Consider the following 72,089-nt stretch of genomic DNA (forward strand, 5'->3'; position numbering starts at 1 on the left):
GACTGCAATAACATTTTCATGTCCCATGATCTAGTAATATAATTGAAGGCAGACTACCCGCATTTTACAAGGAAAATAAATTTGCCTAATAGGCTACTACCCCACTTCAGAAAATCCTACTTAGTTTGCATGATGCTTATTTACAAGTTTAAGAGTTTAAGAACAGCTTAACTGAAATATTAAAGCATCCTGTCTGTGGTTTAAAGTATGTCAGAAGGTGCACTGGTGAAGGCTCCTGGCAGGACCTGTGGCTCCACGGAGAGAGGAGCCCAGGCTGGAACAGGTTTTCCGGCAGGACTTGTGATCCCCTGGGGAACCCATACTGGAGTAGTCTGTTCCTGAAGGACTGCACCCAAAGAAGGGACCAATGCTGGAGTAGTTTGTGAAGAACTGCAGCCCATGGGAAGGACTCATTTTGAAGAACTTCATGGAGGACTGTCTCCCATGGGAGAGACCCCACACTGGAGCATGGGAATACTGTGAGGAGTCCTCCCCTGGGGAGGAAGGAGGAGAAGAGACGTGACGAAGTGACCACAGCCGCCATTCGCTGTTCCTCTGTACCACTGGCAGGGAGGAAGCAGAGAAAATCAGGAGTAAAGTTAAAACAGATAGGAGCAGATGGGTGGGTGGAAGATGTTTTTCATAGAATCATAGAACTGTTTGGGTTTGAAGGGACCTTAAAGTTCATCTAGTCCCAACCTACCTGCCATGGGCAGGGGCACCTTCCACTAGACTGGGTTACTCAAAGCCCCGTCCAACCTGGCCTTAAACACTTCCAGGAATGGGATATCCACAACTTCTCTGGGCAACCTGTTCCAGTGTTTCAACACCTTCATGGTGAAGAATTTCTTCTTTATATCTAATCTAAATCTACTCTCGCTTTAAAGCCATTTCCCGTCGTCCTATCACCACATGCCCTTGCAAAAAGTCTCTCTCCAGCTTTCTTGTAGGCCCCCTTTAGATATTGGAAGGCTACTATTATAGTAGGCCTCCAGCTCGCTGATCAGTCCTCTGGACTCGCTCCAACAGATTGATGTCCTTCTTACATTGATGGCCCCAGAGCTGGATGCAGTACTCCAGGTGGGGTCTCACAAGACCAGAGTAAAGGGTTAGAATCACCTTCTTTAACCTGCTAGCCATGCTTCTCTTGATGCAGCCCAGGATACAGTTGGCTTTCTGGGCTGCAAGTGCATATTGCCTAGTCATGTTGACCTTCTCATCAACCAACATCCCCAAGTCCTTCTCCTCAAGCCTGCTCTCAATCCATTCTCCACCCAGCCTGTATTTGTGTTTGAGATTGCCCCAGCCCATGTGCAAGACCTTGCACTTGGCCTTGTTCAACTTCATGAGGTTTGCACAGGCCCATCTCTCAAGCCTGTTCAGATCCCTCTGGATGGCATCCCTCCCATCCAGCATGATGACCTCATCACACAGGTTGGTGTCATTGGCAAATCTGCTGAGGGTGCACTCAGTCCCACTGTCCACATTGTTCAGAAAGATGTTAAACAGCACTGGACCCAATACTGACCCCTGAGGAACATCATTTGCCACTGGTCTCCACTTGGACATTGAGCCATTGACAACTCTTTGAGTGCGACCATCCAGCCAATTCCTTATCTACTGAGTGGTCCATCTGTCAAATAATTTCTTTCCAATTTAAAGGCAAGAAATTAAAACTGAGTCTTTTGTCTGTTTAATGGAAGGTTTGCAGTTTTGATCTCCTGTGTGTGATTTTGCTCTCTTGCTCTCAGATGACAGTTGGAAACAATTGCATGCAGGTAAAGCAACTCTAGAAAAGATAACTTTAGGACAGAACTAGCTGAGGATCTCGCTAGTGCAGTGACATCCTCCTGGCCAGGAACACTTGACCAGATGACACTGCCAGTTGCCTTGCAATGACAAGTGTTATCTATATCATTATTGCTCTTGTTACTATTAGGTTCGTAACTGGTTTTATCCATCAATATTTGATTGGAATTCGCTCTGTCAGATTTAACATAATGTTTTGATGGGTACTTAGATGCTTACTAAAGCATACAAATATTGGTAATTCAATGTTTGCTTGGTTTGTTACCCTTCCTACTAGAGTCCAGTGGGTGCTTTTCATTTATTTACTATTTGCAAACATTGTCCTATGAACATTAGTCTGGTATTGTGTGTATATGCACTTCAAACAGTTGGGTGGAAGTGAGGCGGCCGAGGAGGAATCTGAGTGCCACTGTAACCCACATCTGTCTTCGACAGCCTGAACCTGCAAGATAGTTGGGTTATGAGAGAACTCTCCCTGTCTCTGTCTCGACCCACAAGCTTTTAATTATATTTTTCTCTCCCCTGTACAGCTGAGGAAGAGGAGTGACAGAGTGGCTTTGGTGGGATCCTGGCATGCAGCCAGTGTCAACTCACGAAAACAAAATAAATGCACAGCACCTGGTTGTTGGAGCGATAAAGGACTCAGCATTCCGATTCAATGTGAATCACGCAAAGCCATTTATTACAGAAACAAGCCTCCTTATATACGCAACTATCCTCTAATCACGCGTCCACGCTCCAAGCATGGATTCGCTAAATGAGTATCACGGGCAGTCCACACGCTGGAGCCCGACCGATAATAGGTGCGATGACTCACGCCATGCTGAGGCCCTGTTAATGAAGAAATGCCCCTCTTTCTCACAGCAGATTCTGTTCTCAGCTTCTCGAAGTGGCCTTGAGATTCCTTTGGGCCTGACTAATTCAACAACGTATCTCCATCTAATGAAACCCCTCCACACATGATGATGAAATTTAAAAATAGTCCAAGAGACTTTTGACACAAAACTCTACTAACAAATCCTAGGTCAGGGATAAAATACCAACATGGACATAACACAGACCTACATTTCTGTTAAGGACAAAAGTTTAATGGCACCTCAAATTCTGTTTAGATACTGTTTTGCAGGGTTTAGCAAATTGTCGTACTATTTCACTAGTTAAATGCAAGTTAAGCCTGTCGTCCATATGAATATCTGAAATACCTCTATTTGCTCTGATTGTCTCTGAGTTTGGAACTCTGCTGAATCCTTTATTTATGATATGACAAAAAGGAACAAGTAGAAAACCAACATATTAGAGGACAGACAGGTAAATCAGGATCAGAAAGCCAGCAAGAACTCTAGAAGTCTAGAAGGTAAATGAATGGGAAAACACGGTATGAGCAAATAAAATAAAATTGGATAAATGCAGGGAAATGGAACGTATAAACATTATAATGGGCCTTACAGGATTCATACAGTTTCTTATGATTATGATTTGTCATACAAAGTTGTGATCACAAAAGTCAAGCCAATAGGATAAGACATAGAATAATGACAACAATATAGAGAAAATTTAAGTACAGTTATATAAAGCTGCGAAATACTCTAATTTAGGATATGCTCTGTATTTCTGGTCACCCTACCTCAAAACTGAAATTGCAAAATTATGAGCGACTAAAAAAACAAGAAAATGAGATGAAGAAAACTCACAAGAGATTAAGGAGACTGGGGTCATTTATCTTAGGAGAAGCGTGGGAGGGAAAATAAAAAAGTATCTAAGTAAACATTTAAGGACCAAGGATACTTAAAGTCATAAAACATGGAGATTAAACAGAATATGACTCTACAGAAACAGCATTTCTGACTGAAAGCTTGTATTTACATTTGTGTATTTCAAATTTATCTTTTCCTATTAGAAAAATATTATCCCAAGTTCCTCCATGCCGTTTCAACTCCACAGGTATTCTGATGCTAAAACTGAACTGTGGACATATGTCCAAAAGCTTTTGCTGTTTTGCAAAGATTACCAATATTAACTACTTGAGAAGCAAGCTGATTACCCAATAGGAAGAAATTTGCTCTCCAGCTACTGGCCGATTATGGACATCAGGAATTTGACACCCTGTTCCTTGTGAGATGCACAGGGAGAAATGGGCACTTTGAGGCACACCTCAGATGCATGTGACTGGAGTCACAGATACACGGCTTCTCCATACCTGTCCTTTGCTGTTCCTTTCCAGAAAATTCAGCATAACAGAGTAGCAAGTCTTTGCTAACCTGCCTAATGGCCTTCAAACTTCCAGTAGTTTTTTCTTTCACTTCTCATAGAATCATAGAATGTCCTGAGTTTGAAGGGACCCACAAGGATCATCAAGTCCAACTCTTGTCCCTGCATATGACAACCCCACAGTTCACACCATGTGTCTGAGGGCGTTGTCCAGTCTCTTCTTGAACACTGTCAGGCTTGGGGCTGTGACACCTCCCTGAGGAGCCTGTTCCAGTGCTCCACCACCCTCTCGGTGAAGAACCTTTTCCTAATGTCCAACCTAAACCTCCCCTGGCACATCTTCCTGCCATTCATTATAATTCTCATAAGCTTATTTATTCTTTTTATGCAAACGCTGCATTCAGATAAGAGATTAATTCTGCAATATTTCCTGTTCCACATGCAGTGCATTTTGTCAGGGACATAAGTGCACTATGACAGGAGGGACATGCAGCTGTGGGGGGCTCCTCAGGCCCTACCGGCCCTGCCCAGCCTCACTGGGGCCCCAACTGCACCCTGCCCCGGGGCCCAGGAGCCCCCACCTCAGTTCAGCCTGGAGCTGTGACTTGCGGCCCCAGCTCTCACGGCTCAAAGCTAACTGGCAGCTCCCGGGGGCTGAAACGGCATCGCGGGCCCAGGGCAGGGGCAAGTGAGTAAACCCTGGAGGGGCTGGCGAGGGACCCCGGACTGCGCGGGGCCCGCCCCTCAGCCGCGCATGCGCCCCGGGCAGCCGCCGTTTTCCCTTTCCCGCTCCCTCCCACTGCGCGGCGGCATCCAGGGCGCCGGTCTCGTTCGCAAGTGCGCGGCGGTCCCGGCGGCCGCAGCGAGCGAGGGATTTTCTCTTCGCTTCCCGGCTTTGCCGCGGCTCGCCGGGGACGCTGGGCAAAGCCAGCGCCCTGCGCTGAGGCACCCCGGCCCCCCCTGCTTGGGCGCCCCTCGCCAGGATGTGGAAGCTGGTTCCAGCCGCAGGAACAGGTTAGGGAACGACGGCGCCGCCGCCACTTGGCCGGACTGGGCCCCGATACCGCGGGCCCCCGGCCCTGGCCAGCCCGCGCCTGCGCGGAGCCGCTGGGCGGGGGCCGGTGCCCGATGCCTCGGGCTGGTGTCCTGGGCGGCCCGTGACCGCTTGCGGCGGCCGAACCTGTGGGCCTGGCGGTACCCGCGGGTACCGCGGTGAGCCGGCGCTTCGGCTTCCACGAGAGTCTCCAAGCGGGCTCGCTTGCCTGTGCTCCCCGGGCAGAGCTGCGTGGGTCCGGCGGGGAGAGGTGGTGACAGAACCTTCCTCGCTCTGGGCGCTCGTCCACGGCTGAGCCTCCGTTTTCCCCCTGAGCACTGCATCCCACACCTCCTGTTAACTTCAGTCGGCCTTTTTGCTTTGCTGTTTTATGCATCTGAGGTGTCCTCCGGTGCTGTTGCAGCCAGTGGAGCAGGTCGCAGGGAGCTGCTTTAAAATACCTCAAGAATTGAGCTCTGATGCGGAAGTCGACCTCAGGAGTCTTTCAGAAAATATGACTAAAGATTATGTGGATGTTTCAAAGACCAAGTATTGAATTTGAGATGTCAAGTTGCTTCTTGGATGCAGAGTTTTGGAGCTGAATTGCCACTGTACCTTTCTTCATCCGTTTCCGTATCCACAGGAGCTTTTGATACATTGATAGCTCTGATAATGTGTATCATACCATATACAAATTTCTTCTAGATTTAAATGTCTTCTTATCTGTATAATGAGCACGCCTGTCATAACTGCGTCTACTATTTATTTCCTAGTTCATTGGGAAATAATTTTGGATGTTCGGTTTATCTCCTAATGGAAACACACCTAATGCTATTGAAATGATGGAGTTTTCTCTTACTGTTTGGAAAACTCTTGAGCAAGAGACAAAGCATTGGTATTGTTATTGTATTCAGGATGATAATTTCTGTGTAGTTCAGATTTGGGAAGTTATTTGCTCAGCGTTGATAACTAGAATTTAATCTGTAATTATTCATTCATTTTCATGAAGAAACATTTCTGATTTTGTTTACCAGTAGGTAACACACACCTTTTAGATGTAGTCAGGCCATTCACTGAAAAGCTACTACATGATCTAGATGACTGATACCAAGAATGAGCCAAAGCATAGGCCAGAGACTGAACTTTCTAACCCAGAGGCATACTCCATGAAATGCTGAAATATTTAAATTTCTGAAAAGTGCATTTATTACATAGGTAATTTCACTATCTGTCAACATATAAACATTCTTCAGACACTGCAAATACTCACATACTTAAAACTGTTAGGAAATAAAACATTTCTGTTGCATCTAAATATGTTATTCAATTCTGATGAGCAGTTTCCCAAATGCTTTGAGTGTTTGGGAGTTGTTTTGTAAACTGATATTTTTTTGTCTCTTGTTTATTTCCAGGAGAGCCGTATCGGCTTTTAGCTGGTACAGAATATGTTGTTGGACGCAAAAACTGCTCGATTTTAATTCAGGATGATCAGTCCATCAGTCGAAGTCATGCAGTTCTGAGTGTAAGTCATCCTGAAACAAGCCCTGTAAGTAGCCAGCATTTTACTGCATTATCAATAGACTGTGTGGATAATTCAGTCTTCCATGACCATGCATACTCTCATTTCACTCTCACTGTTATTTTATGCCTCGAGTAGAACCATTGGTCACCTGCCTTTTCTTAATCTTGACTTCTTTTATTTCTCTGGTTGCTTGCCGGTGTCGAGAAATTCAGTGGCATAATTCTAGTGGTCCAAGCTCCCATTTGAGCATTCCCAGAATGAAGATTCATTAGGGGTTTGTATTAAAATAGTCATACCGGGAAAATTACACAATTACATTTCTTTACGTAGGCAAGTTTTAGATCTTGTTTCTGGAAGGTGCTTCAATTGTCTTACTGCAGGCTTACTTTGTGTTTTGTTCTGCATCGTTAGATCTGTATTTGCTTAGGGGATTGAAAATAGAAATGTCTGAAGGAGAATTAGCAAGCAGTAATTTACTATCACTTATGTGTTACAATGTTTACAGACATTTTGAAGCCAGTCAGCAGGAATTTCATTTATGTAACTGTATATAGAGTTTGAAATGTAATATATACAATTTAAGTGTCATTTTAATATTGCAAATAGTGTATAACTACATGGCAGAATTTCATAAAAACAGGCTGACAGTGTTCTCATTGGCTTGTGAACCATTTGGGAAATACGAGAGTGTCTAAGCTCTTCTCAAGACATGCTGCTGCCACCGTGCCATGCAGCTTGTGGAGGACTGAGAGTGCTTGTGGGAGGAGGTAAGGGAAGGTGACTTGGGCACCTGTGCCAGTGCTGAGCAGTAGTTTAAAGCGTCAGTGATAAATCTTGAAACCTTGCTAAATCGCACTAGCAGAGGCTTTGGGCCAGTGAATGATTGCCTTGCACAGCCTCTAGGAAGACTGAGTGTAATGAGCACGGAAGTTCTGTAGCTAAAGATCTGTATACTTTCAGTCCATCACAGTCAAAATGATAAGATGAATATTTACACATAGCTATCATCATTGTCCAAAGTGTTAATTTAGGATGGTATTTTGTGGGCTTTTTCATCTTTATCTGCTGCTTTGATGCATAATGGTAGTAAGCTGTTTCTGCTAAAACTTTTCTAATTCTGATAAACTGTAATAGCTTATTTATGTTTATTTTCAGAGCCAGTCTCTCTCGGTCCCTGTATTAACAGTGAAAGATACATCCAAGTATGGTACCTCCGTTAATGGATCAAAACTCAATGGCGGTTCGGTGTCTTTGCAGTCTGGTGATAGAATCAACTTTGGAGTCTTTGAGAGCAAGTTTAGGTAAGTGTTTTGATTAAAAAATAACAAGTAGAAAATTGTAGTTTTTGAAAGGAGTATTTTTGCACATCATACAACTTGGCAAGCAATACAGCAATATGAGTTTTTAAAAGTAGAGGACACGAGTAATATTTTGCCTGTTTTCCATACCCGCTTCTGCAAGAGTTTTCATTACTTATTTTTAGAATACCTTTGATTTTGACAGTAAGGTATTAAAATTGTTCATAGTAATGCACTGGCATTTTAAAAGATGTTGTGTCACATACACTGAATGTTCTCAGGCTGTCTTAGGCAAAAACATAGTCCTAAAACATAAGTGGTTCTAAAGAAGGCAGGAAAATTTAGGGTAGGGAGAGAGCTTGTCTGAGCTCTTGTTAGCTATAGAAAATGTAATCAGAAAAGAACTGAGATAGCTGGTGGATGCTTTGTGCAGCACCAGCCATTGTTGCTGTGACGTATGCTATGCCTGCATTCTCTTTAGTCAACCCAGCTTGCTAATTTTTCAAATTTAAGATGGCAGTCAGTGCTGTCTGTTTGCATATTTGAAGCACTCCTTGAAGTAAAGTGGCAAGTAAGTAGAATAAATTCTAATGACCATTAAAATCGACATTAAAACAACCAGAAACTGGCTTTATTCATTAAAATTTCACTCTGTTTTGTCACTGCTGCTATTATTTGATAGGAAAAACAGCATTCTCCCCCACTTACTACAATGAAGTATTTTTGATATTTTAGGTAAGCATCTTTTAAGTCTTATACAGGAATTATGCCATGAGACCAGATACATTGTGGCTGTCATACTGGAAGTATTATTTAAATTTCTTTCTGCTTTGTTGACTGAACCAAATAAAATAATGAAATTTGATATGCTGTAGTTCCACATGGGAAATCTACAAATATAAATAGGCTTATGGTCAAGGGTAGCAGCAGTGCTAGGGGAAAGTACTTGAACTTGCGTTCTGTGACACGTATTTTTAAATACTAAACAGTATGTGGACTGTTCTGTTGAGCTTACTTTCAGCTTTGGAAGCACATGCTCAATGTTTCTGATATACCCTGACCTTGCAGTGTTCTTGAAGGACTAATTCTATGTGATGTCTGTGAAAGACTCAAAAGTCCTTAGAAGTATTGCAGACATCAAGTCAAAATGTTGTTAGTTTATCTGAATAAAAATCAGTATTTACTTTCTTCAGGAAATTTTAAAGCACAGTCTTTGATCTAGGTAAGAGTTATGGGCCTTTTTTATTTTGCTCCCCTTTTTTCTGCCAGTTTTTCCTGTGACACAAGGTAGTTAAGTCAGCTCTGTTCATCATAATGATTGGCTGAAATAACTGAAGTAATTATTTTTTACTTGTTCTTTTCAGAGTAGAGTATGAACCCTTAGTTGTCTGCTCCTCGTGTTTAGATGTTGCTCAGAAAAGTGCTTTACATCAAGCCATCCAGCAGCTTGGAGGCCTTGTAGTGGATGAATGGACAAAAGAGTGCACGCACCTTGTAATGGTATCAGTAAAAGTTACTGTTAAGGTATGTTGACCTTTTGCATGTTGGATGGCATTGCTTTGCAGTTTTCCCACACATGGAAATTAAACTCTAGACCCGCTCGAGATTTTCCTCTACGAAGTAATGAAGTCAATTCCTCCTTTTCCATGTTTAGAAAGAGATGTGTGTTGGAGGGAAAGAAAATGAAAAAAGCCAATTTTGAAGACTGTTACTGAGTTTCATCAGTTGCTTTGTACATTTTTGTAACTTCTGTCAAGACAGCAATTAAGAGTTAGGCTGTTAGAAGCAAAGCTATCCTGTTTTTCAGTAGCAAAATTCAGTGTTGTTCTCTTTGTTTGTGTCATGTTTTCCACATCTAAGATCTTAAAAAGCTGAACCGTATTCTAACTGAAATTTCTGCATTCAGTAAGTATATATTTTCTGTCTTTTCAGACTATATGTGCTTTGATATGTGGTAGACCAATTATAAAACCAGAGTTTTTTGTTGAACTAATCAAAGCTATTCAGTCTGGGCAACAGTTGCCAAATCATGAATGGTGAGTATCATGTTTTCAAGGTCACAGAATTAAATTTATGGGAGTTAGATAATCAGATTAACATGTAGCTATCTGATAATATTTGCCAGAATATGTTGATTACAGTAACTTTCTTTGTGGAAGAATGCTTAATATGATACACATTTTACTATTCAGTGAATTTTCCTGATCTCCTCCCTTGAGTTAAAATGAGCTCTTGGGATTGACTATATGCTTAGAGATGTTCCTAGTTCTGAATAGGAACTTGTTGATATGTTTGAAGCAACATATAAACTCTTTTGGGAGTTAATACATGAAAATAAAGAAAATTATACTTTTAAAAAAGAAATTATATGAAACATATTTTGTTACGTAGACATGTTTTCCTAGTACACAGTTACTGCCTGAGTTTACTGTAAAGTTTGATTGATATAGATTTAGCATGACCTTTGGATTCCTTGAAATAGCAGAGGTTTTTAATTATCTGTCATGAGATGAAGTGACACTAATGTGCATTGGTCTTCACTATATAAAAATAAAATACTAATTGTTCTCATGGTTAAATTAACTTCAAAATCTAATTCTTACTTTGGAATAAATAAGTACTGTGGAATAGCCCTTTCAGTTATTTTCTCCATGTAGAAAAGTGTAAAGTAATCTCATTATTGTATGAGAGAATTTCATCTGAGCCTGTATTGCTACTATTTTTACCTTGAAAAGGGATACCGTTGTGTTTGTTTGTTTTATGAACATATGATTTATGTAGGTGAGAAATTTCTATCCTGTATTCTTGTGTCTTTAGTGCTTCTACTCTTTGTATGCTTTGGAAGATAACTGTGAAATGAAATACGTAATGAATGGAAATTGTGAGAATATTTGGCATTTGAAAAATAACGTGGTGAACATTTAATGTCAGTTAACAGGGAGAAAAACTTGTGAAATTAATTTAAATGTGTTCAAGACATTATGACTTTTCTGGGTATATTGTTTAAATCAGGTGGATGCTGGACACCAGATACGCGAGTTGGAGGAAATCAGTGAAGCAGAATAGAAGTCACTTTGTTGCTTTTACATATGTGTGGATATACATACCTACATTATGTGTTAGGACATAGCATTTTATTTTCTTTAGTGGGTCTGATGCTAGCCATTGATAGAATAGCTTGAAGAATTGGGGGTAAAAAGGGCAACTAAACAAACCTTGATGGTGCACATATGGTAATGGAAACAAAGCTACAGAACATTCGCAATAAGCTGCGTTTACTACATGTTAAAATATATTTCACAGAATGTGACTGTACCTTGTTAGAACAATACACGTGCCCACTGGAGCAATTGATAGCAAATACTCTTTAGTTTCTAGATGCTGTTTTACATTTGCAGGGATTTATGTAATACATCAAATCAGTCATCTGTGGGTGTTTTAAAGCTCATTTGATCTTCGGCTTCAGAAGAAAGGGGAAAACTTCATGAATCATAACTTTTTGTTCTACTTGTCCGTACAAAACACTGTAGTAGTATGTGAGAAAACTAAAGAAACTGTTCAGAGTCCTCTCTGAAATACTGGATATAAGGTTTTCTGGCAGACTTGTTTTTTAGTACAGGTGGTATAAGCTATCAAAAGCTAACAGTTGTGCACTCCAAAATTTTCTAGGTCTGATGTTACCTCGCTGTAAGGCAGCTGCTACTGTCTGTCACACTAACAAGCTGACGGCTCTTGAAACTGAGGTGCATGTTGCCTGTTCCCTTGATAGAGAAGTGACAGTATAATTGAGCTGTTAAGTGCTCCCTAAAATAGAATCAGATGGATGTTTCCTTTTTTTTTTTTTAACATTTTTGTTAACTTTTGAGACCCTCAGAGGAATTGAGTTCACTACATGTGATTGACACTAGCAGTATATCCATTATTTAGCTTTCACAGAGAGAGTTCTGCATCAAGCTAAATGAGACAGCTGGTGTAATACGCAGATCTAAATTTGAAATAATGACAACGTCTTAAATAGGTGGGTTTTTTTAAGATTAAACTTGTGGGAAGATACTGAAAATTTACTTGCAAATGTTTGCATTCAGTTTCCAGAAAGCTTTTAACTTTCACAGGGAATCTCTACATTGCTGATCTGGGCTGATACATCTGCAAGGCACTAAACTACTTGGATATGAAATAAGTTTGGAAATGAAATAAGAAAGGCGTATTGATGTTGTAATACAGGGTGACTGTTAAAAGTTTTCTCCTCTTAGTTACTAAAGTAGAAAGTCTTGATCTTGGCTTAGATGTTGCAAAATTAGAGACCCTTTCTTCCTAATAGTCTCTTGAAAAAATATTTATATAAGTAGTTTTAAGAGAGGAATATAGTATTTTAGCTTCAGAGCTTTACCCTAAACCAAAAAGGACTGTGAGTCAGTACTGATAGGTGAATCTGAATTTTGTAACTTGAATTTTCTCTTCTTGCAGCTTTTATCCTCCTGTTGACGAACCTTCCATTGGCACTGAAAAACTGGATTTGTCTGAGCGTCATGAAAGGAAAAAAGTATTCAGTGGAAAAACTTTTGTATTTCTAACTGCCAAGCAGGTAATTAGGCTTTACATTGCAAAAATATTCCAGAGGTAGCTAAGCACAGATTCTGTTGTCTGCAAACTCACATTCATTCTGGGTTCATCAGGAAAGAAGGATTTCTGTGTATTTATCTTCTTACAGTACAATGACCTAAGCAAGATGAAATACAGGGGGAGAAACAGAACATGTCACATCTGCATTAGTGAATCAGTGATAAGCATTATGCTGAGAGTTCATTATGCTGATACTTCTAAACTGACTTTTTTTACTTTTTTTAAAAAAAATTGCATTCTCTTTTTAGCACAAGAAACTGGGTCCAGCAGTTATTCTTGGCGGAGGGGAAGCAAAATTGATGACGGAGGGAAGAAAAGAAGCATCTTTACTGGTTTCTCCTGAAGTCTGTGTTGTTGATGCGGGGTTGACAAACTCTCAGATCCCAGGATCTGATTCCATTCTGACTCTCTTGCAAAGGTGCAGCATTGTTCTCTTGTACAGCGGTATGGTAATTTCAGAATTTCTGCAGAGATTTAGTCATGGTGTTTGCACATATGTTTAGAGAGTGGGATGCTATTGCTTTAAGTATTTAGCATGTTAACTAATATTTATTGAAGCAGGAAAGAAGGGACTTGGCAGTTCTGTGAGGATTTGTTGGGCAGGTTTGGTTTGAATTGTTTTTCTCCAGAGGATCCAGCTCTACAAAAATTCTTTGTAATGAAACTACTTTGCAATTACAGACACTAAGTGGCTTTTCTTGTACTATTTAAAATAAGTTGAAAATGAATATATACTAAGAATGGAAAATAGATCATCTCTGATTTTTCAATAAATATTTATTCAGTCAAAAACAGGTGAGATGGCACCTTGAGTTCATGTGGCTCATTGCTGTCTAATTATTTGCATACAGTGTTTCGGAAGAGCAGCTTCTGTTTAATAAAAATCAGTTTTTCGTGGTAGGCTTTTTGTTTGAGACGACAGACTGCATATTTTTATAGTAACTAAATTTTTACATTAATTAGTAGACGCTAGGATTTTCATAAAGCTGTTTTATTAAAGCAATGAAAGAAAACAAAATCCCAACTCTTAACCTAATACCTAAACCTAAGTCCTCTGAATTCTCCTGCCTGATGTGTAGGAACTGGTCAAATCTTTCAAGTCACTTTTCCTTTCACACACATTTTTGAATTGGAGGAAAGGCACAGTTGGTTAAATTCCCAGAAATTGGGCAGGGAGAGATGTATTGTCTGAATCACTGGGGGTAGACAGAGGCTATGGCAAAAAGAAACATGGAAGTTCATACGTGTGGGACATGGGTGCAGTGATGGATACCTATGCTGACGTACTGTGTTGTGCAAAATTGTTGTGTAGACTGATGTTTTATGAAAGGACGAATGGAAAAATGTGTACTTTGTCATATCGGTGTCCATTTGCCTGTTAATCTTTGAATCCGTACTGAGAAACATTTTTTACTTTTTGTTCTCTATTGTATTTGTGTTTTAACAGTAAGGATCTCAGGGTTATTCCCGAGGCAGAAATTGGATTGGCAGTTATCTTCATGTCTACAGAAAAATACTGCAACCCTCAAAAGCAGCCTGGTAACAAAGGTAATTGGAAAAAGGGTAGTGATAAGTTAACAGCATTAAAGAATCAGTATTCCTTTTCATACAAGGGCATCAATGGCTAATGTTGAAGTTATTTTGTTTTGAAAGACCACTAAAATTGCACTGTAAGTAAAATGCATACAGGTCTGAAGAGGGAGTTGCTTTGGTCTTGCAATAAACTTCAATGGAAGTTATATTTCTTTTAGATGTAAATAAAAAGCAGATCTAAAATAGGCATAGAAAGCAGACACGTAGTACATTAATCTGTAAAGGAAGGATCCTTTAAAAGTCTTCCGAAGTTCATGTTTTTAGTGACCATTGAATTACTATGTATGGGAGTTTAAATTTCTTGCTGTTCTGTCTTTTATGGAAAGACTGGGGTAATAACGAGGTAAAAGGTGAGTGTTAGAAATTGAGAGAATAAGAACGGAATTGATTTGTAAAGTCTTGTGGGTTTTTTTTTTGTGTAAAAAGGGGTTTGCTTTAGGGAAATTCAGCTGCCCCGCACCCCGCTCAAAATCAAGCATAATCTTGATGTAAGAAGTAAAAACAATGAGACATGATTGTCACATTTGGTAAAGTAATAGTTTGGGGGTGGACATTCCAAGTCTCAACTTGAAACTTAACTTTAATTTGCTAATACAGTAGTATTAAAAATCTTTGAGCAACAGAAATAGTTTTTGTTTGTGTAAGACTCTTGTCGTTCTTTTTTCAAAATCGTTAGTCTGTATTTTGGTTCCATGAAATTGTCAGAGTTATGTGTATGATTTGAGGTTCTTTTATGTTCTACATAGTGTTGTAGCAGGTAGCAAATCCTACAATTTTTTAAAAGTCAAACAAAAACCACATAAATTTGTCTTTATGTATAGGAACGTTACTTATTCAAAAGTGTATTTTGAAGAGAGAAAGATATACGTGTGCTGGCAGAGCTCTGAATACTGTTTTGGTTGACAAGTATCCTTGTATGTATGTATCCATGACTTAGTTTAATGGAATATTTAAGTAAAACTAAATCTCAGAATATGGTCTTCTAGAACTGTTTGCTTAATTTTTTTAATTAAAATTGCATTAAGACCATTTTACAAAAATCTTACTTGGTCAGTTACAGATGTGTGATAGCACATGTGTGGAAACACAGATTTGATATTAAACTTTTAATTAGTCTCTTGTGTTGATCTTGCAGCTGTCACTAAAAGTGCTCCCACATCAGCTCTGTTCCGGAGAGACGTTTCTCAGAGTTTGGCTGTGGATGAAACCATAATGCCAACTGCTGCAGATAACAGCACAGTATATGTAGCTGATACAGAAACAGAAGAGCAGACATGGTAAAGTATTTATGGAAAGAGTTTCTAAGCTAATCCTTGCAAATCAACCAATCTTTTGTGGTGGAGGAACTGTATTTTTGCCATGGACAAAGATACAGTATTTGAAATGGCTCTTGCTGTCACTTTTCTGCAGTGAGATAATTTCTGCTTTTGAGTGGCAGATAATGGAAAATATCACATAGGACTTAGAACTCTTTCAGATACAAATGTAGATACTGCATATCTGATTTAACTATTAACAATTTTTAAGCTGTTTCAGTTATTAAATATATTTCTCATAATGGATTTTACAGTTTGTTTTTAGCACACCTATGTTGTTTGTAACTATGTTCAAAGTGCAGGTGCAGCTTTTTTAAAAAGTGGTATTCTACAGTGTATCTCTTGGATAACTTTTTGTGTGTTCACATAACATTTTTTCTCTCTAATATAGTATGGAGATAGTGAATACTTCCCAGATAGACAGAAGATGCAAAATGGCTTTCCAGGATATCACCACTGTGAAGAAAAACCCCAACACAAGTGGCAATGTAAATGCAGGAGCTTCGATATCTAGAATGAACAGAACACCTGGGTTTAGTCAAAAAAGTGATCCTGTCTCGCCATCCAAAGTTTCAGAAGCTGGTAAACCCAGTGAGTGCGCTTCACATCGCCAATCTAACACAATTACAAATTACTTCCAGGTAGCTAGAAAGAGGTACGTTGAAATGATATTGACATTACATCCCTTATGTTGATGCTGTTTCTGGAAAATAATTTAAACTCAAGAGATATACTTTTAATTCAAAACGTATTTAAAGAGGTAAATTTTAGATTAACTTCCTAGAATAGCAAACTTTTGCTCAAGGGTACTTACTTTTCAAATTTTACAAGGCAGTCACTAAAGCCTCAGGAAGTTGTTATGTTGCAGATGCAGATAGTCATATTAAAAAATGCTTTTGTAATTTCTTTCTTTTGTAATTACTTTGTGGCTAAGGGAAAGAGCTGAAGGAGGAGAAGAAACATCTGTACCCAAACTACCAAAACTGGGGGAAAGGTCATCGCCTGTTTCCGAATGCACTGAATCCACAGCTTCATCCATGTGGAATAGGGAGGGAGAACAGCATCGAAAGGGAAATACAATCTTGGACTCAAACCCAGATTTTGCATTAGAAGACACAGGTAGAAAGCTTACAGGGGAAGGTGGCAAACTAGCAAGTGATAAAACAGACACAAAAATTACTTCTAGCGAAAAGCATGCACCAAAGAAGAGAAAGGAGTTAGATGATTTATCTGAAGATACAGAGGCTCTAGAAATTGTGTTTGGAAGCAGAGACCTGGACTGGGAAGATCAAATGGCAGATCAAGACCAGGAAGCTCAAGGAAATATTAAAAAAAAAAGATGCTTGGAAGCCAAAGGAAGCTCTATTCAGAAAGTCAATGTAAAGCAGAGAGACGAGAATAAAATATTGGTAAGTTAAATTCTTCTCATGTGCCTAGTCTTGAGATTTACAGCTGTTTTGGAAGGATGCAGATAGGTTTTTTAAGGGTGAGGCTGCCTACAAACCAAAAGTGGCTTTGTAAAGTTTGCTTAAACCTCTCAAATCACTCTAAACTAATGATACGATGTGTCTATTACATGTGAATGCTGCAGCCTTACACCTATGTGAATGTTTTTTCATTCTTCAGGACATTGTTTCTTTGTGAATTGAACGCTACTTGTATTCTGAAAGTTTTCCTCTCTTTTTGCTTGAAGTATTGTAGGTAGAATAGCAGAATATATCCCTGGTCGAGTAAGAACTTCTCATATGTTGTTGTATTAATCATGATGTTGATATTTCTACTAAAATAATACTCAGTTTTATTATTTTTATGTAATGAATTTTCCGAAGAAACCTGTAGTTGACCTGTTGAATACCACAGTAGTGTCCATCATCTCTCAAGTCAAAATCTGTAGATGCCACGTGAAAGATTGTTAGAATTCCTGAATTAAGGCAATTCAGATCACTAATGTCCTCTTAAAACAAGCAAAACCAACCCCACGGTTTGTGATGAGTTTTTTTAATTATTTCTCTGGTTTTGTTTTTGAGAATAAGGCAGTTTTCTAAGAGAAATTAAGGAAACAGTGGATTTTGAGTCAAGAGTAGCCACTTCATTGAAAAAAAAAAAAAACCACAACCAAAATGCAGGTTTGTAGAGGAAAACAATGTTGAGAGCTCAAGCAACGTAGACTGATAAGAATGCAGAGGGAAATAAGAGAGAAGGAACAGGTTTAATTTTTGTTTATATTTAGAGAAAAGTATGTCAAAACTTACTGTCCAGTTAATTCTTATGCAGTGTAGGTGTTGTTTAAATGCTTTAATAAAATTTGAGTGTATGACTGAGTAACTGGAATTTGCAAGATACCTTGCATCAGATGAGAATTAGTAATGTCTGTGCATCCTTAGCTCAGAGCAGCTTAACACTCTTCTCTTGATATGTTACTGGAGTTTTTGCTTCTGGAAAGTGTGAATTTCGAACTTTGTTATGATGCTATTTTTTGTTGTTAGTAACAAGCATGTTCTAAAAGACAAGTAAGTCTTATAATTGTAGACAATCTTTGCTTCTTTATACTATTGGAGAGGAGGTACTTTCTATCAGGTCTAACTGTACTGAGAGACTAAAATGTCTTATGAATTTTGTTACAGCCTAGGAAGTTTTGTTAGTCTAACGTCCTGTCGGGATCATGAAGGAAAACAAATTCTCAAATAAAACTAAACTGTTGTTTTATCAGATGAGCACATAAAGAATTTTATGTGTCTTCTAATAGTTTCATAATGACTTATTTTATTCACATATTTTCAGTGAAATAGGAAGGAGATTTCATGATAAAGCTCCATGGGCATATTTGTGTTACCTGTTTTCTTTCAGTGTAGATGCACCTTGTGTAACTGACAAGACAGAGAATGCAAGTAATTGACTCAGTCTACAGGGTGCATAGAGCTTATCTGATTTTTTTCGATCACTGAAAATAATTTATGGAAGGCAAATCTTGTTTTAAACTGTGGGAGGAAAGCAACCTGCAGAATACTTTCTTATCCTAGTAGTGAAATACCTGTTCTGCACATATGTACACTTAACATATGAAGCTGAAAATGCTATTTTTTAAATATAAAAGCTTTTACAGTATTTTCCAGAACCTGGCAGGACTTTGAAGATTCTACACATGGACAGAACTTGCTACTGATATAAGAAAAAAAAGTCACAAAATAATGATGATTTTTTTTTTTAATAGAAAAAAACCTCAACAATTCTTATAGCGTACATAAAATCATATAAATTTAAAAATACAGTGTAGTTTATTTTCTGTCTAAATATTCATATTGATTTGAAAATGCTTATTTCACTGTAAAGAGCAGAAAACAATTTAATATAATTAAATTTGCATTTAATTTCAGTGTTACATTTTAAAATAATTTTTAATCAAATAGAAAGAAGAGGAACTTGAATCAGTTTTATCTTCAGAAATGAAAAGTGAGATCAAGCAAGAGACACCAGTCTTGGTAAGAAACCATTTAATTGTATTTTTGAACAGCAAACTTTAAAATAAGATCCATAAATACTGTGTTCTTAAAAGTAAAATTTTGATGCATTTTCATAATGCTTCTCAGAGTAAAAGATGTTCTGAAGATTTTCCTCCTTAAAATAATCATGTGTAAATTTGCATAGCGCAGTCTAACTGACTGACTGTGAAAGACAGACAGAACTGTAGTTCATCCGCATGCTTTTGTAGTGGCATTTGGATGGATACTTAAGATACTTAGACTACAGAAACCCAATGTAAGTGTATTAACCCTTCAATGCAGTTAATACTTGCACTGATATTTTTGTTAGGTTACTGCTTAAAGACCACAAAGAACGTAATCTCCTTGTCTGCCCTAAGGAGATCACAGCTAGAATAGAAGAAATGAAGTGCTGAGAAAATAGCTGTAACATACGCTGATTAACAGTAAATAGCGTGCTAACTTTGCTATGGGTGAGATGAGTGAAGTGTGCATGCAAACTTGCTCTCATATGAGTATTCTCAGGAAAAAGTTGCTTCATTGATCAGGTCCAGCTTAAAGCCCTAAAGTTGACCTAAATGGTAAATCTGTAGGCTACAATAGAACTGAAGATGTTAAGCTTTGTCTTCCTTGTAGTTAGCTGGAGTTTCCATTAGAGTAAGCAGACTTGGTGATATTAGTTTAGGTAAGAGGCAAGGCGAAGGGAGAAGTAATTCTTAGATACTAGCTAAATTCAAAAAAATAGAGGTCTGGGGTTTTTTGTTGGTTCTGTTTGTTTGGTTGTTGTTTTTTTTTTTTGGTCTGTTTGTTTGTTTACTTGAGGTTTTTTCTTGAAATGACATCCTAGTGAAATGAGGTACACTGCCCTTATTATTATTACTGCTATTCTTAATGATCCCATCTTTTCAACAGATCTAAATATGACAAATATACTGACCTCTCAGCCATATTGGTAGTACATAAGGAGGCTGAGAAGTACATCCATCTGCTTGGTTTCTAGCACAGCTGCTGCTTCCCCTGGCCCTTCTATAATCTTAATTTTTACCTCAGCTGTGCTCATGATAATGTCTTTCTCTAAGTTTATGCTGTTAGATGTGCTGTGTGTCTGTTTGTACACTTGAATTGCTCCTTCTTTTTTCTTCCCACCTAAGAACCACAATGAACTTCAGGATGATGCCAGCAATCTTCCTAGCAGACTTCTGTTGACTGAATTTAGATCATTGGTTGTCAGCCATCCAAGACAGAACAGTCAGTTTACTGGAAATAGCAGCTACGGGGGGAAGAAAAATTTCAAAATGTTCAAAAAGGTTAGTGTGTGTTTGTGATGGTCACCAGATGGCACTGTTTAAAAATACTAAAAAGTATTGCCTCAAGATTGTAGAAATAAGTTGTGAAAGATTTTTTTTTTCAGTTGATAGTAACTACAGAAAGAAACAATTAAAATGCCATATTATACTGTTAAGAAATATTTTGCTAATTGACTAAAGAAGTAGCCAGCTGACAAAGGCTTATCTCATGCTAGATTACTGAGATGCCTGTATTCTCTATTCCAAGCTGTTACTTGGCATAAGTTAAGTGATGCCTACCATAACTTCTGGTTGTACCTCCAAATCCTAGCAATTTGCCTTCTCCAAAGACCTACGTATAAAGCATATACTGATTCCGCATCTTGCATCTTATCTAATAAATCTTGGGTTTCTAAGTAGAACTCAGTCTGCTATCTAACAAAGGTAAGGTGATAGCTTGCTTGGATCCTGAAGATAATTTCAAGATGATTTGTAGTGTGCAATGTAAAAATACCACTTCATTTCGTATTAAAAAAAAATATATGTGGTATAAGATTACTAGAAATGCATTTCAGTAAAATGAAGAGAATGCGAGTCATATAATGCAACTTCCAGCTTTTTGGGAGTGTGCTCTTATTTTTAGATAACATTTTAAATTTCTGCTAGTATTTTCTTTTAATTGTTTTGTAATAGATCCTTATGTATTCTGATGATTAAATAGAATCTATCAGTAAAAATCAGTTTATACTGTTTTGAAACTCCATTTAATATACTATCAGCTTTATTTAGCATATGTAACTTGGCAACTATTTCTGGTTTTTGTTTCCTTTGATAAAAGGAGGGAGTTAATAGCTTTCTGTAAATGCTTTATTTCGCTTCAGCCACTTTTAAATATTGTCTCTGATAAATGTTATTTGAAGACTGACCTAACTTTCTTCTGTGATATCTTAATAGACTTTCAGAATTTGTTAGACCCTTGCAGTGTGCTTGCCTTGTATTTTAAGAATTTATTGTCTGACAGGTAGCTTATCCGGGGGCAGGACAACTTCCGTACATTATTGGAGGATCAGATTTGATTGCTCACCATGCTAAGAAAAATTCAGAGCTAGAAGAGTGGTTAAGGCAAGAAATGGAGGTAAGGACTTCATTCTCAAAGGTGAGCAAACAAAATCTTAATTCATGTAAGCGGTCATACCAACCTGTGGTCATTTCTGAAATACTTCAGAATTTTATTTTTGAAATTAAACCTCAGCCAGTTAGCTGTCCACACATAGTCACAGGGACATACATGTTAGGAAAGTTACTGGAATTCAGAGGTCAATGGTAAGGCTCTTTTTTTTTTCTTGATTATTTGAATTCATTTTACATACATTAATATAATCAGAAAAACTGTTTTAAACAAAATCAGTAACCTAAAAGAAAATTATCCTTTTCTTTAATAAGCAAAAGAAACATTATGGGTACTTGTGACTTCTAAAAATGTGACAGAGAACTAAAAAGAACTTCTCTATGGTAGCCTGTGTTCAAATGGCTGTATGGTGAAATTTATATTCTGCTCTAGAACAGAACAGAAAATACCTGCAGCAAATGTAGGAAGAACAAATTCAGCATTTTTTCTGATATAAAAATCTTAACCTTTGTATGTTAAAGTTCTAAAAAATATTATACTTTATCATAGCCATTCTCTAGCATTTTCATTGTCCAGTAGTTTCTTTAAAAATACTTGCTGATGAGCCGTATTCTGTTTCCACAGCCTGATCAAGATCCTGTTACATGGGGTTTCGATTATCTCATGTTTTTTAGGTCCCTGGGTATAAATAATGCAAATTAGAATTCCCCTTACACACCAATAATCAGATTAAAATGTCCCTATTTCTGTAATGATAATTAAAACAAACAAAAAAAGAAATTATTTCTGACCAAAACTGATATCTTGCACAAACTAATCCATTTCATTAGTTGGTAGCAGTAGCCAAACTTGAGTAGTGCAATATATTATCTAAGGTGAATATGCACTTAATTTAGTACTTAGAGAAAACTTATTTCTTCAGGAAAAACTCTGTTAGTGCAGGCATGTATTGTTCATTAGCTTCACCCTTAACATCCAGTATTGAATAAACTTATTTTTTCAGGAACAGAACCGACATGCAAGAGAAGAATCACTTGCTGATGATCTCTTTAGGTAAGAGTTTTACGTTTGTACTTCAGAAATGTGTATTTTTTGCATCCCACCATTTTTGACAAATTCCAATTTTGTAAAAGGCTTCTTTGACTATTCTCTTGAAAATTCCATGTATGGAATATACCCCAAATGACACGACAGCTTCTCTCAAGCTTGTTTTTGTTTGTTTGCTGGTTTGGTTTTTTTTTTTTTTTTTTTTTTTTTAAATACCTTTAACCTTCAATTTAATTCAATCTTCCTACAGTTTTTTAGTTTTTTTAATAAAACATTCTCAAACAAAAATGTTGCTCTTTCTTACCTCATGTGCAAGCTTGAGCGTTCACAAAGACTAGAAGATGTTCTGGGGTCAGACTTTCTGCCATTAGTGGTTGCTAGAGCCTAATGAAGTGATTTGATCTTACAATTAAGTCAGTCATCTAAACTCCCAAGAAAAAGAGGGGGGGGGAGTGGGCTGACACTTTTTCATTCTGGCCGTGGCAGTTGTCTGTCCCCTTGCTGTGTTACTTGGGGGAGCTAAAGCAACAGAATTCTAATTCTGTGAAAAAGTGATTGGCGGAACTGCCTTTTTGTTTAAGTAATAAGCCCCAGAATTTAAAACAAAAATTAATGAAAAACCTAAGTAAATCTTTCAGTATGGCCCCTCTTTGTCCCTTATCTTTGAGACCCTAAGCTGCTTCCAAACCCATTTGCAATGAAGGAGCTCCCCCCTTTTGGTACTTGTTGGAATCTCCCCAAGTGCCACACCAGCTTTCCAGGTTTCAGACTGAGGAGCGGAGGCATTTTTACACCAATCATTCTGTGCTCCTGACAGTGTAGTACAGTCATTAATTCTGTCTGAATCAGTGCTTATGTCACAGGAGTTTTGACAGATTTCTTTGGTAGATCTAGGTTCACCTTGGCTGTTTGCCATTGCTTTTTGCCTTAACTCATTACATTTACCTCTAAAATACAATCTGTTTCAGCAGTTTTCTTCAATAACCTGCACTTCAGTTGTCTAGCACTTTCATTAATCTTTCTTTTGAAAGAGGAAATCATCTTATTCAGTTGATTTCCTGTCCAGTTACTTTCAATTGTAATCCTAATTTAATGATGTATAACTACTTTCTAATTAAAAAAAAATCTAAGCAAAATTTGCCATTTTATCCAGTTTTTACAGCTGCAATACAGCCCTTAAATATGTCAGTTATGATGACATTTATAAAAGCATGGTGCAGCTTGATTGTTTTGCTGGAATGTTAACTGGTCCAAAATATGTTGATTAATTTTAGCCTTTCAAAACACAGCAGTGGAAACTTAGATAATTTGCATTCATTCATGTTTAAAAATGTTTTTACCTCAACTCCAATTTATTGAGTATAGTTGTACTTGTAGAAGTTTTCATAGTCAAAAATATCAAAACGTGCAATTTAATGTTCAGCAGTTTGTAACCTCCTTCTGATTTTGTCCTTAATCCTGAGTAAAACTACTTTGCATAATGCTAGTGTTAACAGCTGCAATTTCCCATGAAAATTGCATTTGACAATGCCATTAGAAAGAGTCACGCAGTAATTCCAAGTAAAGATGAGGGTACAGCTTTCTTTCTAGCTCAGCTGCTGCTGAGTACCTACCGAGGTAGAGGAGGAAGGGAAGGCATGTTGTACTGTCTGCTAAGACTAGAGGTAAATGGATTTATGTTCACTGATAGCCCTTTGGATCCTTCACTCTCTGCTTCCAGCAAGTTTTGTTGTGCATTCACTCGCAGTAGTGGAATCTCTGTAGAGCTTTTGACATTTCGGGTCACAGGCACTCTACATAGTTTCCTTTTTCTGATAATGTTGCTTGATTTCTTTCTGTCTGAAAGACTTAATCCAGGCTTCATAACATGGAAGACAGCTGGAGATGGGGTGGGAGAGATGACATGAAAAGATGTTCATGACTGTCAGTGTCAGCATCTCCACAGACAGTCACAGACAGGGTTGAAGCTGTTGGTGTCCAGTGGCAGGTTTCCATCACATATCATCCCCTTCTCCTATCTGGTTATCTTTCCCCACTCTCCTTCCCCTCCAACCCCTCAAAATAGGATTTGGTGTCAAGGACCTATTTAAATGTTAGAACTGATGTGTTACAATGCTATACCAATAAATTCAAATAAATGCTTTGCAGTTTCATATAGGGATCTCATTTTGTTTAGCAAATATTTCTTTATTTTCTTAGTTTTTATGTGAAGAAACAAGCAACCACTGTTTGGCTTCTCACCTGCCATGTGTTTGACTAATGCTGAAAGTTGTGCATCTAGGTAGAAAAATGTATGTGGTGAAGAAGGATGTTTTTGTCCAAATCATTGTCAAAGAAACATTATACCAAATATCAATATTATAAGAGACACTTAGAAAATCTTACTGCATTCACAGCTTGTGCTGTTAATTAAAAGTTAATAATAGAACATTTCTTTCAAAGGATACAAATTTTTGCCAGAAGTCTGAGTTGCATAGCGGCAACAGCAGTGACTTCTAGTATCTTTCTAGTTATGTGGTGATGTAGTTTGGCTCACAAGTTGTCACATTTTTCTGTCCAAGCAAAAAAATTCTTAATGAGTGAGAACAGAATTAGTGGAAATAAAGCTGCCTGATCATTCAGTTGTGTCCATAAGTTATTAATGCATGAATATAAAACACATCAGAATTTCAAAGAAGTGACACAGGATTTTGGGAGATGAAGCACAAATGGAGACAAAGCAAAGGCCAAGGGGGATAGCAGTGTCAAACAGAGGCAAACTATAAGCATATTGCGGTAAGTCAGGTAACTATTTAGTATATTCAGAAAGCAGATATAAATTACCAAAATTCAATCAGAAGCTGTGTAAAGGGGAAGGTAAGGCAAGGAACTGCTTTTGTGGCAGTAGGAGGCAGCAGAACTCTAAATGAGTTGTGGCCAAATGTTGTTCATTGTTGTGAATATACAGTACCCCTTTCCCCTACCTTCTTCTCCCCCCCCCCTTTTTTTTTTTTTTGTCTCCAAGTGAGGAGTGTACTGTTGGGATGTTAAAGGCTCAGAGAAGCTTGTTCATGCATCAGATTTCAAGATTTTAAGTAGCTGGGAAGTCAGTGAAAATATTAGTAAAGGTTGTCTCCAGCTGATGCACAGGTTCCAGCTTCTGCATCCTTCAGTCAAATTGTAGCACCTGTAGTTACAGAAGTTTAGTCTGGGAAAGGACCGAACACTGACCAATCTCTTGCTATGATTATATAAAAGACCTATTTACATCACATGGTTAACTTCAAATGTCATTAAGTTTTACCTATTTGTGACAAATTTTCTTTTTTATTGCAGATATGATCCTAACGTGAAAAGGAGAAGATAAATCGTGACCTGAATTTACAGTGATTCTGTAGAAAAATCTGCTTTTCTGTTCCTTAGGTGTGCTGGTTACGGTGTGTAATATATGCCTACGTATCACCATTTGAGCTATTATTGTAAGACTTGTTTTTAAGTCTTGCTTTGAATAAAGAAAAAGAAGAGTTTCTTTCACTGCTTGGTACTTAGAGATTGCAGATTTTCAGGACTTTAATAATATTTACTTCAGAGAAATGCACAGTAAAATACCATAGATACTTAATATTTCACTTTAGGCTGTTTATTTCTAATATTAGCTTATCTGTACTAGTTTGGGGAAAAAAGGAAGTTAGCATCAGGCTTTTTTCAGAAAGGTTTTGTTAATTAGATTTTTGTATATTGTTAATTTTGATTTGAGGTGGAGGTTTTTGAAGACTTCATAAGTAAATTAGACCAAACTAAATTTGTTTCTCACTTTATTATTTAGTGTGCTGTGTGTGATGGATGTGCCCACTATGTAACTGGGGGAGTACCCACAGAAAAAGACTTGAAGATTTCTTTATAGTTCTTGTTTGAGATGTCTGTATCAAAACTTCCAAGATGATTTTCAGATTTCTTTGCAGTCTTTCACAGGCAGCTGTATGCTCTCAAGAGGGGAAGAAATTGTGAGGATTTCCACAGTAGTGCTGAGGAAAAAAACACTTAGGTCAGCACTTGGCTGAAGATGGACCCAGGGTACGTTGTTGGTTTGGGTCTAATTTGAGGGTGCCTCATAGCTGATAGTTTAATTTCTACATCAGTTGCATCTGCTGTCTGGTTGATGAGAAGCCTGTAGATGAGTGAGCCTGAGCCTTTTGCTATTTCAACACAGAGTTATGCTTACATTAAAAAAGAAGATTAGGCATCTAAATGTCTACCTCTTAACCATGGCTTGAATTCCAAATTCATGTAATAAATCCTGTTGATAGTACTGAAGCTTTCTTTCCATTTTAGTATAATTTTGTCATGATTTTCAGCTCCAGGCATTGGAGGAAACATGCTTGTTGGCTTACTGGTTTTGGCCTTCTGTTACTGAAGTTTCTGAGGTAGATGATGGAGGACATGATTACATGATCCAAGTCTTGGAAGTGTGATCGTCCAATAAATTACATAAGTATTTGCCTTAGCCCTGGAACTATTACATTAACTTGACCTGGTGTTTATTTTATTAAACATACTGGTGTGGGCCAACCCCAGCAGCAGCTCAGCCCCACACAGCTGCTCACTTACTATCCCCCAGCAGGATGGGAGGAGAGAATCAGAAGGGTAAAAGTGGCAAAACTCAAGGGCTGAGTAAAAGACTGTTTTATAGGTAAAGCAAAAGCCAGGAGCAATGAACTTTGTATTCTGCAGTTCAGAACTTTTGCTGGGAGCTTCATTCTCATTCTGTGGGCCTTGTGCCCTGTGGTTTCAACATTCAGTTCACCACTTTTCTGAGAGAATGTGTGGTGTTGATTTTCTTCAGAAAGTTAAAAAAAGTTCAGTAACTTAGACATGACATCAAACGTTTCTCTCATCTGCCTCAAACCACAATCAGCAAGTGTAAAGCATACACACCTTTTTGACAAAACAACGCTCTTCACTTAGAAATACATCGAAGCAGAAACTTATCTTCAGATCTCATTTCTTGCATTTTTCTATGTAAAACAAACTTTGAGGGTTTATTGGAATTGCTTTTTGTATTATCTTTGTTCACACTGCTCACAGGAAGGAGATGCACACGGGACATAAATTAAATATACTTTTTATTAGCAAGGCTTTTCAAATACAGTCTTGCATTCAGCATTTTAGCTGAACAGAGTTTAATGCAGATTGAATTACTCCATGCACCACTAAAATAAAGGATGGGTGCTTTGTCCCTGCAGGAACAACATGCTTCATTTCCAGTTTAACTCACACCAGTTTCAGCCGACTTCCCATCTTTCCTGCATCAGTTGGGGAAGATGTTGCCTTTTTTCAGCCAGACTACCAAGATATTCTCACTGTTGAAGTTTGTTTTGTTTTCTTTTTCCATTCATTCACATCTGTGAGTCTGTCCCTTTCTTTCCTACCCTTACCCCCCGTCTGTTCCCAGAACATGGGCTGGTGCTGGGGTCTGGCCACCCCTGTGTCACTGCTACACACTGACAGGGTGTTCGCCATCACCTTCAGCTCCCTCCCTCCACCCACCTCCCCAGCAACTTCCTCCAGAGTGCTCAGCCCCCTTCATTGCCTCCATTCCACATGTTTATATCAAACATCAGCTCGTATCTGAGACATTAGCTGAAGTCTCTGCTGTAGACCTGCCTCCAACCCTCTTTCAGCTCTCCCATTACCACATTGTACAGGTGATTTCCGACCTTATTCTTACCGTCTCTTCCCGTACACCCCATAGAACTAGTCTTTCTCTTGCTCTGTTCGATTTCTTGAATCCATTCACAGTCACATCTGGTGTTTGAGTCACAATCTGGCTACTTCTCACTGCATTCTGGTTGTTCTGGTATCTCTAAGAACTTAGAACTTAAACCAAATGCAAATGTTTCGCAAAAATCCAATTTCCCTAACCAGCACCTTTCCCTGCTGCTTGCTTTAGCACTCTGCCCACACCACTCTGCCCCAGCTTTGACTATCAGAACCTCTCAAGAAGTGGCTACAGCACCGGAGCCCTGCAAAACCATTTTTTTCCTCTTTCTGAACACTACAGCTCCCTGAATGCATCTTCTTTGTCATAGATTTTTGTCCCCCCTCTGACTTAAGAGTTCTTCAGTTCTCAAAACTAAAATCATTGACTACTAGGTGAAACTGTTTTAATATTCTTCAGCCTTTCATCTGTCATCAGTTTTCACACATGAAGAGAGAACAAGCTTAGCATGCAAGCCTCAGGTAGGTTTATCATCTAATCAAAGCTGTGGTTTTGCTCAGAAGTTGCTTGCAGCTCAGAAAAATGCATTTCAGCTGGCAGCAGATGTTCTGTACATTTACATTGCTCATCTGAAAAAAAGAAGAGGTACAACCCAAGCATACTCCAGCAAAAGCAGAAATACTGAGGCAGGACACATGGAACTGGCATTTACATAGTATCTCCAAGTCCAGGTGTATTGTGTGTGAGAACAAAAATATAGGTAATAAATGTAAGCCTTTGTCTCATTTAGAACTGGAATTCCACAACCAGACCTAACAGGGAAAAGGGCAACATCAGAGTGTGGATTTTCCAGATTGTGCCAGGTAGATGTAAGGTAGTAGAATGAATTTCTGAAAAGCAGTAACTCAGTGTTAACATAGAAGCTGGTCTTACAATTCAAACTGATGAAAAATGAAACATTTCTCTCTCCTTGGAATATCCCCTGGAACTGTATCAAATCTGTCTGATCACCATGTCTCTAGCTTTAGATTCGTGGACAACTATTTTTTTCTTTATATACCTAGTTAAAAAATAACCTAAAAGTTAGAGAGCTGGGACTGTTCAGCCTGGAGAAGAGAAGGTTGAGATGAGATCTCATCAATGTTTATAAATATTTCGAGGGTGGGTGTCAAGAGGATGGGACCAGATTCCTTTCAGTAGTGCCCCACGATAGGCTGAGGGACAAGAGGCACAGACTGAAAGAAAGGAGGTTCCATCTGAATATGAGGAGAAACTTCTTTGAGAGTGACAGAGCACCAGAACAGGCTGCCCAGAGAGGTTGTGGAGTCTCCTTCTCTGGAGACATTCAAGACCCACCTGGACACATTCCTGTGCAATCTGCTCTGGGTGAACCTGCTCTAGCAGGTGAGTTGGACTAGATCATCTCCAGAGGTCCCTTCCAACCCCAGCCATTCTGTGATTCTGTTCCAAGGTTAGACGATATTTTTTGAATACGTAACCTAGTTGTTCATTCTCTTTATGTGGGCTTGTAAGTCTACAGAGGGTGTCTGGGAATACGAAGCTGAATTTTAGTTCATCAAAGCATCCACTGTAGGCAACACAGGCTGATACTTGCACATTGCCAGTGATCTCAGAATAAAGAAAAGAAAGTGCAAATTAGATTAACTTAGTCTCCAGAACAGGACACTTCAAAAGGATAGGAGAGCTAAGTATACAAAGTGTATTTTTTCCTTCTTTTGATGACTACTGATCACCACTAGATTATAAAAATCGGCTAAATGTGCCCTAAAAGTACAAAATTATCATTGTTAGAAAATCAGCTAACATGCAGACAATTGTAATGTGAACCGAAGTTCAGGGTTTGTTTAAACTGAAATGCTCCATAATGTCTGCAAAGACAAAACCATCCTTAAACAGTGTTTAGCTTCACTATAATTACTAAATTATACTGTAACACTTATTCCCCTCCCCATAATCCTTGTACCTTACACTGAATTCATCCCTGACCTCACACTTCCTTGTGTAATTAAAGCTTCAAGTATTAGCTAAATTCAAACACCTTAAGTGTACCATAATCCCCATGACATAGTTTTTCAGAAAAAAAGAGCTGTTTATAATTCAGTATCCTAGCTTCAAATTTGAACTCCTAATATCACCAAAGCCTTCCTTTCTCAAATAGTGTTTCAGGTATTATGGTTATTTCAAACAAAGCATGACTTCTCTTTCAGGTTGGGAAAGGGGGAAGTAAATGTCCAAAAAGCTCACACATCAGTCATGCTACTGTCCTCCCATCTTGCTCTCGCCTCAAAAAATAACTCTTAAGTTAGAACATGGTTATTGTAAGGTTCTAAAATATTATCTAAATTGAAATATAGCAGTATGAAACTTTTAGCATTTTTTGTTCCATAACTTACTCAAAATGAAATCATTACTATCTGGATGATAATAAGATCAAATAATCAGCTGCCTTTAAGGCATACATGTGCTACCTCTTGCAGTTTAGAAATGGTTGGGAGCTGGTGCTGTTACAGCAAATTCAGCTATCACCTGAAAATACCTGCTTGCTTTCTCAGTGGTAGAAAATAAGGTATCAGAGCACCCAAGTCTCATCTCGTGGCACACCACCTTACTGATCCCATCCTACAGCTTCTGAAGCAAATAAAATTGCTTGTAGTTCATACGCATATGTTGCACTTCAGTGTAACTTCAGTTAATAGCCAATTAAATACACATGGCAATGTGTTGGACTCACAGCTTCAGCAGAGAGCTTTGAGGTTAGTTTGTAGATCTTGACACAAGAGGATGGGAGACCACCAGCCTACCAACACTCCATGGATTCCCTTCAGTACCCAGAGGTTTGCAGTTCATATCGCTCAGATCCTTTGCTGCTTTCCTCCCATCATTCCTCACTAGTCATCACTGAGGACTCACTGGAAATTTGCAAAATTTACACCCTTTCTTCCTCCCTTGAGCAGCTGGCCTAAAAATGGCCTTTTCTTCCTTTCAACTAGACATGCAGGTCAGGCCTGCTTCAAAGTTTGGTCTTTAATTTCCTCCAGCTTCGAATAAGTGCTCTGAAGTTCTGGCTCAAGCCTTTTTTTCCATAGTTCTTGAACTGCGAGAAAAAGAAGCTAGAGCCACTTCCCTCTACAAAATCAGTATTTTTCACTATACAATCATCCCTCCATGAAATTAATCTTTTTTAAAAAAAGGTGCCTACACATTCACCAGGCTGGAAGGAAAAGACAGCATACCCCAACAGTTCCTAAAGTGATGGGGACCAGGGACCTACAGTGGTGGGATGCACTCTGGTGTCCCCCACTCAGGGTGCAGGTGCTGTTTCTGGACCTGTACTCTTCCCATACATTCACTGGCGAGACCCGGCTGCCAGCCCAGCAAGTGTTTTCCCAAGAGACAGAGGAATCTGATGTTTCTGTCACTGCTGTCTCTAGATTACTTGCAGAAAGGAGTTCTACATTTCCTCAGCAGAGTAAAACTTGGCCTTAGTCTTTTGTGGAAAGATGTTTTAAGCAGAAGTCTTTCGGAAACAAAAAGAAAGGCTGTGCTGTTTACTACTGCCCAGTTAGGTGCCTTAATTGAAAAGTGCCTGTTGTTAAATAATCATGAGGCAGATTGTCAGGGAAATCTGCTGTGACAAATCTTAGTCCCAGTCCAACACAACTGGATACTACACAAAATATTAGCAATAATTTAGCTAGAAGACAGGTTCAGCATCAAGAATTAATCCCAAATATAAGAGACGCTTTCCCACTAGCCTACTAGAAAATACACAGTATGGGTTAACACACATTTACGTGTTCTATAAATCCAAATGAAATTCCTTTAGCTAAAAAGTGATATTCTTCCTGTCTGTATTTTAGTAAAAAAGCTCGAGTAGTAAGCATCCTTTTTGAATCCATGATGTTTAAACGCTTATCTTTCTCACTGAAAGAAGAGCTGAAAGAAGCAAAGAGTCTCCCTTCTGGGAACTAAAATAACATACAGGAAATTCAAATGTTTTTGTTTTTTAAATATGAAAAACAAAGTATTTCCCCAAAAGACAACTATTCGGTGCCAACATCTAATCCACAATATATGCAGAAAGTACAACATAATGCTTTGGGTAAAACTATCCTAAGGCAAAGCTTGAATTTTTACATCTCTTATTCTCTCAAAATACCTAAGAGGAAAGAAACAGAAATTTCTCTCAAAATCAGAAACCTGAAAGGGAGAAAGTCCAGCTACAACTTAAACGTAGCTGTTTCTAGAAGAAAGAGGATGACTTTTCAGTAAAACTTCGGTTAAAAAAAGTATTTTTATAGTGGCTTAATAAACACGACCACTGAGAAAATGTCTCTGCCCAACTAAAGGGTCTCACATTCAATTTTTTTACCTCAAACTTACTGGCAAGATTGATGAAAGAAAAAAATGCAGTTAAACCTCCAGGTGCTGCAATAGTGCCGTGAAAGGCACCTGTGCAAGAACAGGACAAATATTTCTGCTACAAATTTGTCACTACAACACACACAGCCTGTAAGTAGCTGCAGCCACCAAGGTCAGAGATTTGGCTGTTTGGAGCTTCTTTCCCCTTTTTGCAAAATAACTGTTTAAGTAAATTGCTTCCTTCATTTTGTTGGCATTTTGAATGTTTCACATGAGTAATGAAAATGTAGTTAGAAGCCATGATATATTTGGATACTTACATTGACACAAAACTGAAGGAATTTAATCACAGCAGATATGTATTCCCAATATATTATAAATGCAATAAAGTTCTATAATAAAGTATTTAGCACTTAGAAGGCTAATTCTCAGTTTAAAATATTAGGTATCGCAGGTTTAGGATACATCTATATATACATATAGAATCTCAACTCAATTATGAAGAAAATAAGCCTAAAATTTATCATCATTAAAACCGGCTCAGATATAAGTATAAATCAGTATATTAACTGGTGTTGACAACGCACGGTTAAATCCAAGCATGTAGGCAATGCAGAAATATAAATTTTGCCTCATTTGTGTTTATTTTTATGCAATTAATTTGCTTCTAAAGTTTATTAGTAGTAGTAGGGTCATTTAATAAATCACTTTGGACTCTCATTGAAAACACTGTCATTTTAATCCTTGCATACTTTACCTCTTCAACTCCTATATCTAAAGCCTGAAAACTTACTCAAATGCATGAAGGCCTGCAGTAGCCGCAGAACCCCATAATTCAGCAGGCACAGAAAACAGGCATGTTTATTTCATTTCAGTATCTACAGCTTACTAAAGTTAGCTGGGAAACCAGCAAGCACTAGCAGTTTCACAAAGTCTAAGCCTAATTTCCTTTTTAAAATCCGTTCAAATTCTAATATGGAGATTTTAATCATGCAAATACAACAGCTTAAACTAACATGACATTCAAAACAAAAGATGAAATAACATCTATTCCATCACATTGGACCCGAATTAAAATGTTTGGTAATACATCTGTTAAAAAATCAAGCACTTGGTCTATTGAGAGTTCTGGAAGATAACCAGCTGTTGCGTAGCTCTCTATGGTGAATAATCCATGAGTGTGTTTAGGTAAACTAAGTACTCTAAAACCCAGCAAATGAAATCTAGATCTTACATTATGGAGCAGAAAGGTGAAACTTCAGTTCAGAGGTAGGTACAAGTTAAATCTTTGTCTTTTATAACAAGCTTTAAGATTCATAGGAACTATGGCATGTTTGAGTTTGGCATGTTTTATTTTTTAGCTGGCTTGAAATATAACCCTTTTCACGTTTCAAAAACTGCAGGCTAAGACAGTTTTAGTGCTATGTGCTGTTCTAGGAAAAAAAAAATAACCAATACTTGGTTCAAATGGGAGATAAGAATATCTATCACCCACCTTGATCAATCAAGTGATCACATTCAGTCTTCCTGAGCTAGGAAGCAAAAACCCCTAAGCCTTCTCGTGTACTTAATTTTTCAGTAGTACACTAGATATTCATTATATTGACACTGTAATAAGAGCACTTACATCAGTACTTTATTGTTTATGTTAATGAGTATCATCAGAGTGTACACATCACTGTAGGGGAACAACTCATGTTAGTCTTTCTGCACTCACCTAACTCTAGTCATAGTGTGAAAAAACATTAATGGATTGTATCAAATTACACATTAAAGATTAAATGGGAATGCTTATTTTATTCCAGTTATCAAATAGCATAATAACTGTTAAGGAATACTTCTTGCTTATGGAAATCCTTCTTATAGTAAAAACCATTTTACTAAGTGCTCATTCCAAGTATTACAATATGACTACGGCAAATAAATTAAGTCCTTGTTTCAAGCAGAAGGCTCCAAATTTGCTTTGTCCTAAACAAGCTTTCTGCTTTTAGAAGTTATTTTAATTTCGTGGTAAGAATATTTTGTCGCATTTGACACTAAAATGTAAAGCCACTCTGGTGGGCATTGCTCTTCCCAGAGCAAGTCTGCTCTTTTAGCTGAGCAAGAGATGACAGGCAGGTCAATATAAGTTAGTCTCATTTTCTGTTTATCTGGAAATAATTCCAGTTGAGTAGAGATCAGTTGTAATAGCAGATCAAATTTTTCTATTTTGAAGTAGTATTGTATCAGCATCCTTTACCAAGCAATCCCAGTGCAGTTACTTGTATACAACAGAAATGTGACTGCTATCAACTTTCGCTGTCAGTGAGTGTTCTGTTAAGACTACATTTGTAATCCTGTATGTGAAAGCTTCTAATGTCAATTTTACGGTACCCCATCACCTCCTCCATCCCCATTTTCAATCAATTCATGTTTCTTCTTTTGTCTTATTGCCAAGCATCGTGCAATGCCCAATGCACCTCCTTTTAAAAACCGTACAAAATTGTCTCCCACCAGAGGACCTAAAGCAAAGAGGTTTGCTTCTTTAGTGCATTCATAAGTGTATGGATCGATTTCTATAGGATTCCCCTTGCATGTGATGGGCTGGTTGGAGTGATGACCTATGCTATGCCCTTGGTCCTTAAGAAAGAAAAGATTTGGGTGAGAACCTATCAGAACTAAGGCTACAGAAAACTTCAAAATTTTCTTCAGTCCAGAGGCACTCTGAAGAACACATTTCATTTCAGGCTTGAAGGAAAGTACATTGTGTTCAGGGAAACTAGTGTACGCAGAATGGAGATTAGAGTCCACAGTATGGGACTGAGTACACATCATATGATAGACCTTGTGGTATTCAGGGTAAAGCTTTTTTGGTAACTGTTTGAAAATTAGACTTGTATCGGTAACTCTTCTCCGGAACACATGGATTACTGGGATGTTGTTGTTGTAGGCACAGAGAACAGCATCCGCTGCTGTAAGTCCAGCACCCACAATTAACACCGGGTCTGCCTTCCCACGTAATTTTCCTTTGCTGATAGCAGCTCCGAAGTCAGTCATGGAATGAAGCACAAAAGGAAAGTCTTCTCCTTCAACTTGTAATCGGCCAGGAGAATCAAAGGTTCCTGTGGCAAGAGCCACGTTCTCAGCAAAGAGGCAGAAAGGCACGTGAGAACCATCTGTTGCTCGCTGGTAACCTCTGACTTCCCAGTTTCTCTTAATCAGTGATTTCTGTCCATCTTCCATTTCCAAGTGCTGTGTTGAAATATTTTCATTTAGTTGACTTCTGTCTTCATCATCCTTTCCTCGGTAAAGCCTGGATACTGATGTTACGTAAACATTGTCTCTGAAATTCTTTTGGAGGCCCATGACTTTAACATAGTGTTTATAATAACAAGCTATTTCCTCTGGCATTACTCGATCACTCTTTATATTTCTGAAACAAAATTTAATGGTTCCAGTTAATACTTCGACCTTATTGGTAATTTGAATATCAGATATGACATAGCACATGACACTCAAATGTCAAAGGATTGAACCTGCTCAGTGTAACTGACACTGAGTTAGGTTTCTTTAAACACCCTCAATTTGTTCTCTTGATTCCTGATACACAAGACAAGCTAAATTCTCTTTAATAGCTGTAAATCTTTACAATGTGAAGTGCTATGGTGAACAAATTAAGTATAGCAAAGCTCTGCAGTTTCACAGCAGGTCTGTAGGGAAGTGTTTTACAAAGCCAGTGTAGCATCACAACTGTCAACAGTACAATGGTGGCTAAACTTGTACTCAGTGAGAATACACTTACTTAGGATATAAGTAATTAAACATCATAGTAATTGTTAAGTGCTAATTTTGAAACCCTGGGTTTGACATATTACCTTCGTAACATAATCCTCATTATACTTTGTAAAAGATCTCTCCTTGGGTACAAGTAAGTTCCATAAGTATCAAAATAGGTAGTTCCATATCCCAAGGATAAACAAAGCAAGTGTGACACAGTACCTTAGTGCAACTATGTAAATAGGATTATGATGTCCAAGCGTCCAATAAAAAACACTTTTGCACTGCAATCCTGATATTACACCTATGCTTTTCTAATGTTCATTGCATTCTCATTTACAAAAACATAAGCTTAAAATGTAACTATTTTGAACAGGTGCCTGAGTTTTGCTGCTTCTTTAGAAGTAAGCTCTAGGAAGAAGGCAAAAGAGCACCAGGATTGCCACTGAATTACACGTAGAAGCATATTTACAAGAAATCAGGCTACTCATTCTCACAGATTAACAATATAATAGCATATGTACTATTAAATGTTCGGGTTACTACTCTGAAAATCCTGATGAGAAATTTATTGAAAAGGATAATATGACAGTGTGACACCTGTTAACAATGAAACTTAGGAAACTATTTTACATATCTAGAAGTTTTCATTATCATCAATACTTTTAAATGTGTTTGTTTAATTGTAGTATAACAGGTCAGCATTTCTGTTTCCACTGTTGTTGAAAACTATAATATAAACAAATTAGCTTCAGATAATAAGCAGCTTATGGGATTTCAGTTAATAAGGAGGTAAGACTACTGTGGTTATCTAAGAAAGCGATTAAAGAACAAAGGCATAGATTCTTCACTGCAAGTGTTGTCCTGCAACAAGTTACAGTCTGTCCTTAAAGTCATATGCCCAAGTAACTCTTCTACTTCCTTTGCCATACATGGTACAAGAACAACTTCCTTTATTTTTGCTAGAATAAAGTCAGAAAAATAAAATTTTAGGAAAAGCTTATGTAGAGTGTTCCTACGTTCATCTGCTGACACAGACCTTTATGAATTAACTGCACAACTGAAGTAAAAACAGTGAACTTGTACAAGACAGTAAGTCTTTAAAATTTTCCCAAGAAACTTACTACTAGAAAATAACATTGGGAAATAAGGAATTATGCTCTTAAAATTAAAATTCATAGTTAGCAACATTTCAGATGCTGCAGCTTTGAATTATGAGAACACTGGAGTGCACAGCAACTGAAGCTGCATCCATATTGAAAGAGGAATTTCTGTGGATTTTTAATTCCTCCCTCAATTCTTATCAAAACTATGTACAGTAACAGCAGTTCTTTGTGAGATGCTGCTGAAACACACTATTGCTAGTACGTATGCTTTCAATACACTCACAGCAATTACTCTGGCCAACCGTTGTCCTTTTTTTTTTTTTTTCCCCAGAGTACACACAGCAGAATAATTTCCAGTGCCACCACCTCAGTAAACAAAATAAAAAGTCTTCCTATGCACAAGGAAGTATGAATGTTTTCCAGTTCTTAAAATGATGTTATTTGGGTTCTTGCAGCAACTACATTTCCCAAATAACATCAGGCAATATCTTTACCTGCGTTTGCTAGCTGCCCACTCCTTAAAGGTGAGGCCAGGCAATTCCATCCAGTCTCCAAAACTGATTGTTAGCATAGAGCCTTCCATGGACTACAGAGGAAAAAAACAAGACACATGACCAAATACATTTAAAATGGTTATACATTTATGTAAAATGCAGTGAAGTTCTTCTCATTGCATTCATTTAGAGCAATAAAATACCAGAACATAACATCAGGACACTATGTGAAGTGTTGGTGAACTATTTTGGTGTTCAAGTTAAACGCTATTTTAATGAGCAACTACATGATCTAATAAAGCAGAAGGTGAAGAAAGAACAAGTGAAAAGGGTACTAAAAGTAAGTTATTTATAGTACAAAATTAGAAGAAAAAAATAAGGTAAAAATAACAGCATATGAAAACATTAAGATTTATCATTTTGTATAAAAGCATCTGGAAACAACGCAGATGATAAAAAAGTAACAGAAAATACTCTTCATTATAATTAATTAAACTAACAAAAACCCACACAAGACAGGTCATAAATCCCCAAATGAAGAACATTTTTTCCTTACTTTCTCATCTCATACCATATGTCTGAGAAGAAACTGGACAACACTCTCAGACACATGGTGTGAACTGTGGGGTTGTCATATGCAGGGACAGGAATTGGACTCGATGATCCTTGTGGGTCCATTGCAACTCAGGACATTCTATGGTTCTATGATCTCCCTAACATATTTGGGCTTTGGTAATTAAGCAGTTGGAACTGCAATTGCCCTTATCTAAAAAGCCCTTAGATAGCAAGAAAATCCCCAAAACACAAAATCATCACGTTACCCTGTAAGTAATATGAAATGTTTACTCACATGCCAAGCCCCACCAGGTGGTCCTTTACCAAGCACTATGTGGGGAATATAATTATGTTGTTCCAGCTTCCAGTGCAAAACTGACGGGTAGTCGTATCCAAAGTCGGCATCAGGATGAAGCAATGTATCAAAAAGCACTGCAACGGGGTTTGAAGAGCGTCCTTCAAGGCCTTCAGACAGGTACTCTAGATCCTGAAGTATGAAAGAAAGTTTACTATGTTCATGCATCTTATACAGGTCATCATGCTGTTCTGATGTTATACAGAAGTTGCATTTCAAAGGAAAAGACAATTAGTTCAAGTTGCATTTTAAGCAACGATACATAATACAGAAATTCAGTCACAAAGCTTTTCAGAAATAACTGCCCATGATTCAGTTGTTCTATGACCCTGAATAGTACATTTCACTCATTAAAAAATTACATGTTAATAACACAGTAATACTGGGGCAAGTCAGTACTTGAAATTCATTGTAGAAAAAGAAGCATAGGGAATCAGAGAACAGCAAAATTGGAACCTAAAACCATCATGTTTGAAAAATGAAATGGGAAAAGCTCCTTTGACAGTTCTTAAGTAGTTTCAACATTAAGTTTATTATATTTTGAAATAATAGAGGTATTATAAGTATTAATTACAAAGATGAATTAAAGTTAGGCTTATTCACAAATCAATTAATGATCAGAACAATTTCCAGAACTTTCTAAAATGTTCACCTTTCAGCATCCATTAACCAGCCATGTTCTCCTAAAAAACTTTGCAATGCAATGACAAATGTTTGAAGAGAGAACAGAGATCTGAAGAGAAAATTTGCCATAATTTTTTGGCTAACAAAGACTGGGCAGTTTAGTTTGCTAAATTGGGAAAATCTCAGGAGGTCAGGGGAGGATGAAGTACATAAAACATCTGTAGCCAAAGCTTAGAAAACCTACTATCCTGCCAAAAAATAAACCCTGAAACTTAAGGTCAACATTACATGCAAACAGCACTGAAATAAAACAAATAAAAAAAAATTCCACAAAAACAAACAAAACCAAACTCTAAACAAACCTCAAAGCCAAACCACCCCTACTTCTCTACTAAAAACCCATATGTGTGTTTGTATTTCAAATACATCAGTCACACAGGCAAAACAGTTAGTGATAGTACTGTGAGTAATCCATCAGGAACATAACGAGGTGAGTAGAAAACAATGATAACATGGCAAACAAGTGAATAAGCAGAAAGAAAAATAATGGGGAAGATTTATCTATTCAAATGAGACAGAAAAATTGGATGTATATGAAGACAACAAATACAGTAGAGGAACAACTGTGTTTTCAACACAAACACTAAAGGATGTACATTGTCCGAAAAAAAAAAAAATGGGTTGTGTTTATAGAGGATATACATCCCTAATGTTACTAAAATCAAGTCTTAATGAGAACTGTACTATTTAGGAAGATTTTAGCTTGAAGCATGTTAGCAGCGTGTGTTCTTTGATGACAGTGCCCAAATATCCTAGGACACGAACGCTGGAATTCGTGCATCAGCTATTCGCTGACCAAGTGGTGCTTCAGACACTTTTGGCAAGTAGTAGGAACACAACAAAGGACAGATTGTAAAACCAAAAAACACCACAAACAAAAAGCCCTCAGGAACCACAAAACCCACAACAAAAGCACCTCAGTCTTGGACTGAAGGGTCACATGTTGCTTCTATTTAAATTAACAGAGTAACAATGTAACTTAGTAACACAGTAGAGATACAATTCAGGTAAGTTGGCTGGTTCTTCACAATGCAATCTGCATAATATTTTTTTGGATAGGCAGTTCTTAAAATGATTCCTTTCATCTGAAGTGTCCTATATAGAATTTGTTACAAGCCACTGAAGAAGGTATATACTGCTCTCTGTTTTACATATAGGAAAAACAGAGGCCAAGAGACAAAGCTGGTTGTTTGAGGCCACACAGCTACTGAGCTTTACTGTGGTCTAATTCTTTGTGAGCTGAGAATATTAAGTATTTTTTTGTCTATGGCACTACTTATGTAAGTTGCAAAAGCATTTTAAACAGGCTTATTAAAGAAAGCCTATGTCGTAATCCAACTTGCAGTAGTAAAAGAGCTAGACAAGATGACAATCAAAGCTTACTTGATCAACGATAGAAAGATGACGAGCTTCTTCTAATTTCGTGTGTAGAATGGGGTTTGGGTGTATAGCCTCAGGAGATAAATATGGCCTGTATCCAGAGAGCAGGTAAGAAAGGCAAATTCCTGAAGGTCCATTTCCTATTAAAGAAAGAAGTTACTGCTTTAGCAAAAATGTCAATAACCTGAAGTTTGTAAGTCACTAAATAATTAACAACAAAATCACATTGAAGTATTATAATGTGATACTGTCCGGATTTAAAGCAGCTTATAAACTTCACAGTGAAATAAACCTTACTAAAGGAACCTCCTCCAAATAAACTGAGTAGAATACTTTCCAGGTTACAATAACTATATGTATGACTCTTTACACCATGACACAAAATGCATATAAATAACTTCATAATTTAGTATGCCAAATTCACTCTGCTTCTTTGAAAACAGTCTGATGGGTAAAATCTGATCTGCCTGTCAATCACAATAATATCTAAATGTTATTGCCATCTTAGAACTTTGCATTCCCATTTACACTGCGTATTGTAAAACACGGAACAAAAAGACAATCTAGAACATATGTTCTTCAGGACTGCCCATAAAATAAAGAGACAAGCAGAAAGCTGAAGACTGTGCAAATCAGATGAGAAGCTACAGACACAGCACGACAGCAATGTAAAAGCTGTGTGAAGACAGATAAGTGGTAAAGTACAAGAAACTCATGTAAGACCATTGTTCAGCCACAATATAAATTCAAACATCTTTCTACATCTTTTTTGTAGCATTTTATAGTTCATTTATGTGCATTATTGCTATTTTAATAGACTCATTTTCAAATTTTATTAAAGGCATGAAACAGGGACCAAAATATTATCATAAGGTAATTACTTGTATTTATTTGACTAGTATTAAACAAAGTAGGGGACCATATTTATACCATGCAAATACAGAGGGAACGCCCACGTTGCAGTGTCAGACATTGAAAGGCAGGCAAAGCTAAAGTCAGAAAAGTATGTGCTATGATACTGAATTTAAACATGTGACTATGTACTGTTGTTTCTATAGCTCCTCTTCCTCACTAACTAACTGAAAAGCAGTGTTCTCCTAATGAGGCACTATACAGTATTTTGTCTTTGTTTTCCAGCTAGAGTGGCACAAATGGGATACATTCTTAAACGTGGTTATGTTATACATCATTTTAACGTGCTTTTCTTGCTTCATGTTATTTTTTGTTACTGATTTGCTGTTTATTTGGTATTTGTTTCAGACTATGGAAATGATGTTAGATGAAAAGCAAATTCAAGTGATTTTCTTATTCGAGTTCAAAATGGGTTGTAAAGCAGTGGAAACTACTCGCAACATCAGCAACGCATTTGGCCCAGAAACAGCAAACAAACGTAGAAGGCAGTGGTAGCTCAAGACATTTCGCAAAGGAGACAAAAGCCTTGAAGATCAGGAGCGTAGAGGATGGCCATGAGAAGTTGACAACAACCAATCATCGAAGCTGGTCCTCTTACAACATAAGAAATTGCCAAAGAACTCAACATCGATCATTCTATGGTCATTCGGCATTTGAAGCAAATCAGAAAGGTGAAAAAGCTTGACAAGTGGGTGCCTCATGAGCTGACCAAAAATTGAAAAAACTGTCATTTTGAAGTGCCATCATCTCTTATTCTACACAAGAACAAGGAACCATTTCTGAATTGGATTGTGACATGCAACGAAAAGTGGATTTTATACGACAACCAGGGACAAACAGCTCAGTGGCTGGACCAAGAAGAACCTCCAAAGCACTTCCCAAAGCCAAAAAAAGGTCATGGTCACTGTTTGTTGGTCAGCTGCTGGTCTGATCCACTACAGCTTTCTAAATCCTGGTGAAACCATTATATCTGAGAAGGATGCTCAGCAAATTGATAAGATGCATGAAAAACTGCAACTCCTGCAGCCAGCATCAGCCAACCGAAAGGGCCCAACATACAACCACACATCACACAACAAATGCTTCAAAAGCTGAATTAATTTAGCTATGAAGTTTTGCCTCATCTGCCATATTCACCTGACCTCTTGCCAACAAACTACCACTTCTTCAAGCTTCTCAACAACTTTTTGCAGGGAAAACGCTTCCACAACTAGCAGGATGCAGAAAATGCTTTCCAAGATTCCAAATCCAGAAGCATGAATTTTTACACTACAAGAATAAACAAACTTATTTCTCATTGGCAAAAATGTGTTGATTGTAATGGTTCCTATTTTGATTAATAAAGATGTGTTTGAGCTTAGTTATAAGGATTTAAAATCAATGGTCTAAAACCACAATTACATCTGCACCAACCTAATACACTCCCACAAACAGATCAGCACAAGATAGCCAGGTATGCTTCAGTCCAGGAATTCAAAGCTCAAAAGAGATGTAAGCCCCTCCTGTCAGCCACTTGCCACATGAGAGATAGATGTGAGAGAGAAGCTTAGCAAAAAAATTGAAATCCGCCATAACAAAACCATAAAGTTGTGAAAACACTCTAATCATACTTACAGTTCAGAAGCATTCCCATGACTGAGCAAACTCTTAACTATTTTAAGAATTATATCTCATGCACAGAAAGTAATTTTGTTTCTTTCTACAAGTGCAGAGCTAGATTTTCTTTTCCTACTGGGATGTAAAGGAAGTTAGTCCACAACAGAAACAGAAAAATGTATGCCATATCTGAGGATGATGTGCTGAAGATTATTTCTACTAGATAAGGCTAAAAAACAAAGGCATAACAAAAGTTGCCAAAACTAAGTCTGGCAAGGGCCAACAAAATTACTGAGGATGGAATTACGTTAAGGGGATTTACTGTCACTGAGGGCCCCAGCCAGTCCCCTGAGACCATCCAGAGAGAAGATTTGCACCCAGTTACTATTCTTTGAGCAGACTGAGTCCAAGAGAAAGAAACTCCCTTGTGGATATGCTCTCAAGAACACACAAGATAAGGGTTCAGCTGCACGGTCTGCAACTTACTGTGATTAAAAAAAAAAAATACACTACAAAAACAAAATCCTTGAGAAAAAAAAGTCATTTTGAAATGAGAAATTTATACCTGAAGAGTATGTTCTTTATCTACACACAATGTATGTAATAACAGCTCTGATCTCAACTGAGAGATATTATACGAATGTTATATACACAACCAATATATCGCAAAATGCCATGGCCCTTTTCATTTTATATCCCAAAACCCCATGGTCCTGTTCATTTAAGCAGCAGTTAATATTGTAAATAAATAATGGCAGGTTTTCCTGATCAACAGTAAATTACAGTACAATCATCTTTACATTATGTGTCTAAATTTAAAGCAATAATCAAACATTGTAACGACCTTGTTATTTGGATGAAAATTTAAAACATTGTGTTTACACAGTATTGATCAAAACTAGTACAGAAGATGACAGCATCTAGCTCAGAACATTCTCTAAATTTAGAGCTTCAGCATGAAATTCTCCAATTCCAACTCATTCAAACGGAATCTATCAGTTTCTTCCCAATTTCTTGAAGACAGGTACAGCATTGAAGTTACTTAACAATAACACAGTAGCTTAGTACTCTATGCAAACTGCAGTACAATACGCAGCACAAAGTTGGAATATATCTTAAATTGGGCATCTTACAGTGAAAAAAGGCATGGTGAAGTCAAAAAACGGGCAATATAAGTTATTGTTTCATCTTTAACTGTTTACACATGTGCCATCTTTTTCTTTTTGATGAATAAACTAGTGCAACAAGAAGATGACACCAGGAAGCTGAAAGAATGTTTAATTCCAGCTGTACAGGAATCACACAGAGAAGATTAAACCAATAGAAAGTGTATGTGCATGTGTATATCGGGTGAGTTATTTTTGTATTCTTCTACTACGTTATGAAATCATTTTAGATCCTTTCTAAGGCTCTTTAGACAGCCAAGGAATTAGTGATAACAGGCTGCCAACGTAGAAGATCAGCTTGTGATGTGGCACAAACGTATCTGGGAAAAAGCACTTGGGCAATGTATTTGTTTTTCAAGGAGAAATAGTCAAAGCAGCTGTGTTTGGTGTCAGTACATAGAAAGATGCTCTAGACAAAATAAGTACTGAGTACAGGTATTTGCATAATGCATATCTGCAAAACTAAACAGTGAAAATTGAGTCATTAACCATATGGCAAACTTATACTAAGGCTGATAAAATGCCAGGGAACTGTTGTTCTTTAGCTACGATGTTGAACTCAGTAAGTGATTCACGTCTGTCACATCCACGTCAGTGTGTTACATGAGCACTATTTTAAGCTCTCATGAAGGGAGCTTTGAGAACAGGCACTGTACGAGCACAAATCTTTCAAAGTTGTGAAGATTTACTGTGAACACATTACACTGAAACACCATTCTCTGGAATCTCTGCTTGTTTGCAGGTACAATTAAAGTCGTTTGTTTGCTGTAGTCCTAGTAGCTTTGGACTAGATTATTGAAAACCTGCTTTACCCCAGATCTTTTCTTTATCCCCTCATCAAGTCATGATGGTAAGGAGCTGGTGACCAGCTGTTGCTGAAAAACCTTGGCCCAATACAAATCATCCTGGCATTCTCAATTAGGCTGTGTACCTAAGGAGTCTGCTCCCTCTGCTATCCTGTCATTCAGCAAGAGCTTACAAACACAACTTTAACTATTAATTCAAACTACAGTGTATTGTTTTAAACTGGTTGAACTGACTGAGATGTATTTTGGAAGAGACAGGACAATATTCAGATGTTAGTGAGTAACGCAACAAAGAAGAAGGCAATTAATGCCATTAGCATCTTAACCAACAGATAGCACACATTTTACATTATGCTTTTCACTGTCCCATCTGGCCCCATAAATGGCTACTGGTGCACCATCAACAACCTCTGTGCAACCTGAAGTAGACATATCACATTAATCAAACCCTATGTGATCAACACTAGAATCCAAACACTTCTTAAGACTCATGTATCTGCTTTCAAATAATGTGTCTCATTTTGTTAATGCACAACTTGAATTCATATATACACTAACAGCAAGTCCCTTAACATAATTTTGTGACACTGCTGTTAATCATAACAACTGCATTACTCTAATAAACATCTTCATTATAAGGAGGCTAAGCATTAGTTATTTAATGATAAATGACTTCATGCAGCAGGTCTATAAAGGCAATAGCAGCAACAGAGAATCTTAAAAAAGTGAAAAAACTCACCTATTATTACTACAGGCAGGGTAAGTACAGAGTCCCCTGGAAGAACAGTTTCTTCAATTAAAGGCATTCTTTTAATCTTCCTCCCAAGGCTGTCACCAAAATACTGGACGAAGGAATTCAAAAGCTGTCCTTCTGTTTCAGGGCTGCTGTAACTTCTAATTAAAAAGGACAGATGGGAGAATGGTAAAACAAAACAGCTGAACTGTTGTCAGAACAATATCTTCAAAAATAAAGTTGGTTTTGATGCTTTACTTTAAGAGCTACGGAATTGGCAAAACCGAGACCAAAACAGATATGCTACAAAATTTTATTCTTCAGCATAGCTTTTCCAACAGAAGATTTTTTTAAAAAGTCCACTTTCTCCTAGAAAGTCTACAGAAAGATAACAAAAAGGCACAGATGGCTCTGCAGCGATGCAGATTTCTGATTTCAGTTTATACAAAGCCAAAGTATAACCAACAAGCATTATTCTGATCCCACACACAGTAGAGCTCATTCCTCATTACTCTTATCAAAAGAGGAGAGCTACACCCTGCTTAGCCAATTAACAACATTAAGGCCAGCCCAAAGCTGAAAGAGCAGCCAAGTTACAACAGTAGCTGTTCGGGTCCTGTCCTACTTGCTCAGCCTTAACAAATTTCTGTTCAGATAGAAGTAAGGCCAGTTAATGTTTGCAGTGATGTGAAAAAGCAGAAAAGCGTCATCCCTGTAAGCCCTAGACACAGTCTGTTTTACCACTATTAAAAGAAAACTTTTTATAAAAGGAACTGGCCATGCTGTCAGGTTAGCTAGTGCACAACAGACTGCCTTCACCGCTAGCAATTTTCCCAGATTTCTCCGCTTTTTCTCTGCAACACCCACCTAGGTTCCTCTCCTAACTTTCCACCGTCTAAATGTGCCTCTAGGCTACGAAGACTTGTTTTAAATTGTTTGATGTTTAATTAGTTAGGAGTCCTTTCTGAAACCTTTCCAGGTCATTCAAGAAACATGCGCTGTTTAGCTAGAAAGGTAGGGGCATATTACAAATAGTCTGTTATCGGCAGTTATTTTATTAAGTCTTCAAAATAAAGACTGAACTCTTCAATTAAAAATACCACAAATGACGTATTTAAATATTTTTCTCTTTACAGAGTTGTAATTATTAACTTACTACATAAATGTGCTCTTACTTCTAAGAATCTGCAAATCTTAAAACTATTCTAGTATTTCAGTAATTATTTTCTACACAGGACCAAAAGCGTAAGATACCAATTCAATTCCCATGGCCTTCAAGAAGCCACGTACTCTATATGCCACCTCAACTCCCAAGGCACTGAAGGTTCTGCTATGTATTTCAAAAGCCTTCCCTCAATGGGGAAGTTTGAAGTAAACTAAGAATTGTACAGTAACAACAGCACTGCCACTCACTGTAATACATCTGACGGTTATTTCCTTGTTAAAAAGGGTGGGGAGCTATTCTAAAGTTGTATTTATTTCTAAAAGCAAATACTTGATACCTGTATTCCTTGCACTACAACAGAAAAGTTCGCAAATTACATGTTTACTGTTTAATTACAGCTGTGCATTAGCTCTTTGTGATCTTGTAGACTCAAAACATACAAACACCGTGAGTAGAGTACAAGGCAGAGAGAAGATCTAATTACCATACTGTTTTATTCACCTCTGTTTTTAGATAGACACATGTAGACTACATTATTTTCCAGCCTTTGCTCAAAGTTAACTAAGGCAAAACTACCCTATGCTTTGCAAATCCAGGTTTAAAGGGAGCATGCATGTTTTAGTACGGTTTTAATATACTTGCTATGCTAGATGGAAGATAAAAACCAAAAGAAACATTTCAAAACCTCTTTTATGGGATATATGCACAGTGCTATAGGCTACGAAAGAATCTTTAACAATAAAAATGTTGCTTCTGTGCAGTCGAAATAGTGTATCACAAACTTTCCAACTGCTTCAGCACAGGATCTAATTTTGCATAGAAAGATCCACACAGAACACACAGTTTCTCAGCCATTGTGCATGTGAAGCAGATGAAGGCCTGTTGGCAGAAGCGTGTTCTTCCTTTGCAAGAACTTCATATCAGAATGCAACAAGATCTTAAGCAAGGGGCCACTAAGACCACCATCTTCCTAACTTCTGAACAACACTGAAAGCCATCAAGTACCAGAATTTTTTATATTGATAAAAACTCACGGTAGACAGCTTTGCAGTGGTAGAGATTTGGTAAAAATAGCTATGGTTCTAGTCGTGAAGAGGTGCAAGCAGGCACAAAGATGAGTCAGTTCCAAAGCTAGTGCTTAGTTCACCTTATGCTGGTCATACCAAATAACCTCGCGAGTTACATTCTGTCAAACACCCAGATTCTACAACAGCTCATTTTTTCCCCTTTTTTAGTCAATTACTTGGTGTGAAAAATCCACTAAGAGAAAAAACACTGAATATAAGTATTTTTCTCCCTTTAAAAGAGAATAATTATTTCACAGTAACAGTAACTGCCTTAATTTCCTGCAAATTATTAAAGAGGTGTCTTTTTCAGGTAGCGGTTGTGGAAGATACGAGAATTCCCTACATACTTTTAGCAAAAAAAAAAAAAAAGGCAAGTAAATTGACTGTAGTAGGCGGTTATCAGAAGACTCGTTATATAAAATGAATTTAAATTTGTTCTCAAGTTGACAGTTCGGGAAGCCAATGTCACACCGTCAGATTGTTGGATCTTTTCAAGTAACGAAGAAGAGCGATGCCCGTCAGGACCGGGCTCCCGGCGGTGCAGCGCCACGAACCCTGGAGCAACACCGAGCATCAGCGAGCGCCGGCTCCCCTCGGCCGCGCTCCGGGGCTGCCCAAGGTCACAGCGCTCCTTCCCGAGGCCACCGCCAGCCCTGCCCGCCAACCCCACGCTTCCCCGCCGGCGCACCCGGGGAGCGGAACGGCGGAGAGGGCGTGCGGTGCCGGAGAGCGCCGCGGCCGTCACGCAGCAACCTCACCGAGGCCGCAGCACCGGGGTGACGGCCGCGGCTGCGCTTCCCGCCCGCGGCTGCGCTTCCCGCCCGCCAGTGTCACCGTCCATCCCGGCACCGCATCCCCCGGCCCCCTCACCCCACTACTCGCCGGCGGCCCGGCTCCCGCGCCGGAGAGGGGACAGCGGGCAGCCGCCCGGACCCACCGGCCGCTCTCTCCCGCCGCCTCACCTGAAGTGACCGGCCAAGGAGCAGCGGCAGCACCACACGGGCATGGGGGGCGCCGGTGGGCTCGGGGCGCCGGCGGGGCCCAGCGATGAGGCTGGGGGGGGACCCCGCGCCGCGGCTCCGGCTCCCGTTCCTGCTCCTCCTACCACCGCCGCCGCCGCCACACTGGGGCCCGCGCGGCGCCGTCCCTCCGCCCCGCTCACATGCGGCAGCGGGTCACACGCGGGAGGAGGAGCCGCCGCCAGCACCGTGAGGGAGGGACGGGCGGAGTAAAGCGGGCAGGGCGCCGCTTCCTCCTCCCAGCACCGCTGCGTTCCCGGGCGCAGGGGCGGGGGGCAGCGCCGCGCCCGCTCCCCTCAGGAAGATGCGGGATGCACCGCCTATCCCTGGGGAACGCAGCAAGGGGACACCCGGCCTGGCACGGGCGCGAAGGAAGGATGAGCGGGGAGGGCGGAGCAGCGGTGGGGAGACACCTCGTTGGGTCGAGGGGGACGGCAGGAGCCGCCCGAGGCTGCCGCGACCTCCGCACACACGCCCCCGGAGAAAGGAGAGGACGCTCCCTGCCGCGGCCCCCGGAGCCACTCCGCCGAGCCGGGGCCTCCGCTCACAGGCCAGGCCGCGCCGCCCTCCCGCGCAGCGGCAGCACCTGCGGCCCCGCCCCACCCGCTGGCGCGGGAACGGGGCTCCAGCTCCGAGGGGAATCACAGCAGCTGCGGTGCCCGCGGCCCTGGCGGTAACGGCGCAGCCTTCACCCCCGGAGCTTCCTACCGCGCCCTGCCAGGTGTCGCGTCTGAAAAACGAGGAAATTGACAGAAACCAAACGAGATTAAAAAGTTTAGAGGCATCGTTTGACCAATATCGACCTATTTGGGTACAATACTTCATACATGTTTTATTAGCTATTTTCAATTGCGTCTTATAAATACTTTGCAGGTGTGCATATTTGGGAGAAATAATTTCTTACCTAGTCTCTCCCTAGTCACAGAACAGCTGAGGTTGGCAGGAACGGCTGAAGATCATCTGGTCCAAACCCTGCTCAAGCAGGGCCACCTGGAGTCAATTGCCCAAGACTCTGTTGGGTTTTACATGTCACCAAGGATGGAGATTCCACAATCTCCCTGGGCAACCTGCTCAGGTGTTTAACCACCCTCACAATGAAAATAGGTTTTCCTGTGTTCAGGTGGAACTTCCTGAATCACAGAATGTCAGGGATTGGAAGGGACCTCAAAAGATCATTTAGTCCAGTCCCCCGGTCGAAGCAGGAACACCCAGATGAGGTTATACAGAGAGGCGTCCAGGCAGGTTTTGAATGTCTCTGCACAAGGAGACTACAAACTCCCTGGGCAGCCTGTTCCAGTGCACTGTCACCCTCACTGAGAAGAAGTTTCTTTCTGTATTTAAGTGGAACCTCCTGTGTTCCAGTTTGTACCCAGTGCCCCTTGTCCTGTCACTGGTTGTCACCGAGAAGAGCCTGGCTCCATCCTTGTGACACTCACCCTTTACATATTTATAAACATTAATAAGGTCACGCCTCAGTCTCCTCCAAGCTAAAGAGACCCAGCCCCCTCAGCCTTTCCTCATAAGGGAGATGCTCCACTCCCTTAATTATCTTCGTGGCTCTGTGCTGGACCCTCCCCAGCAGTTCCCTGTCCTTGTTGAACTGAGGGGCCCAGAACTGGACACAGTATTTCAGATGAGGTCTCACCAGGGCAGAGTAGTGGATAAGGAGAACCTCTCTCGACCTACGAACCACCCCCCTTCTAATACACCCCAGGATGCCATTGGCCTGTATTTCAGTTTGCACCCATTGCTGTTGTCCTCTTCCAGGACACCACCAAAAAGAGCCTGCCTGTTTGTTCCCTCCCATCAGGTATTTATACATATGGTCAAGATTCTCCTGACTCTTCCACAGGCTAAACAGTCCCAGCTCTCTCAGCCTCTGCTCAAAGTAGCCAGTCTGCTGAGACTCCCATGTCTCACCCTGGATTTCTCCAAGTCTATTAAGAAGCAATAAGGGAGAATGAAAATAAAATATGACTATTTATTAAACAATTATAGCCTTTCATACTGAGTTAAACTTGCCAATTTGAAAAGTCTTCTCAGTGAATGCATTCCATAAGTCCACAATACGAAGACCCTACAAGGCTGTAGAGTTACTGGATCTGAAGCAGCTGTTTTGGCAGCTGACAGTCCAGTTCTTCTCTTGGTTGTTCGTTCAAGACTGTCATGATCAGCAAGTAATTAGTGCTTAATAGCGTCAGTCAGGTTCCCACTAGAAAGGATGGCTTTATATTTGTTAGATATGTGCACTATAAAAACATGAGGCAAAAGGACACAGGAGCTGAGCTGTATCACTGAGGAAATACAGAATATTCATATACAATCTATTTAGAAAGGACAAAACACAAGTTAAACACGTTCTTCAAGTGTACCTAACACTGGGTGTAATGTGTCTTTAGAACAGAATCACCAACCTGAAACTATGCAAACACTAATAACATTTTAAAGGGATTTACATCTCCTGTTCATTTATGTTAACAGATTTAGGCAGTTGTTAGCTTCTATCCGTGTTCCAAATATTGACAGTTTAAATCATACTAACCAATCAGCCAATTTAAATTTCCTCTATTTCACTAACACTCATTATGGTATTTTAGGTAATAAAATTGTGCATTTGTTCAAGAAATATTTTTTTAAAACTGAACCAAATTGTAAAAATTTTTCTTCTTGAAATGTTCAGTAAATTATTATCTCAGCCAATGATGTTGGAAAATAGGTGAAATCTAGTTTTTGTGAATCACAAAGGTCTTTTAAACAATATTTGTAGCATAATCTTCTCCTGATCAACTGACTGATAACTAAATATGTTTAGTACCAGCTTGACACTGCAGAATTCCAAAAAATCCTGTGGACGTGTAAGATGGGAACCATGATACACAGCATAGAAAAAAAAAGTCTTTAACTTCTTCTGTAGAAGCAGCATGGTCAGCAAGTAACTGGAGAACGAGAACAAATGTTTGCTGAATACAACCTGCATGATGTAATTCAGTGTGGGGAAACAAGGAAAATGACGGCAACGTTTTGGTAAGATTCCCATGCCTCCGCTCACTGCAATATGAGATTAAAGTACAAACTAAGTAGAAAATAGACCTAGAATGCTTCAGATGTCTCCGCAGGACTATGATCAACTCTGGATAAACAATGCGGTATCTCAGCACTGGATCTCACCCAGGACATGTCTCATCAGTAGCAATCTTGTACCCTGTAACATTAAATGGCCCTGAAGGATGTACGAACCACAAGGCCTAAAAGGTGACAGTGTAGTGAGACTTTTTCTGAAATGAGCAAACAGAAAGTTTGCCACAAGCCTGTGGCACTCAGCCTGAAGTACAAGGTGCTAAAGTAAGGCCAGGAGAGATTAGGAAGGCTTGAAATTATTTGCTCTCAATACTATTAGGTAAGATGGCAACTAGGAAATCTAGTTGCAAAACAACTTTCTGCCTGGCCAAGGGAAATGAATAATAAACATGGGGGAATCTCAGTCAAGAAGTTCCGCTGCAGATATAACAGATCCTACCAAAAAGTGAAGACTCTTGCCAAGAGGGACAAAGAAAAGACAGTTATGGAACAAGCTTAAATGAGCAGGTCTGTTAGGTTCTTTTCATCAACTGTTGAATAAAATTCTTCTAAATGGTTCTCTTCAGATGTTTCAAAGTGCTAATGAAATAATACTTGCTTAGAGAATAAAGATGCACCAATTTATCTGTCAAATAATTATTTTAATAGTATAGAATGATTGACAGAAGGGTCTTTGCTGGCTTTCTGCACTTCAGAGAGAGAGACTTGCCTGAATATGTCAAAAGGGGTCTATGTAGTATTCTGTGATGACAGGATACAAGAAGAATTCTGCTGATGCCTCCTTCTCACGGCCACTGCTGACACGCACAGGGGAGCTGGCTGCAGGGGCACTGTGTGGGGTGGGGAGAGAAAGATCTGCTCCAGCCTCTCAAATCACCCACAATCACACTCTGTGCTGATTATCACAGAATGCTGGATGTTCTTTGTCATCTTGGAGCATTCAAAGTTTTTCGTTGTTTTGCGACAATGGGAAGTACACCTCAAATGTGTTTGGAAGATGATACTGCTGGGAGAGAGAATAGCTGACTGGGATCTAGTTACCATTAAGTGAGACTGGGAAGGTGCTAGGTGTCAGAAAAGAGGATGTAAAGGAGTAAGCAACGCTTAAAAAGACTAGTGGGAAGTGGTTGAGCCAGAACTTACAGACTCTGGGAACTGGAGAATTTGGTAGTTTCAACAAATGCATGGAAGTAAGCATGTGGCAAGGCATGAAACAACCTTTATGACGTATCCCTGAGTAAGGCAAAAGGCATATATTCCAAATGGCCATAGATGTGTTGGCAGGAATAAGTGTGTGTAGGAAGATCTGGGTGAGGATGTACACTGTGGCATGTACTAGACCTGCTCTGTAAACTTAATCAGTTTAATTCCTGAGGCAACACTTTCCGAAGTACAACATATGAATCTTTTGGGCAGTTTGTATTTCACTTTGGATTTGTGAACTGTTCTGGTGTTAGTGTACAAAATATCCACAGTAAATTAATGTGAATAAGAGAAAACACCCAGGGAAGTAAAGATTGTGTTCTGCTCTGTCTTTAATGGATGCATACATTTAACAAGCTACAATCTTTCATGAATATGAGGTTTTATTTAGAGAATTTTCTCTTTCTGAGCAAAGTTGTTACCTGCTTTCTAATTATGATAACAAATACACTGTAGATAAGAGATGGAAATGGTATTTTGGAAATATAATTAGTCTGGAAGTTCTGTTGCCTTTGACAGTTCCAAAATTCTCTGTTGTAACCTTTGAAGGAGCTGTTAGCTCTATCTAACTTTACAGAAATAACAAGCATTTATTAAAAATACGCTTGGAAAATATGTGAAAATTATTTTAAATTGCTCTATGAAAATACATTGTCTATTTGTTACATAATGTTGCATCTCTTATTTATTTGACCAGGATCAACTGTATGTTCTAAGTCTAAAATACAATAGGTTGTCAGTTCTAGCAAATCTACATTTGGTCTCATATGTATCCCCTTTGTTTGTCTTCTGTATTTTTAATGTGATTTATTGTGTATAGATGTACTTTATCTAATATACAAGTAGCCCTAGTTGAAAAATAATTAATAGAAAATATTTTATGTGTGGATTATTCTATTAATACAAGGACACTATTTCTGGAAGGCAGTCAGACAGCTCTGAATCTTTCTTGGATGTAGATGTAACTTTAATAGCTTTTGGTAATAAGCACAAGATACTTACTGTTTACAAGAAAAAAAATAGAGCCATTCAAGTGCTTACATACACAGCTGAACATCTGTCCTTCCAATTCTACATTATTTTTGTATTATGTGAAGGAAAAGTAACAATGACAAAACATTCTGCACAGGGACATGAATTATTCAAAAACATTCTGTATCTTATCTGAAATACAGTGTAGGAGCTGATTAAAAAAAAACAAAACAAAACAGAGGGAAAGTGTTTGTGGATTCCTGTTATTTGAAACTTGGGCCAGTGATTTTTTTGGTATCAAACAATATTTATGACATGTTTATAACTTTGCCAAAATTGCAAACCATGCCACTGTGCTTCTAGGCCACTTGAAGCACAGTGAAGAAGGTCTCTTATGGTATTATCCCACCGATAAATTTGCCATAGTAGTCTTCAAATAGGTCTTGTAGAGAATATACACTTGCTCCTCATTTGATAGTTACTCTTCGTCTCTGTAGTTTTGCAAAGTATGTTTTACTTGAGAATGACTGTTCTGTGAGAACTAGATAAATATTTAGTGGACCTGACCGTCAGTATTGTAAACTGCCCCTCAATCCAACCAAAGTGCCGTGCTGGGGAAGTGTCTTTATGTTGATCTGTGGAGGCACTGGGGTGGATAGAGCTCAGTACCTAACCTGACCAAATGAAAGCAAACTTCCAGCCCATGGCAGAGTTCCTGGAAATATATCTGTAAATATATGCTTTTGCTGCTTCACACGTTTCTTTGAATCACCCTTTCGTTGTGTTGCCCAAGTGGGAAGTGAAGAAGAGAGTGGGAGAGAAACGTCAAAACAAGGATGTCAAGTAGTGGAAGATGGAATGTTCGGGAATAGCTCTTAAAGGTATTTAATTAAAGAGGAAAAAACTAAATATTTCAGTCATTGAACCGGGCAATGTAATTGCAGAATCAGAGTTCGTTTTGTTTTGGTTTGTATTTTTCTGTCCTGTTTTTCCTCTTATCTGCTATAGCTATTAGTAGTATTTTATTTCTGATGACATTCTTAGCAGAACGATGTGTCCTTGTGTGTTTGGGCGGGCACTGTTGTTCTGGAGCCTTGTTTCTGATTAGGCCTTTCAACTTGTGCTATAAACCAAATTCAGTTAGGTCAGAATGAAAATAAAACAGACTATGTGGTCAAAGTATTTTGATGAAAAGTACTGTTACTGCTGATTTGCCATTTCATTAGTCATTGTAACCACTCATGTGGCAGTAAATCCCACATTATTAGTGTAGTTGAGATTGTCAGTGCTGCTTTGATTCTAGTGCAAGGTGATCAACATGTTAGACTCTGTTTTTATTCTGACACTCTCATTTTCTAAAGCTACCCAATAATAAAAATGACAAATGTGGTGTGTTTGGTTTTTATTTTTTGTTTGTGCTTGGTTTTGATTTTGTTTTTGTTTGTTTGTTTTGTTTTTGTTTTTTTGTGGTCTGTTTCCAGTGACTTGTGGCTTTGTCACAGAATGGGAGACACCATTGCTGAAAATTATACAAAGTAATTTTTCACAGTACCCAACACACAACATATATTTCAAGCCTTCTCGTTTTCCTTCTGTTAGGCATCAAAGGAAACAAAAAGAAGAGCCATACAAAAGGTTTTATCCCTTTAAATATTAGATTTCTGAGTTTTATGAAAAGTACCTACTGACTGTTTATAGCTGTACCTCCATAGCAACAACACTTTGACCACACTTAGCAGTTGTGTATGAATGTGCATTATTATTTTAAGTCATACTATTTTAACTGTTACAGCTATTAACTGCTTCATGGCTGTAAAAGGCAGAACACTGCAAGAATCTTGGAATTTAAGTAGTGAAACAAGGGATGCGACTAGTCCATAATGGGACAGGTGCTTGGACAGCAGAGGCTGCAGGTGACAAGAGAGGGAATCAACAGGGAGTTCACATCATCTCTGTGCATGTGCATGTTCTTTAGCTACACACATATGTCCAAAAAAAAAGGACAAAATTCAGCCCAAAAAGCAAACCAGCCAATTAGCAAGTATTGCAGAAAGCTTTAGAAACAACAACAAGATTTTCTGTTACTTGTCAAGCCTCTCCTAAGCCTGCCTAATCATAACTTTCCGCACTCTTTAGTAAGTCCATCCTTTGTTTTGTGTCCTGTCTTGTTTGTCAGACCACAGGAATGGTCTGCAGCTTGCACTTGGTGTTACATGTGTTTGAGGACAGAATGGGATTTGACTTGGGTGGTGACTTGGCAAAATGTTTTGAAACATTTGCCAGTAATAACTGTACTCATAACTTGTTTGCTTTTCTAAAGAAAGCATGTAGTGCACGAGATGGGCATTTTTAAGGACCAATTTAAGAAAACATGTAGCTAAAAGCACATAAATAAATAACTACCGACTATATGTTTTCCTGTCTGAGAATAGATGGATTATTCCACAACTCACTGCAGTGAAGTTTATTTTTTTTAAGTCTCTATTTGTTTTTCTTCTACATGGGCTGAAGGGTTATTTGTCTGAATGCGTGATTATTCCTTTCATTGCTGTAAATACAATGGCACTTTGCATAAGATGTGCTGTATTTAGTAGATTCCAGTGCAGTTGTTCCTCTTTACCTCACATTAGAGAAGACACAGAATGTATTATGACTTCAAGGACACATTTTGAGAGTGAACACAGACTTATTCCATGTGAAATGCTAAGGGCCACAATTTTCTTCATTCGGTTCTGCTCCTTAGGAACTATAACTTAAAGCAAAATTTGGAACCAAATATTGTCAGGTTCTCTCCTTAGAGTCATGAAATAAAATTTTCCATCACAATTTCTGAAAAAGGAGTTCTACGTGTTTTAAGTCATGAGTGCGTCCGATGTGTTTTAGTATAGATGTTTTTGAGGTTTTTTTTAGTTTGCATTAAAGCCTTCACATTTTAAAGCAGCATTATATGGCCTATTAAAGCCAAGCAAATTACCTGACCCAATATTGTTATCATATGTTCTTTTATCAAAAGGCATTTAACATTAAAGTTGAGGAGTGACACATGCAGCTAAGCTAGAGAATCCATAAGGAAATAAAACTAGGATAGTTGAAAGTATTCACTAAGCTCATATCCTTGTGAAACAGAAGACAAACCATAACATAGACCACCTGCAATAGCTGTGGTGAATTCCAAAAAGAAAGCCTGGAAAAAGCCGCTTGTTAGAAACTTTATGGTCAGTATTACATAATGACATTCACTCCTTGAAGAGCACTGCAGTCTGTCGAAATCAGCAGTTCCACCAACAACTAGGGAAGAAGTGGAAGAGAGAGAAGAAATCCCACTCTGAACGGGCTATCTCATTTTCTCATTAAATCTGCATGAGTAACATGGTGATGGAGAAATTAGATTAAAAAAATCTTGAAAATCCATGAAGGATTACAGGTGCCCAACAGTAAGGCTTGCTTCACCTTAGCTGCCAGATCTGAAGAAAAACAATAGGAATTAATTTGATGGGAAAAAGTAGGGAAATAAAATCGAATGGCTATTTAATATGAAAGCTTTAAAATTATTATGACAAATGTTATGTATTTTTCTGGTGCTTGCAGGATTATCTTCATCACTCTGCCCTTTGTTTTATCACTCGAGTACTGAATTCTGCAGACTTCAGGGGAGAAGTCAAGTTTTCTTCTTTGTTTCTACAGTGCCTACTACTAGTATACCTTAGTCTGGATTGTGATCATGGGGAATACTACAGTACAAAGACATATTTATAATTATATTTTAAATGAATAAGCAGCATTCAGTACCAGATAAAAGCAGCTGCTGTTATATCCCCCAGACTGTATTTATCTCAGTAGTCAAATATAGTTTGTTGGTGACCAGATGTACTGATTTGCATCTTCCAATAATATTTTTGGATGAATGCCTGATGGAAATAGTCATATAGCTCCTCAGCAGGGTTGCATGAAAAATCTGTTGGGACAAGTTAATGGAAACAATTGGCACAGAAGCAGACAAGGCTCTTAATTTTGTATGTTCTTAAGTGGCTTAGTGTTACTGGTACAACTTTGTTTTGGGCTCAGTGCTCAGTTATACGCATAGGTCTCTGCATTTGCTTAAAAAGCCCCGTGCTATATTACTGAAACAACAGATGAAAGACTCAATGATAATAGCTTTATTCAACCTTGCTGAAAATGTTAAGTCTAGTAACAATAAAGGCTTAAGTGTTCTACATGCCAGCCAACTGGACTTTGCGTATTACAGCAAACAATTGCAAGCATTTAGCGTTTCAGTACACATGAAACAGAAATACTTGGGAATGCAGGAACTGAATAGATACCCCTGATGCATCCACACTGTGAAATGACAGAAATACACATTGTTGTAATCAATATCAGTAATGTCATCTTTGGAAAAGTATGTGTTATATACATTTCAATTTTGCTGTTATGCATTCAGATGAAACTGAAGAGAATGTTTCAAATTTTCTGAAACTTCAGGGACTCAGACAGAATTTAGGCTTGCTCATTTTCCAGGGACCTGGCAGACTAAGGATGGTATGAGGGCTCTCTGCAGCTCATATAACCCACCTGGGACTGGAATCAGGAATGATTTCCAGCTGCTGTGTGCAGAGCCCAGGTAGGTGCATCCTGCATCAGTGGACCTGGAGCCGGTCGAGTTTGCTTGCCACAGCTCTGCCAGCTGGTTTAATGAAAACCATTGTGTTTCTTATTGAGTGTTGCCTTATGCAACTCTTCTAGGGAGCAAAGACATTGCTGGATGAGCAAAGGATTTTTACCAAATTGTGATGTAAATAGTGTAGAGTCTATTTATTTGCATTTGTAGTCATTTTGGGTCCCTAACCTGCTCGTGCTTGTAAATTCTACATTTAAAACCTAATGTAAAATAAATCAGACAGGTGGAGAAAAGCAATGCTTTATCTGTTTTGAATTTAATCTTTGTGATTTTTTTTTTTTCTGAGTTTGAATCACTAGTTACCATTAAAATCATTCATCTTGATAATTCTTAGTAAGAAAAGCAGATTTTTTTGTTGCATTTAATTTAGTATGATTATTATATGATTATATGTTACCTGTATTTTTATTTTCCAAAAGTTGCTTTATCTGATATGTACTAATTCATTTTCACTCTTAAGCTATGTGCTTTAGAAAAAAATAATTTCCACTCAGCCTCAGCTGTTCATGACTTTGTTTTAAATACTTGAAGGTACTTATGACACTGTTCTAATTTTAGATGTCAGATATACCCTCCTGCTCATCTCTGCGTTAAAACTTCTTTTTATTTCTCCAATATCTTTCTCCAGACTTTCTTCCTTCAGACCACCAGCACATGAACAGGTCACTGAACAGGTATTCAGGTCACTTCTATCAGACTCTTACTTTTCCTAAAGGACAAATTCTTCCCTCTAGTTCATGCTAATGCCTTCCCTATATTTGCTTTTATTCATCGTGATCTATCTAACGTACAGTTTAGAAATACTTCAACTGAGAATAACAGAACTTCATCACATTAGGAAATTCTCTCTTTATCTTAGCAGAATATAACTGTACACATCATTTCAACTACAATAAAAATGTACAGGATCTTCTTCATTTGTGGGAAGTTTAAAATCAATCCTTGGAGATCCACCAGCTGAAATTTTTCCTTTGCTACTGCGGCGTTACTGATGGCAGCAATGGGTTATCATGCTCAGTATGAAACAATGATGTTGGCAGATAATGACAGAGCTTTTTGAATGAAAGATTACTGCAGCTTTCAATACAGGAAAAGCAATGTGTTACCATAATCTTCCTCTTGGAAATTGCTGAGCTATAGTTTATGTATCTTGTTCTGGCATTCACTTACAAAATAAACTGACTTCATAATTTCTCGGCATCGCTTACACACTAAGGCCCTGTGGCTTTGGCTGTCTGTTATTTCCTCAGTGCCTTATACCAGCCCCCTGGAAGTCAGAGTGCTGTGCTCATGCCACTCCTGATATTTTCAGACTAGCAATTCTGAAGTTATTTTAACAAGTGTTCAGTTGTGATATTGAGGTAATGTTATGCCAGCAAGTAGCTTGCATGGTTGCCTTTAGAATAATTTTTGAATGTGCAATAACAATCTGGTTTTGGAACATGTGGCTCTTTTTTCTCTGAGTTATACAAATTCTCTGCTGCGCATGCAGGGAATTAGTCTGGGGTCTTTGGAATTTTTTATTTGCTTCAATTTCTTTATTTTTGCTTTGAGAAAACCAAAAGGGCTCATGTTACTGGCTTATGTTGCATTTCTGTTTAAAAGCTTTCCATTATGTGAGAAGAAGAAGTATTGCAGATGCCCAGGCTAGATTCATCTAATCTCCTAGGAAAAATCACTCCAGAGCTGTATCCCGAAGAGAAAGAATGCTTTGCTGAGGCTGGGATCACATGCTCTGTACTGCCAGTGTCCTAATCCAAGGCAAACTGAAATGTTTTATACCATCCATGAAAGACATCACAGTGCTTGGGGCGATGGGGCATCAAGCCAAAACCTCTAGAATCACTTTTTCTACGGCAATCTGTTTCTGTTAGAATAACAGCATTTCCACTTTTAGAGGGATATGGCAATATTTTCAGAGATGTCCTTGTTGGTCACTTTATTTTTGACAAATGAGCTGCAGACAGAAGCAGTAAGTCCACCAACAATATTCCTTTAAACTGCACATATTTGTAGTGTTTGGGACATGTCCTAAACAGCTCAGCTGCCTTGTCACATGAAATTATTGGAAGGCATTTTGACTTCATTTAACCTCTGACCTTAAATTTCACTCTCAATAAGCAGAAATGAAAACATACCCCACAAAACACTGAGAAAATAGAACCTGTGACTGTGTCATTCCAAAATGAATCCCTATCACTACAGATGAGATGTTTCCCTGCTTTCAGACAATAGATGCTTTTATTTATTACTATCAAGACTGGAGCCAAACCGAACAATCTCTCTTTGTATACAGATACTTCTTTTAATTTTTTTAGTGGGTAAATCCTTTTAAAATTGCTAATTAGCTGAGCTGTTATTAATGTGACTCAAATAACTGGCAAATCTCATAGTCTTATGATCAGAGGGCTTTTCAACTGACTGGTCCACAAGTCCCACTCATTCCCCTTTTAAGTAAATTGGTGTTTAGTCCAGAAAGAAAAAAGTGAAGTAATGCATACTGTTCAAATTGACAAAAAGGTGTGTTCTCAGTATAACATTTTAACACTTCCAATATTTGACTAAATGCTCAATTAGTCTCTTTAGCAAAAACGAATACAATTATTGCAAAAGTAATAGATAATTTTTAAGCAGAGGAGACTTTATTCATTTCCAAGTTTCTTGGGACATACTAGAGCATCTTGATTACAGTGGAGGTCCTACTACAGAACATACATCCCTGTCTGTATTTTGTGTACTCTTTATTACAATAGTAAGTCCTTCTGTTCCCTAGTGCTGATCAATGTACCTTTGTTTTCAGTGTGTAGTCATTGTTTTTAAATATAGGTTCATGTTATGTCTGTAGCAGTTTGCAAATAAATAGGATACTTGGTTCCAACTACTACTCCCCTCTTTGTTAAATATCTGTTTTCTTTTTAGAAGCTTACACTAAAAAACTACTATAATTTCTTTTATTTTTCCTTCTTTTTCTCTTTTCTGGAGAAACAAGCCAAACCATTGACCCTTCTTCGGTTGCTAACTGGGGCGTGGGGAGTTATGAGAAGACTTTCTTGCCCGTAAGCCAATTTGTTTTTTCATACAGATCAGCTGAGTTCAGCTTAAGTTACCAGATCTGCAATTGGTAGTAACTGCTGTTTAGCCTACACTTCTGTTCCTTGAATCTAGAAATGCCATCTGCTGAGCAGAGCTATCAAAATGAAGCCGAGGGCAATGGGAAAGATATGACATGCAAGTGCAGCTTTGAGGTAATTATAGCTTCATAACAAAACTAACTACCACTAGGATACAATTTAATCTAATTCAATCAGATGACAAGTGTGCATGACACAAAGTTTGTGCTTAAAGTGATAGAAGTTACCGAGGCAAGATAGATCAAATGGACAATGTTGCCAAAACTTTATTGATTTGTATAAAACTGAGGGTGGTTGTAAAAACTCTGTTCACATCAGATTTGCTGGTCTAAGCAACTACGTCTTTTTAAGGATTCTCAGTTTATCAACCTTATTGGCATCCAAGTCTTACTTTTTATTATGCTTGCATAAGATGTCTTTATGGAAGTTACTACAATATTCCTTTACTGATTCTCAGTTTTAATGCTTTGCCAAATACCAGGAAAAAATAAAACTACGCATATGACAAGACATCTCCTGTCACTGTAGAAAAATAAAGTGGTATATCCAGATAGGCAGGTGGAAAATCGTGTATTCACACTGCTAGTGGTCCATGGTGGCCAGATATTAATTTATCTCTGATCTGAAATAAGGACAGCTTTATAAGTGAAATGTTGCATCTAAGTGCTGCTCTCCAGAAGATATTATTAAAAGAATCCCAATGCTCCTTTCTTGAAAAAGTTACATGCAGCCATGTAGGAAAAAGATAATTATGAACTGCCTGTACCCATCAACAGACCCTAATCATAAGTTATATTTTAAATAAGAAATATAATCTGATTGATGAATGCATCGTCCCACTGTCTGCTCATGGTCAGAAACAGGAATGAGATGGCAACTGTGCAAATGTCAATACCTAAATCTTCTGTTGGCACAAGTGTTTTCAGGTTTTAGCCCCAAAGTCTTATTTAGGTAGGTCTCCAGTTCATACCAGCAGATTCATCAAAACGAAGGTAGTAAAAAGTGTACCTTAGAAGTCTCTTCTGCAAGTATTACTAAAAGTTCATTTTAGAAGAGAATGTGATGAATTTTGAGGTCAAGGCCATATTCCACTGCAGGCCACTTTTTTATTGTATTTGCAGTAAGTTTCCACTGCAAATCTCAGAACTGGTTTAATGTTCCTTTCATCAGCTGCCACATTATGACATGACCATTTGAACAGACACTTCTTGCAAAAAAGCAAAAACCTTCATCTGTTTTTTGGTAAGAACAGGGGGAATTCATTATTGTGTCTTTGTTACCTAGGAAAGAGCAGCACAGAAGTATTATTACAGACGTGCATTTCAATAAGCAAGGAGGAATCTCTTGTACATTAATTGCTTTAATGAGTGTCAGTCAAGAAGGAGCTCATACATAAACAGATTTTAGCTAATAAAGAACAACTACATTTTGTCATGTTGCCTGACCTGAACTAATTAAATTGTATGTCGCAGTTTAAAGATACAAACAATCATAAAAATAAACATTATATGTTAAAAAGTTTATTATATTGGCAGAACTATTAAGATTTTAATTTTAGTTCTATAAATAATAAGTTACAAAGCTGTTCAATTTTTGAATGTTCAGTATTAAGAACATAACTTTGAAATACTGCAAAGCAAAAGTAGTGATATTTTGTTTGCTTCTCTTTCTTTGTTGAGAGCACCTATAATGAAACATCTGTTAAAAATGTCTGAATTTGAATACAAAATTTACCAAAATAATAGGTTCGTTTTAAATTGACATCATAAATTTGCAGTCAGACTTTCCATTATTGTAATGAGTGGATATGATTCTGAATTCCAGAACTCATTTTGAATACAAGATTCTGGAATTTTAATACAGCATTTTTTAAATTTGGTTACTAAGTAGACGTATTTCAGATTACAAATGAACTCAGCTGACACTTCATTCTTGAGAAGGAAAGCTGCTACCCAAGTAATTCATTAATATGATTACACGAACAGAGAATGTTTGATATTAAAAAGAAAGATTTAGGAAGGAGTTTTGAGAGGCTTTAAAAGGGCTTTTGTTTTGCTCTGAGGCCTTTATTTGCTTAGACACGTCTGAGAACACCACACGTAGACTATGGTTTTGTATGTGCTTTGTTGTGACATTGTGTAGTTTTGAGTGTGACGCGTAAGTGACCTAAGGACATGTATGTTCACATAATACACCATTCAAAAACACTCTTATTGACACAATTTTAAAATTACCTAAATCTGAAATTCACGTAAGTTATATCAGTAGAGAAATAGGCCACTATGCAAGGAATAGTAGCATTATTTAGGAAATTAGATGTTTTTCTGTAACATGATAGTATCTTTAGCAATTGTTGAGTCTCTTGAGAAAAAGCTGAGTGGTTTACATTAACCCATGAGTGTAGTTAGCTTAGTACTCTGTGGAGATGTGTGAGTCTTACTAATAAGCATAGAAAGAATGACTGTACACGCAGTAGGGTTTCGGCAGGCCTTCTCCTGATGATTATCCATGCCCTGGGGGAATGAAACTTGGGTTCAGTTGCCATAGAGTCTGTTGAGGCCTTGTGAGGTGAGACTGTGGCTAAAGTTCATCATTTTATACTAACAGCAATACTTTAAAAAATTCAAATCCACAAAGTTGACGTTTTGAGGAACTCTCAGTATATAGTTTTAGAGTGAGGTAGGCATTTCAGTTGTTTGTAGGTGGTGAGAAAACTGAACAGGTGAAAGAAAAGGAATTAGGCTCATGACATCAAAGCTGGAGTATTCGGTATGTGGGGTTTTTTTTGGTTGTTGATTTCGTGGTTTTTGTTTGTTTTGGTTTGGTTTGGTTTGTTTTTTTCAGGAGAACTGTAAAAAGTAAGTGGGATACTAGAGAGTTAGCAAGCAAGGGTGTGGTAGAATGTTTAAAAACTCTGAAATAACGATGAGAAATTAAAATGGGATCCTGGTAGTTCAAAACACTATGTGAGAAGAAACAACATCAAAGACAAGGCTTACGATACCTGAATTGGAGAAAAGAAACCCCTACAGTGTTGTTGAGATGAATTATTTTGCAGAGGAAAACTAGTGAAGAAAATGGCATCATATTGTGTTCTCACTGATCAGTTCAGTGCCTTTTCAGGACATGCTCTTTCCTTGCTGCTCAGACGGTTTTGGGGAGCTCAGGACTGATGTCTCGAATACCCTGAGAAAGAGAGTGAACTAGTCATTCAAATACAGTAGGTAATGCACATCTCAAAGCTTTTATTTTGGGCTCTGTGCCTTTATGGAGTGTAAGCACTGAAACAGATATTCTTGATTCTTTTGGCTAACCCTCTTTTTGTAACACTCACAACTCTGTGAAATTGTTTCTCTCTTCCCTATTGAGTATAACTGCACCTGGGTAGAAGATGATGCTCAGTACAGATATGTGCTTATACTGTAATTCAGATGTCTGGTTGTTTTGACTGTCTTTTAAAGAAGGCTGAAGAATGAATATATGAATAAAACTCTAATGGATCCAACCTGGATATTTAAAAATATGTGTGAAGATCACCCCACTCATCTCTTTAAAAAGATGTCTTATTCAAGGAAATAGGTACTTGGAGAGTAGGTCTCTGTCACTTCTTGAAAACAATACAGTAGTCAGTGAAATAAGTTTGATGTGATAGTGTTCACTTTACCTTTAGCAAATCAGGCACTTAATAAAGCAAACTAATCTGAATATGTGAAACAGTTATTAGATCCAGAAGTAACTGATATTTGTAGTATCTACTGAAGCTTGAGATTAAATTTTAATATTTTATAACAGAAATTATATTAAAACAGTAGTTAAAAATTAGATTTCTTAAATTTCTGTTTCTGATATATAATTAGTAAAGGTTATTTCTGTTTATTTTTGCTGTATGGTCTTGGATGGAGGCTACAATGCTGAGACAGTAATCATCTTTCTCTCTTGCTGATCAAGCCATGTGTCATTCCCCTTCAGCTCCTTCACTGGGTCCTTCTGATCTACATCATGTTTCTAAGAGTCACCAGTTTTTTTTCTCTTTATGTGCATCTAGTAAAAATATTAGCATGTCTTATCTTTCCTTCCTTTTCCTTTCCCCCAGTGTGCACTTATTCAAACACTCCTGACAGGCTGCCTCTCTTGGCAGCCTTGTTTTTCTTATGTCCTTTTGCACTCTATGCTTGTATTATTCCCTGTATTTGTTTGGCAAATGATCTCCTCCTCTTGTTACAGCTGATTTTTCTCTTCTGTTTTTCCTCAAAAAGGCACTCCTGACAGATGTCAGCCTTTAAAAAGAGCAAAAAGAAACCTGGAAGCAAAAGCGTTCAACCTTATATACTCTATGTTCGGTTAAGCGTAGTATTCAGTTTAATTCATCATTTTAATGAGTTTCCCCCAGATGATTCCAATTCAATTAATGAGTTTATTTGACATTTACTGTCGTTGATTGAACACATCTCCCTGTTCTCATCTTATTCTGGTTCTGAACTTAATTTTTACTTTAGGTGTTTGTATAAGTGTTTTGAAAACAAAAGTTCCTCACTACTGCCCCTTTACTGCCCACACACACTTTCTGTCTGAATTACAGCTCTCCTGCTTGAGTGCTCTCTCCTTCTCTCTCTGAACCATCAGTCTGAAAAAAACAGAACCTGGTTTATTTTAGCTTCATGCATCATTTATGGAAAAAACAGAACCTAAAATATCTACTGATTGACTGTGTCATGTGAAACATGACGGTGGTGGTGCTGTTGTTATGACAGCCTAAGGACATAATCAAGACAGATTTTGTTGGTGGAAGCAATATCTTTTATTAGACCAGTTTGTATCACTGGCAAAATTAGACAAGGTTTTGGACATGTGAGTTCTTCTTCAGGTCTGGAATACAAGCAGCAGACTTCAATACTAAGTAGAAGTTGGGAGCATTCTTATTACATTGGTTGTGTCTCAGACCTTCTCAAAGAGAAAGCAGCTGATGTTTTTGAAGGATAGAGGATGCTGGGGAAGGAGCAGAGGGAGGAAGAAGAGTCTTAGGAAGACAGATATCAGGGTGGTGGTGAGAGATTTAATTCACAAAACCACTGTCTGTGAGTTCATAGTTTTTGCTCCCTAGCAGATTTATGAAAGCACCCAATTTTTTCTTTGGCAATTGTTGTAGGAGTCCTTGAGGCTCAGGACTAAGACATTCAAAATACTGTGATTATTTTCTAAGAAATGTTCCCTCCCTGATAACTGGGTGCTTTTGTCCTTTACAGGTTACATATGCTTGTTCTTTCTGGTGCACGGTAGTTGCTTAGTTTCACCTGCATAGTTACGCTGAGAGCACTTGATACACTTGATGAAATGTATTATGTCCCCAGAAATACAAGCACAGGAGTTGATTGTTTGGTGTTAAGGGGTATTTATTGTGCTGATAGTGGAGAGATGTTGGTTACATTTTGTACTTGGGAAGGGCCTAAATATATTTAGTTTGTTTTGGCCACAGGCAGCTTGCTTCTCATAATGGGTTTAGTGAGGTTGGGGCCTGCATTAATTAGGGTGGTTCTGGAGAGAACTATTTCAAAATAGGATTGTCTTCTAATAAATCTTTCAATGATGGTGTGCATGTAGGTTCCAGTACATGAAATTGCAAGTGGGAAGGATGTGTAAGAGCTTGATGATATTCTGCTGCCCTCACACTATTTCAACATTGCCCATACTCAACAGTTTGTCTTGCTTTTCTACTTGTGGCAATCTGATAAAACGTATTATTAATGCGTACAAACAAAACCAGTATGCTCTTGCCTTTTAAAAAACCGGGCAAAAAGGCAAGAAAAGAGGATACATGATGCTAACATTAGCTTTTGTATTGTCTGCATCACTATGTGTCAAGTATGTTGATTGCACTATAGTTAAAACGACATTTATGCAACTGATTGAATCACTCTGTGGGGGAGGATTTGCTAATAGTGTTGCAATTAACCCACTCTCTAAATCTTTTTGTTTGATTATGAGCCCTAAAAGATGATCAGTGTATGACCATCATTAACATTTCGTTAACCACATCTACATCTTGATATTTTTAATTTTTGTTACTTATGGTCATTCTTGGTGACTACTGGCAATGCTGAAGCACAATGTCTATACCATTTAAATTAACAGCCCACACTGTCCTGTTCACTGTAAGGCATCCACTCTGTGTCTAAATAACCAGACAACTGTATACAATACTTCGGCCTTTTCCAAGAAATGCCCTCTCTATTTGGGTAATGATTTGTTCTCCAGTTCTTTATGGTTTCTCATAAAGCTGTCCCATGATGACTTCTCTTTCAAATCCTTGTTTGCTGAATGTCCAGATGTATATTCTGCCCTTGCACAACCAAGTTCTCCAGAATAGGGAAGTCTTCTTAGTGCCATCAAGTACATAGTACAGGGGGGTAGTTTGCCTTTGTGATGCTTGTAACATCAGTATTAACCTGATTGACAATATTATTTAGCATTAAACCAAGCCTGTCTGTCTGACATCAGTGCTGGGCAAGGTTATGGAGCAGATCATCTTGAGTGCCATCACATAGTATGTACAGATCAACAAGGCTATCAGGCCCAGTCAGCATGGGTTTATGAAAGGCAGGTCTTGCTTGGCCAACCTGATCTCTTCTTCACTGGGTAAAGAACTGGCTGGTTGGCCAGGCCCGAAGAGTTGCAGTGAATGGAGTTGAATTCAATTGGTGGCCGGTCACAAGTGGTGTTCCCCAGGGCTCAGTTTTGGCGCCAGTCCTGTTTAATCTTTTTATCAATGATCTGGATGAGGGGATTGAATGTACCTTTAGTAAATTTGCAGATGACACCAGGTTGGATGGGAGTGTTGATCTGCTGGAAGGCAGGAAAGCTCTACAGAGGGATCTGGACCAACTGGATCAATGGATCAAGGCCAATTGTATGAGGTTTAACAAAGCCAAGTGCTGGATCCTGCACTTGAGTCACAACAACCCCAGGCAGCACTACAGGCTCAGGGAAGAGTGGCTGTAAAGCTGCCTGGTGGAAAGGATGTGGGGATGTTGGTCAACAGGCAGGTGAACATGAGCCAGCAGTGTGCCCAGGTGGACAAAAAGGGCAACAGCATCCTGGCTTTTGTCAGAAATAGTCTGGCCAGCAGGATGTGGAAAGTGATCATCTCCCTGTCCTCAGCACTGGTGAGGTCACACCTCGAATCCTGTATTCAGTTTTGGGCCTCTCACTGCAAGAAAGACATTGAGGTGCTGGGGAGAGCTCAGAGAAGGGCAACAAAGCTGGTGAAGGGTCTGGACCACAAACCTGATGAGGAGCAGCTGAGGGAACTGAGGCTGTTTGGCCTGGAGAAAAGGAGGCTGAGGGGAGACCTTCTTGCTGTCTACAACTACCTTGAAAGGAGGTTGTAGCATGGAGGGTGTTGGTCTCTTCTCTCAAGTAGCAAGTGATAGGGCAAGAGGAAATGGCCTCAAGTTGTGCCAGAAGAGGTTTACATTGTATATTAGGAAAAATTTATTCACTGAAGGGATTGTCAATCATTGGAACAGACTGCCCAGGGAAGTGGTTGATTCTCTATCCCTGGAGGTATTTAAAAGACATGAAGATGTGGTGCTTAGGGACATCCTTTAGTGGTGGACTTGACAGTGTTAGGTTAATGGTTGGACCTTGATGCTCTTAAAGGTCTTGTCCAACCTAAATGATTCTGTGATTCTGCAATTCTAAGATCCACTGAAGTGGTACTATGAGCACTTGTAATTCTTTAGAGTTTAGGGGTGACAGTGCTTTGTAGGAGAGCTTCCACAAAGCTAACATATTCCTTAGTGGAACGCAAGAGTAAAGCTCTAGTAGTTATTTTGTAAATGGCAGTGAAACTGCTCTCACTGTGTCACATCTGAGAGAAGGATGTTGGCAACCTCTGCTTACTGACCACAGGAACTTCCAGTTTGGGGTTAAGTTTGGGCAGCAGTTCTTCTGAGAGTAGGTTGGTTAAAAACTTAGAGTGGTAAGGAGGTATGAAGTCTAGGCAGACCCTGGATTTTGGAAAGACAAGGAAATCACTTCTGCATGGAAAAATAAAATAATAAAAATGTAGCATGGGGAATTGTAGCAGTTCTTAATCTCTAGTGCTTCCTGACCTTAAACTTGTGTCATTCTCTACTTCTCACCAAAAGTAAGTCACATTCAAATTGATTCATACTGTGAAACTTTCTTATCTCCAGCTGGGACAATATGTTTCCAGAATGTCTTTATTTTTTAAATTTTTTTCCATCCTACAACAACTTAAGAAATGGTGAAAAGCTTGAGGTATTTAATAACGGTATTGTGGTGTGCCGATGTTGTCAACTTTTAGGGAATACTCGTTTAAGAATAAAAGCTGTTGTGATCTGTACTTTATAGTCCGATTTAAAATTCTGAGAAGAAATATTTTCATTTAAAATTAAGTCTTCTTTCACAAAAAAAACCTTCTAACAGTATTTTCTGTATTTTCCATCGGATTCTACCAGAATCTTTCTGTTCTTTCCAAGTGAAGATATAGATGGTAGAAAACCATTTGTAAAGCTAATGATGTATATTTAATACAGCATATGAGATTGATTCTTAGTCCTCTTTGGAAGACAAAGGCTCAGGAAACAAGCAGTCCCCAAGCTTATAGCTGCAGAGGCTCTCACACGGTGGCTCCCTCAAGTTGGACTCAATGATCCCTGTGGGTCTCTTCCAACTCAGGCCATTCCATGATTCTATGATTGTCCTGAGGCAGGCCACCAAGCTCAGCGCCTGGGGTTCCACCATGGGGGGTTGCTCAGACATCAGCCAGATCCCAGCCTCCAGAGATATCCCAGATCACATGGAATTTCCTGTATTACATGATTACATCCCGTGCAGGTCATGCTGCTAAACCCACCTGCCCAGCACACTCAGGAGGGTGAGGGCACAGTGATTTCACTGTGCAGGATGTGTGGCTGCCCCGTGTGGTTTGTCCATCGCAGACTGCACCAGCCCTCAGGCACCACCAAGCCCAAAAGCCTTGAGATGGCCCTTCCCAGGGCAACGTGGGGCTGTTTCTGCTGAGGGTTTGGCTGGGAGTGGAGGAATGGCTTCCCTTGCAAGCTGTGGCTTGCAGTAGTTGCTGGGCTTAGGGCACCACTGCACTGGTGAGGCTTCATCTCACATGGATATAATGAAATGACCAGTATGGTTACATCAGCCAGGGACTGAGCCTTTTTGACAACCCTCTGTTGATTGATACAGCTGTATTAATGATTTTATCTGGGGTTTATGGGAAGCAAATACTCAGTAGGGAAACTAAAACAGAATATAGGCATTTTTATTACTACCATACAGCTTCTAAAATTTAAATTTTGCCACATAGGACTGTTGAAATATTACACAAAGAAATACAAATAATTGACTGAAGTAACACTTCATCTTGCTTTTTTGCAAGTAATTTTTGTAATAAATCATTTAGCTTAGTGACAAAGTACGTATTCTCTTCACTTAGGATCTTTTTTGGTCTCCTCCCTGACTGATATTTCTCTTTGGGCTCTGAAACAGTAGTTTAGAATATGCCTAAGATATTATATCCTACCTGAAATATTAAAAAAAGGTTTCATTCCAGATGACCCCTAAATGGTTATAAAGTATTTGGATTTGTAATCAAGAGAAGAGCTTTTTTCCCATGTTTAGAAACAATAGAAAACATGTAGTTTTATTAGGTGAGAGTACTATACCATTGTTCTCCATCAAAGCAACAGTTAAAAAGCTATTTACTATAAAGTGCAATTTACACTAGCACTTTCCCTTTATTAAAAGGGGGAATTGATAATAAGTCTTAA

At 38.5% G+C, this 72,089-nt stretch overlaps 2 protein-coding genes across 2 annotated transcripts; one reads left to right on the forward strand and one right to left on the reverse strand.

Annotated features, from left to right (window-relative positions):
• The first annotated feature begins 4,798 nt into the window (after positions 1-4,798).
• Positions 4,799-26,124, forward strand: NBN (nibrin). The gene is made up of 16 exons (XM_065832603.2): positions 4,799-5,031; positions 6,463-6,596; positions 7,728-7,873; positions 9,235-9,394; positions 9,803-9,906; positions 12,338-12,455; positions 12,742-12,911; positions 13,941-14,041; positions 15,222-15,363; positions 15,794-16,057; positions 16,337-16,811; positions 18,810-18,881; positions 20,033-20,188; positions 21,189-21,302; positions 22,300-22,349; positions 25,659-26,124. Exons 1-16 carry the CDS (start codon positions 5,001-5,003, stop codon positions 25,687-25,689), a joined length of 2,268 nt encoding a protein of 755 aa, XP_065688675.1. The 5' UTR covers positions 4,799-5,000; the 3' UTR covers positions 25,690-26,124.
• A 6,921-nt stretch (positions 26,125-33,045) lies between these two features.
• OSGIN2 (oxidative stress induced growth inhibitor family member 2) lies at positions 33,046-49,757 on the reverse strand. Its single transcript, XM_065832937.2, has 6 exons — positions 49,162-49,757; positions 45,974-46,128; positions 40,758-40,894; positions 38,631-38,822; positions 37,781-37,872; positions 33,046-35,836 (listed from the first exon to the last, which is right to left on the reverse strand). The coding sequence occupies exons 1-6, from the start codon at positions 49,203-49,205 to the stop codon at positions 34,789-34,791; spliced, it is 1,668 nt and encodes a 555-aa protein (XP_065689009.1). The 5' UTR covers positions 49,206-49,757; the 3' UTR covers positions 33,046-34,788.
• Between the last annotated feature and the right edge of the window lie 22,332 nt (positions 49,758-72,089).

The sequence above is a fragment of the Patagioenas fasciata genome, chromosome 2 (genome assembly GCF_037038585.1).
Source record: "Patagioenas fasciata isolate bPatFas1 chromosome 2, bPatFas1.hap1, whole genome shotgun sequence".
NCBI lineage: Eukaryota > Metazoa > Chordata > Aves > Columbiformes > Columbidae > Patagioenas > Patagioenas fasciata.

Excerpts from the sequence above, each read along its gene's own strand:
- NBN (XM_065832603.2), top strand. The coding sequence starts at position 5,001 with ATGTGGAAGCTGGTTCCAGCCGCAGGAACAG. Across the intron at positions 7,874-9,234 it reads GTCTTTGAGAGCAAGTTTAG|AGTAGAGTATGAACCCTTAG; the intron begins GTAAGTGTTTTG and ends TGTTCTTTTCAG. Across the intron at positions 15,364-15,793 it reads GAAACAGAAGAGCAGACATG|TATGGAGATAGTGAATACTT; the intron begins GTAAAGTATTTA and ends TCTCTAATATAG.
- OSGIN2 (XM_065832937.2), bottom strand. The coding sequence starts at position 49,205 with ATGCCCGTGTGGTGCTGCCGCTGCTCCTTGGCCGGTCACTTCAG. Across the intron at positions 40,895-45,973 it reads CCTGCCTGTAGTAATAATAG|GAAATGGACCTTCAGGAATT; the intron begins GTGAGTTTTTTC and ends TTTCTTTAATAG. Across the intron at positions 35,837-37,780 it reads TGGGCAGCTAGCAAACGCAG|AAATATAAAGAGTGATCGAG; the intron begins GTAAAGATATTG and ends ATTTTGTTTCAG.